This window comes from Phaethon aethereus (genome assembly GCF_964289735.1).
Source record: "Phaethon aethereus genome assembly, chromosome: 6".
Taxonomy (NCBI): domain Eukaryota; kingdom Metazoa; phylum Chordata; class Aves; order Phaethontiformes; family Phaethontidae; genus Phaethon; species Phaethon aethereus.
The window spans coordinates 6,794,405-6,855,464 of record NC_138580.1 but is presented as its reverse complement, the minus strand read 5'-3'; the positions used below and the strand labels follow the sequence as shown (position 1 = coordinate 6,855,464).

The following is a 61,060-nucleotide window of genomic DNA, read 5'->3' as shown; positions in this document are numbered from 1 at the left end:
CTACTTGATTGATGTGTATTTCATTGAGCTACGTGGTATATGTGACTTGCTATTGTCTTTTCAACTGCGCATATTTGAATAGGGACAGTGGTAATGGCGAATCATTATTATACTATAAATAATACATTTTCCAGATTATGCTGGTCAACAGAGCATAAAACAAACACCAAATCCCAAGGCCCTTGAATGGCAATTAAAAAAAGAAAAGCAGCACGGGATGCCGATGTGCACTGAACACCTTCGCCTCATTGCTATGAGAGTTTTTGCAGCTGCATCGCGATTATTCAGGGGTTTGCGCTCTCAGCACTGCCCGGTAAATCCCCCCTAAAAAGAAAACGTAGCAACCCCAGGGAGCTCGCAGCACACCACGCTCGGCTTTTTGCTGTTTTTCTGTCATGCTCGCCGCCGTAGTACAGCGTGGCCGCTCGATGCAAGGGCTCGGGAATCGGCACGCGGGCGGCGGGGCGTGCAGAGCCCCGGTCCCAGCGCAACGCCGCCGTGACCGAGAGGCCGAGGAGCTCGGGGCAGGATCCGACCAGCAGCCAGGCTTACAAGGAGATGAAAAGGCTGAGGATCCAAAGGATGAAATTCTTGAGAACGACAGGAAGTGTACTTAGTAAGGAGTGTAAGTACTTATTGGCATTGATATCAATGCATGCAAAACTACACTGTTGAGGCTTGGGTTAACTTAAAGTTTATATACCAAAAACTTAGATCAACTTGCTGTGGTCGTAAGTCATCGCCCACTTGGGACACTTCCTAAAAATGGTACTTAATCTTCCAAATTTTTATTTTACAATCCTTTGAGTAAGAGCCATGAGAGGAACAATCACTGGGATTCGAAACTTGTCTAAAATAGTCACCTGTTATACAGGAAAATGTTTTTTAAAATACAGCCGGTTCTGTGTGAAATGAAATCAGATTTAGGGGCGTTTACATGGGCAGTGTGAAATTTGACCTAATGAAGTCTGTCACTTCAATTCATTGCGTTGTAGTTTGCTGACCTTGCCAGGTGTAAATGATCTTAATCCGATTTTGACTGCAGTAAGATTGCAAGTGCTTTTTTGCAGCGACTTTCTCAAAATTGATCTGAAAAAACCTGTAATGCTTTCAAGCTCGTTTTTAAAGTATTGTGTTTGGAACAAAACGCGTGGTGGTGAGTTCCCTGCCGTGATGGGTTTGGTCCCCAGGGTCCCTCCCTTCCTCCCGCTCCAGGCGCGCGTGCGGCTGCCGGGGCTTGGCGGGAGGAGAGCGGTGCAAGCTTCTCCCATCGCCCCAGCATCCGTCAGAGCGTCGGAAAACACGTCAGATGCTGCTGCTGAGGGTCTGCTTCTCCCTGGGAAAACGTTCGGGCTACGTTAAAGCACATGCCAAGTCTCCAAAGGCCCCTCTCCCGGCGCGCAGCCGCTCCGTGCCGTTGCCTTTGTCTTTCAGCAAGCTCTGGCTTTCGCCGAACTGCGCGGTGTTGGCTCGGTGTGGAGGGAGCCGAGCGGGCTCGATGGCGGTTGCTCCCCTATCATTAGGAAGTTTGGGGGCAGGAAAGCTCCCTGGGGAGCCTTTGGGCAGAGCCGTTGTCCCTCACCTCTACGTGCTGCTGGAGGACGAGCTGCAGGGGGTTGCAGCTGGGCCGCAGGGTGCCAGGACTGGCGGGGTCTGGGCTAACCCTCTCCTTCCGCTGGCATGGGCTCCGTTCCTCTGCTGCGCCCACGGCACCCGCCGGCCTGGGCCTTGCCTGAAGAGCTTGAGACTTGTTTTAAGTCAACAGCTGCCGGCTGGGTGCACGTCTTCTCAGTGCTCCAGCAGCTCAGATGTTAAGCCTAGTAAAATACTTGTCTCTGGATTCGTAACAGCCTTTCCCAGTGAATCCCCACATGGCCCAGGCGCTCCGGGTGTTTCCAGAGCGATGTGTTTGCTCGAGGCCCTGGTTTGTCTTCCTGGGGTTAATTTAGACTAACCCCTTTACTTTCAATGTACCTTGCACAGTTATTAAATGGTTCGTGATTGTCTTCATCAAAACATGCACTTCATTCCTCCAGTCTAGTCTGCCTAGGCTTGTAGCACAGTCCGCTGCAGCGCACACTTAAATATCTTCTAGAAAAACAAATTCCAGCTGGGGAAAAATGTTCAGTGATGTGTTGCTGTGTCTTAGTTTTACTCTGCACCTTTAAATATACATTAAAAAAAAATCAAATATGCCACAAGCATCAGATTTAGCAAACTTTATTTACATACAAATGCATGTACACATATATTCTGTATATGTACACATGTTTAAGTGTATATACATACATGATTTCCACTTACTCTACAATAAATAGCATGTAGGGTTTTCTTTTAATTGCCTACAGTGCTGAGTAAAAATACATGGTGATAAAATCATGGCTTACAGCTAAGTTACAAAAGCACCAACCACTGAACTCATAGCAATAAATCCAAGCTTATATACAGCCAGAACGAGGACATGCTATACAGAATACAAAGTAGACCACCTTGTAGGAATCAACAGTAACAGACGAACTAAAAAACATCATTTAGACCAGGAGATACTCTGTATGAAGTAAGATGAAGGAAAACATTTAGATTATTGATCAAACTAAACCACACATTTAAATTTGTCACCTAAAGAGAAAAACAAATTAGCCAGCTACTTGTGGTGTATTTTTGAGTAATTTTTTTGTGTATAAGACTTTACCAAGGAAATCAGAATTCATCTCACGAGCGAGTCTTTCCGAGCTGTCACAGTCACTTGTCCGGGTGCACACCACTTCAACAGAGTATTTTAACAGTACTTTAAGCTCTATGTAACTGCCTGGACCCTGCACGTCTACAACCATGTAGGCAATAAAAAGCCCTCCCTCGGCCAGCTTCTTCCACAGGACCTGTAACATTGAACCGTTGCGAAGGACTACGATAGCAACTGGGCGGCAGCAGCAAAATCAACACCCTCCGGAAACGCGAGGGGACGGACGCTTGAAGCTGCACCGCTGGAGCCAGCTGCCATTGCCTCTGGTCTCAGAACTACCTGCGGTGCAGGGAGGCCATCCTGTACTAGCGGAAAGTCTGGCTGAATATTTTTGTACTGATAGAGCAGTTGTTTGAAATTTGCTTCAAATTTCAAAAATTGCTTTGCAAGCTTTTGTTGTCTTCTTTGTCATTGCTTGCATTTGGACTTAAGGTATGTAATGCAATACTAAGGGAGACAACTAGGTGACGTTACACAGAAAGCTTATGTTGTTCAGGTATTGTCCTTGTGCTGTGATGGATTTTCCTTGCTACAGTGCAGTGCTAAGAGGCCTCAGATAGCAAGATAATTGCCTCTGTTACGTGGAAGCCAGCCCCTGTTATCACCAGCCTTAAACAGAAACTATCTTTTTCCAAGGTACGTACGTTTTCTATCGCTGTAGAACTAGTCCTGATGTATATGTAAACATTTGAGAAGAATCAAAACCAATGGTGACCATGGAAGGAAGAAATGTACACCAAACCTGCACACCTGGTGGGTCTAATAAACCAAAGCTCATCAATGTCTAATTACGTCATTGCATATCCATGGGTAAGATGTCTGAAGGAAGAACTAATCACTCTTCAATGAATACATACAACTACTACAACTCATAGAAATGCAGATTCCTTTCCTTTTTTTTTTTTTTGTCGTAGAAATAGCACTTTCTTTTAGCATGGACTTGATTCCTTGAGCCCTGTAACATTCCTTATGAAATCAGCAGGAGAGCTGTTTATTTGGATTTTTGTATATATAAGCATCTGGGAGTGGGCTTCATCATTTCTTCTTTGTATTGTCATCTTCTAAAGTACCCAGTGAGAAATAGGATCCTGCTAAGTGCTGTCCAATTCAAGTAAGAGACAACCTCTCTGCCAGTGAGTCCAGTTTAAAAAAAGTGATTTTCAACATCGATGTTCATTACAGATGTAATTTTGTTTGATTTTTGTCATGTGTCTGCCTGGCAGTTCCCTTATTAATGATGAGAACACTAAAATGCAGTGGTCTCAAATGAAAATGAAAATGACTGTTACATAAATAGTTTGATTACTTACAATACAGCACAACACAGCTACAGTTTTTAAAGACTTTTTAACCTGATAGGAAAACATATTCTTCTCCAAAAGGTTAATGGAAATGCTTATTTTTATGACTGATGCTGTATCTCTACAGTTACCCACAATTGTATCAGCCAGAGGACAAGTATGGAGTCTCACTATGGTAATTATAATCAGGACAGACCTTTTGCACCAGTTTGTAATCTACGCTGTAAAATGCAATGTAAATGCAGATAACTTTAAACGGTTTGGAACACAACCAGGAGACATGGCTTTGAGTCTGCTCTTGATAGCAGATCTTTGAAGGGTCGAAATTGCACAAGGCAGTTTTTTTAGCACGGTCTGTTTTTTCGTACTCAATTCGGCAATTGAAGGACTTGGATTCCTTGGTCTCCAGTGTTGACTGTGGAGATGATTCAAACTCAACCACCTTTGAAGGTGGCACCAGGCTTACAGAAACATTTCCCAGACCTGTGGAGTTGTGTCGGAAATAAACACTGAAGGTCCCATTGCCGTGATCGACGATTTTCCCTGTGATCAGGAGGTTCAGCTTAACAGTTTTGATGTTAGAGTGGAAGTCACCCCATCCAAACATTTTCTTGAATTTCCCAGTTTTTACTATGGGTCTGCGTTTAGTTCGTGCGAGAGATTCCTGAACCTCTGTGATGTTGGACAACCAATCCCAAAAGTTTTCTATGCTGTCTGAGTAGGATACCTGGCCGTGTTTCAGTACTGGAGATGGCTTAACAAACAAGCGTAAAGGATTGATGATCCTGGAATGGACCACGTTGTCAACCAACGTCTCTGCAGCATCCTTGTCTTCCCAGTCCAGAACGTCTGCGGCTTGTACGACTTGATTAGCATCACAAAATACCTGTTTCAAAAGAGAAAGAAAGAATTGTATGAAGTGTGAAAATAAAACTGTCAAGATACAAAAGGAGACATTAATATTTATTTTTACACCAATAGGGTCTGAACCAGCCTAGTCATGTGGGCTACTGTAGTAATTTCTGCTACCCCATGAAAGCTCAAGGATTTTACTCAAAATAACTTACAGAAGATGCAAAAATCTGAATGAGAGCCCTGCACCGGCACAAATGGATAAATCTCCGGACAAGTTGAGGGCTGGGACAGACACCCTCTGCTCACAGGTTTGTTAGATAAAATCATGTCTAAGGATGCTGGAGAACCTGAACAGCAAAGCGGCACCTCTGCTAAAAGATGGGGCTAAATAGAAAAGCAGAATTTTCCATTCCCCTTTGTTTTTTCTCCCCACTTAACCTCCCAGCTGCTTTAAGCTTAAAGTCCTCTCTTACCCTGCTGTTTCTGGTGTTGTAATTGTGTGCTACAATGTTTAGTATACATTTGTCTTTTCTGGTGTTGCCTTTTCCATTTTTTTTTTCAAACTCAGCATGCCCATTTGTGCTCTTAATTTGAGACGGATCATGAAAATAACCGTATTTTTGGTGTGTCGGTTTCAGGTGCTGAGATGCCTGTATTTAGCAAGGCCTAACCATCCAAGAAGTGCTGTGTGGCTGGGACGGCTCAGCACATCTCATTGTTTTTCAGGAACGTGACTGGGCCAAGTGAAGTCTAATGCAAAATTGTTTGCAATCGGAAAGCAAGTAACTACTTCTGGGAGCGACAGAATGGCGTTAGATTTGAGAGTCAAACAGGCAGGTCTCAGTAATCAACATGTTTCCTACTGACTGCAGAAACACATCACCCACGTACGTTCTTCCTGCACACTGGGAGAGAGGAGTCCTGCTGAAAATGTAGAACTTGAGCGTACGCTCATGAGGTCAGAAGCAGGATCTGTTTCAACAGGCTAGAAATGATCATCCAGCTTTTTCTTTTTAAGTCCTTTAATGCTTGAATATAAGATTTTGTGAACGTGTTTTCAGGGTTTGTTCTCTTCAGAACTGTCTTATACCATGATCCTAATGTGCGAAGAAAAACTTTTTCAGTTGCAATTGTTCTTACAAAATGTGTGACGAGAAAGAAAAGGCCCTTAAAAGGGAAAGAAGAAAGAACAGTGTTGTGCTGTCCTCATCCCCAAGCTAGGGAAACTATAATGCTTGGCTAGCTTTGCCCTCTGCTATTGATCCCACAGGCGTCTTCTATGCCTTTAGTTCCTAGCAGAATCCAGTTTCTATGATATTCAATTGTTATTTCTACAATCTTCCATTTTTTATTTCAGGATCTGGCAAAGATCAGAAGCTCCAAAGCTCTCAGCCTTCACTGGGGCCTGTTCTCTAGCAATGGGCTCTAAACCAGAGCCCAAACCCACTTACCACGTGTTCTTTCTGATCATCCCTAACGATTGAATGCTGAAAGGCGGCCATCGCTATTGCTAAGTAAATCTATGGCTGGATCGAAAGGTTGTGGTCAGGTGTGTCTCTGCAGAAACATTCTTTTCTTCTTCAGATTGGAAAGGGGGCAAAAAAAAAGACAACAATGCCGAGACTCAGCCTGACACCTTGTATGTCAACTTTCTGCCTTTACACAACGCTTTTTACGGCTGAGCTATGAACCCAGGAAAACAGGAGATTCTAATGGAAACGGAGACAGATGCATAGCTGTGCCAGCACAAATCGCGCTGTCATAAGGATGCTGAGGGAAGCATCGTTTCCACTGTGATGGAAAGCTCCTGGTGAAGCAACGTCATGTTTATGCATGGCTCTTCAGCTACTTTTAAGCCTGCTCGCAAGCTCAAAATCAGCCGGGTGATGCTGAGAACAGCTGGCCATCCCCACTGTCAGCGAAAGAACTCCCCTGCTGCAGAGAAGTGACTCTGCTCAGATGAAACACGTTCACCCATCCTTCACCCCAAAACTGCCCTAAGGCCTTCAGAAGCACAAAAAAGAGGCTTTGCTGCTGCATTTCTAGATTCCAGCTGGGACCAGGGGCCTGGCAGTGTGGAAATACCAGAAACTTTTCTCTGTGCCTGCACAGATAAATGATCTGCTACTTAAAATGCTCCTGGCCACTCAAGAACATGGACACCTGTAGTTGGTATTGCTGTTAGCAACTGAGCCAGAGGGAACTGTAGCTGGAAATTTTAAAGAGAAATACGTAGAAACAAAGCTGCCTGGTTCACAGGAGGTTCTAACTTTGCTTGTGTCTGCACCCAGCTCCGACTGTCCTCTGGCAAGGGCGCAGGAACACACGCAATTGTCCTTCTGGGCTACTTTTCCCTTGCAATGCTTATTGAAATCCGTGTAATGGCTCTTTGGCTTTCCTCCCATCTCCTTTTATGAAGAGATCTAAAGGGCACAGAGTCATGTATTACTGGCAATACTCAATGTATGTCTCTTCAGGGGGCTCTCGCTCCAAATGAGATATCAAAGCATTGCTTTCTGAACTGCTTTCTTCAGAAGGCGCCGATATAAAAACAAGAAATATGTGGGTGTAAGGTTCAGGACGGCTGAAGGGTGGGAAACGTTAATGCATGCTATAACCAGGTACGTCTGTCACATCAGTAAGGTATTAGGGCACAATTATTTCAAAACCATGACGGCAGAATTGCAGAGTTGCATCATGCTAAACTACTGCTACTTTTAATTATCTATGCGTTACACCGAATGACGTGTACTCTTAAGATAATGAAACATGTCCCCAGAGCTACAATGACGTGAACTATTTAATGTGGCAATGAAACAGCTTTCATAATATGGAAGCACGAAATCATTAATATGTTGACTTTGAGGATGTAATATTCCTGTTTAAGGCCTAGAGAGCAACCAATAGCCTGTTGGAAGTTGTACCTTACACTTAATGCGAGTAATTTTTTCCTATTCCTTTCTTTCTTTGTTCGAAATAGTTTGCAGATTCTCCAATCTCATACGGCCTTAATTCTTGACTCTGCTTCATCCTACCACTGTCTTTTCACTGATTTCATTATAAGAATGAGATTCAGAGGCTGGCAAGGCTGTCAGCTCGGTCGGTTGCAGGGAAGGGGACTTTGCAGGCTCCGGGAAGTACGTTTGTTGTGTTTTGCAAATGTTTAGTAAAAAGGTGTCTGACAAAGAACCGGCTGGTTCTGCTCAGCGCCCAGCACATGAGCACGAATGAGGGCGCATTGTTCAGCAATGTGAATAATATTTGTGCTTTTAAAATGTAAAATTTTCTTTGTGCGTGTGCAGATTTCTTTCTATTTTGAATAAAGCCGTCTGCAATGAGAGGGAACCGAACTCTAATGCATCATTTTCCTCTGTACGTTGCAAAGGCCCTTCGCGTGATGACAGCTTTTTGCTGTTAGCAAGGATGGGCTGATGCTCTTTGTTCAGCTGTTTATTCACATTGGATAGCAATTTCTGGGAACTAAAAAAATGTTTATTAAAAGAATGCAGCATATGCTGGAAAAAATTACTTCCTCAGCATCTTCCCATTTCACTATAACACTTCTCTATAGTGGAAACTGTTGCTAGTAGGGTATTTGAAAAATACTAGCTTAGGGAAGTTAGTGGATACATTGAAGTAGGTGGCTATTGCTGTAGTTCTCCTCTGCTGCACCTGCGTTTTCCCATTCCCTCCAAACCATCAATTCGCAAGCAGAAGAAATCACCTAATCTTTTTCTGTATTACAGAGGCTGTAAAATGTCACCCAGTTACCCAGAAATTTCCATTAGACTGTCTATACTTTCCAGTAAGAAACATAATCTTGGGCACATCGAGATGTACAGAATCCAAAACAAGCCCTACTGTTTTCTTTTGCTACGTTAACCACAAGAACAGCTCAAACCAAAGCATGATGTGGTTCGTATTTATGTAGTGTTAAACTTCAAACCATTGGTTCTCCCTGTGCGCGGCTCTGAAAGATTGCAATTGCTCTTCAAAACCTTTCTCTTCCATGAATGGGCCTGACCATGGTAGAGCCGCACAGGGTTAAAAAACTTTCCCTGTGAACTATTTTTGAGAAGTGAGCCTGTGCTGATGAGATACTGGTATCAGTAAATGTTGTATTTTCTCTATTTGCCTAAATAAATTTGGGTTCATCTGGAACTTGCTCCCATGCCTTTATCTGTGGGCAAGGTGCTAAGTACAAGCAGGTGTACCCCTGCAAGAATTAATCGTTCTGATGCTTTGGGAATTTTATCCAGGTTATTCATCACTCACCAGCAATCATTTCTATAGCTTCACCCTGGCCAGAAATCATTTAAGAACTCTTGGCAATTAGCTGAAATAAATAGGTCTGCTGGGATAAAGGCTCTGAAGCACCATTCGGCCGCTCACCGCTGCTGCTGTGAGCTTTTTATCCCACTGATGGGGAGGAAGGGGTGGTAGGAGGGAAGTGGCACTCAGTAACCTCCTCCCACCCCCAGTTTCACCATGAAAAACTCCTACTGGGGAAGGCTTCCAGTGGTCTCCTCGCTCCCTGCTGCTTCCATGCCTGAGGCTGTATCACATGGGTTTATATTCGTGTTGCCGCTGCGGCAGCACAGGATGCTCCTCTGGCTTCCTCGTGCTGCTTTCGGTATCTTACAAGCCGTGTGCTGCAGGGATAACGGCTGCCCAAAAACCTCAGTTTCGGGGCGGGGGAAGAGAAATAGCTCTGCTTTGTCTGTTTGAAAATTCAATGATTTCAACACATTTATCAAATTTTAAATAATTTATGTCTTGACAGGCCTTATCAATTTTGCAAAGCACACACATTAACCAGATACAATGATCTCATATTAGCTTTTTCAGCATCTTACACCGGAGCCCAGAAAGATTAATAAAAACTCAGCCTGTCATCAATTAAATGGAAAAACATAAAATTGTGTTCCATTATAGCCCCTCTTTTTTTTTCCTGCAAGAAAATGATGATGGGTTCTAATAATTCATCACAACAAGCCGAGCTTGAACTTTACTGATTATTAAATATGTTTTTCCCAAAGGCAGAGGCCGTAATGGGTTTTATGGCAGCAGATGTGATTGCTGTCAGGAATGCGTCAAGGAATTCGGGACTGAAGCAACATCTTCTTTTAGTGGGACTGTATAAGAGAGCCATGTTTGGTCCACCTGGTCACAGCCTTATTTTTCAGGATGTTATAAGCCTGTGTGTGTTCATAATTGTAAAATAGATTGACACTCATTTACCTCTGCAGCTTTTGCTAGGAATGAAAGCTGTGAATTAACAACTTAGGCTACCACACAGAAAAATTCTTAAGGATGCCTCATTCTTCAGCAGCCCAAACACATGCTTGGCTTTTTGCTTGGAAATTTTTTTATATTTGATCCTTTCTCCCAAAAATTCTGCTGGGGAACTTTTGGGTTTTCCTTGAGAAAACAAAATTGTGCAGGTCAGCCTGCCCCAAGTAACAAGGAGTTACTTGCACTGAATCAAAAATCTTTCATTTCCAGACAGGTTATAAGATTTGCACGGATTCCTCCTCCTCCTCCTCCTGATTTAGCCGTCAACTGCAGCTCCCAGCCGACCAGCCCCATCCGTGCCAATGGGAATCAGACCACGGTAGCTACAGCAAGTGAAAATGGAGTGTGCACTCTGCTTTGTCGGCAGCGTCTAACAGCCTGCCGTGGTTTGGAGTTTGTGTTTTTTCTCAGAAGGTGCATTTTAAATTAGGTAGGTATAGAGGAGTTGATATAAACTACTGATTAGAAAATGGTTTTTTAAGTTAAAAAGTGTATGTGATTACCTGAGGGCCTGACAGCAAGGTATGTGGCTCATACTGGGAAAATAACAAGAGAGCTCCAAAGAAATACAACTAACTTCCCTGATTTATTTCAGTTGTGAAGAAAGTACAAAAATGACTTGAAATATTTGAGATGACTGGGCTGCTAAAACACGGCCACATATCTGGCTGCTTGTTTTACTTCCTGAGCCGAATTCTTCTGCCCTGGTTATGGTGCAGTTGATGAGGGACCCCGAGGCACTCGGGGTGACCGTCCCCTTCCCAGTGGATGGCCGACTCGCAGCCAGCCCGGGGGGCTGCAGGCTGCCGGTGGTGCTCCCCAGGTCCTGGTGACACTACCTACCCACGTGGCCGCCTGCTCTGACCCACAAGGAGCCCGTGAGCTGTCCGTGTCCTGTATGTCCTAGGTAATCCTCTGAGCACTGAGCTGGTGGGAAGGAACAGAGTGAGCAGGGATTTACTTCTGTCAAACTTAAAAAAAACCCAGAAGAAATGACAAAAGTCACCCCAACTGGAGGTTGAGAGTGGGGTCTTTTGTCCTACGCAGGTCTGGAAGCAGTGCTTGAAGTTTGCGGCCTGGAAGAGAGGAGAGGGGTGAGCAGCACACCGGCAAAAGCAGGACCTTGATACTACTGAAGGTCCTGCCCATTAGCTTGATTAGTTGAGCAACCCCGGTTTTGTTACACATTTTTCAAAAGCTGGGAATCACGTAAATGAAGAGACTGCACAGAAACTGCCAGCGCCACTGGCCCATGTTAATGGGGGCGGTGGGATGTGAATATTCAGAAGAGAGGCTGAACCTCGTAACCGAGGATGCCCTTGCTTGCCAGGCACATGAAATGCTTTCCTACACTTGTACAACCTCTCCCTTGCTAAACTGTAAATAAATAAATACCAGGTAGTTGTTGTGACTGGCTTTCTCTCTCTTTTGGTCAATGAGAGACTCTTTGAAGTACTCTGGTGCAAAGGTAAAATCAAGTCCGAAATTCAGAGCTCACCTGCTTGATTTCTGTCTCAGTTTAAAATGGATCAAAAAGAGGGACTATGGGGTTCCCGTGCTACTTTCAGCACAGATTAGCCTTTACGGGGGGCAGGGGTGGATTGTCAGAAGTGCTGGACTGTAGCTGGATGGCAGCAGAATATCCAGACTTCTCAAAGTCCCCATGTCATATTAGGGTGGTTTCAATTTGGGAAGTTTTAAAGGCTCATGCAGCTATTGCTACTTGCTTTCACTCGGAAAAGGTGGACAGAAATGCCCTGTTCAATAGCTAATATAATTGGATTGCTTTAACAATTTTGTCCTGTCTCCTGTAGTTAAAACTAAAACGACAAGCTGCTTCAGCAGAAAAAGCAGCCCTCATGATCGAACCTTGCAGCCCATTAAATTTTCTGCTTGTAAATGAATCCCACGAAGAACCTCCCTGCCTGCAGAGGGATGCTGTACTAGCATCCCCGCCAACGGAAGGGAAGCTGATGGCCGCTGTGCTGCCATCAGCGGGAGGTGATGGGGCTTCCTCCAAAGCCATCGCTCTTCAGCATCGCTGGCAAAGTGTCAGAGCAGTGTAATAGGAAAGTGAGAGAACGAAAACGAGGAAAGGCAGAATAAAACTATCTATCAATATATTCATTGTGAATATTAATAGTTTCTGACTTATCGTTGCCTGAAAGTCAACTAGTACTGCTAAACACAAGTACACACTTAAGTACCTGAAAGAGACACAACAATAAGGGTAAGCCTGAAGCTTTCTCTCAGTTTTTAGCCTTTTGCCTTTCAGGAGTTTCAAACTGTCACAGAAGGTAAGTCAGAAAACATAAATTGGAAACATGAAAGCCAATGTGCGACTCAGCACTATTTTTCTACCCTATAATACAGCAAGTTCCTCTTCTGCTCTCACGGCAGGCGTACGGGAAGCTAATGAAGTGTGGTTCACGGCGCACTGCGGAAAGGTGCTTTGCCATTTTTCCTTAAAAGATCTGAGAGAGAAAGATCTCTATCTATATCTCTACATACCTAAAGGCTAGGGAAGGTAACAGGTAGAAATCTTTAATGAGAATATGAGATGATAACGTTCAAATAACCTACAGACAAAAATACAAATCTAAGATGAAGGGGTATGTTGGGAGAAGTTCCAATTCAGGCTACTATTTCATTTTTAACCAAAACAGATACCTCAAACTCAGTATCATATTTTACAGAAAAAAAACCAAAACCATTTTAAAATACTCCAATTTTTCTGAGAAAGTGAATTAGTGTTTTACTCAAACAGCACTTGAGTAAAGAAACAAAATTGGGAAGAAAAAGAACCAGAAGGAAAAAAGAGTGAAAATTAAAAACAAAGCCTGCAAGGATTTCCTTTTTCGAAAACGTATTTGTGCAAAGTATGAGCCATCTTTCCCACTACCCTGATGAGTAGTTTTAGGTTATCTGAAGTGTTCCCTCCAGCCTCAATTGGATAAATTGCTTAGAGCATAGATATCTTTTAAATGATATCCATGCATTGAATCGATCTACCTTTTTGCTGAGAGAACAGAAAATTTGTTGTGAGAAATGCTTCTTGCCAAAAAATGTGCACAAATTCTACTCTTGAAGACTTCACCTCTTTCTACTTGGTTTTTTTCCCCCAAATCTAAACCAGAGAACTCTGAGATAGAAAATAGGTATCTTTCTTATTTGTATATTTGTGTAGGAACAACTCTTATAATTTTGTCTGCTGTTGCTAAGTAGTTATTCTCTTTGCTACATATGAGCCATCCAGCTCTTTCTGAAGTGTGGAGAGGTAACATAAATGTAAACCATTCTGTGAATGATCTGAAAAAAGTCTTGTACAAAAATATCTAATTCAGTTATGATATACATCTTAGGTTTTATATATGTATAAACATATAAATAAATATATTAAACGTTCAAGAAGAGTGTTTGGTTCATAACAGGACAGACATGAGTCAGTGATCCCCCGACTGTCTACATAGTGTCTTGAACGGTGTTAGAGATCGACTGTCCTTCAGCAAATAAAATAAAAAGGTCACCAAGTCTATGAAATGCTAATGGAGTAATCTAGCTAGGTGGGACTTCTGGAGGACTTCTGAAGATAGTCGGCTAAAAGCTGAAACTCTGACTTCGAAAATCAATGTGCATTTATTTCAAGAATAGTTTCTAACCCTGGTGACTGGAAGGGAGAAGATGAAACCTGAGCTGAGTGTCTGGATTTCTGTTTGGCGATGGCCTGTGTCTTCTGGGTGTCCGAGTCCGTGTCAAGGCTCTGGTGTTGGGACGTTCCTTTTGGTAGAAGTCTTCAAGCAGGTACCTCTAGCTGTTCGTTTTGGCTAGACCTGGCATGACCATGGTGCCTGATGCACACCAGATCAAGGTACTTGTCTAACTTTAAGAAGAAAATGCAATTCATGCTCTGACAACATCTAAAAAGGAACTGATTTTCAGGTGCTTTTTGAGTCACCTGTGTACATTCAAGCTGCACTCTTGCAACCCATTTTGCACGGAGCTTCACTGGTGCTATGGACACCTATATTGTCTTATGGGCTGACACTTCTGCTTTTAGGATGAAGATCTGGCATTTAGTTATTTTTAGGAGCCACTTCTATTCACCTGGGAAGCTTGAGAGATGCCCCAGATGTTTTCATCTCCACTGAAGTCACCGTGCCACTTGCAGATGCTGCGCGGCAGCTTGCAGGACCGAAACCTGAACGAGCCTCCTCTTACCGCAAATTGAAACGGGAACACTCGGCTCCTTTGCCAAGACAGCACCTGCTGACCATCCGTCTGTTGAACTTTACAGTTAATAATTTTGCCTCCTGCTTATTTCTTTAATGCCTGAGAGATTTCACTTTACATTTGCTGAGATCAGTTCATTAAAATACTAATTTCAAACTGTAATTATCTGTTGGTGAGCATTGCCGGTTGAACCGGCGGTAGCACCGATACGCTCTTGGCTGCAGCAGAGTTCACAGATGCTCGGGTCCCTCGAAGCTCCTAGCAGGAGCCACTGTGGCACTCAGCTGGAAGGAGGCTTGCGAGGAGTTTTTTTGGGAAACGTTTTAAGAATTATAGTTAACCATGAAGACTATTTTATGTGGTAGGCAAAATGCATTAACAGAAAACTGCTGTATCTGTTAGAAATGAACCGGATTTTACCGAAGTTGTCATCGAGGTTTTGTATGCCTTGTAAATTTTAAATTAAAAATCAATTACAGAACAGCCCTTAACCTCATCTTTGGAGCTGATTCATTTTTGGATGCGAACTCGGAGACCCTGAGTGACCTCCCTCCGCGTTAAGTACAACGCCGCAAAGGCTGATTTTTCTATCTTGCTACTCACGTGCCATTATTCAATTTTTTACTGCATTATGAAGAAGAGAGTTTTAATAATCCAGCCAGATTAAATGAATAAAAGGATGCTTCTGACAAGTTAGAAACAGGGAGAAGCTGTGCGCTTCTAGCCGATTTCAAGCTCTGTATTACAACACATAAGAGATGATTAACAAAGAAAAATATTACAGTTATCTCCTCCCTTTGAGAGTCTAGCTAATGAACCTCTAACAGCTGCTGTTGAAAAATCAGTAACACTATCACTATCAATTTCAAGACAAAGCCCAGCTGACAGATGTTTGAAGTGATAAATCAGGCTGCACAAGGATTTAAATAACAAGCCCCAAACGGCCCGTAAAAAACAAAGGTGCCGCAGCAAACTATTTCCAGCCACTTTGGAAACTGTCAAAAGTTAGATCACCGATACAATTATCTTGCAAAACAGTAATGACCAAAGTAATTTGTTATGAAAAATCTAACAATGGCGACACTTGAGCCAAGTTTTTGAAAAGCACAGGTTTTAGAGTCATTTGTGCTTTTAATGGCAGAACTGTGAATGCCGTGCTGCCCTGAATATTACTTCTGGGAATGAGTTATGAAAAGTATGCACTGGGCTGAGGCATAAAACGTAACTGAATTGCATTCTTGTGCATTTTAATTAATGCTATTTTAAAGCAAGAAGTTACATTTTAATAGGCAATGAAGACCATTATTTAAATAAGGCGTAAGATTTTGCTGTTGCTTCACTGCAAGGCTGCATTTCCTAACAACCTGCCACCGACACGACAGAGAGAATTAAAAGAGCCCGTTCCGGGAAGATGCTGCGTGCTTGCAAACTCCGCTGCCTCTAACGGGAGATTACTGTAGCGATGGGAGAGCGAGCTGAAACAAATTTCAACTTTCTAACTCCGTCTCAGCTCTCCCTGCGACGCGCGTCTCGTCAGAGGGTGCGTAACTCTCTGTCAGGTCAGGGAGGGAATGCTCTGTTCAAAAAATTAAAAAAGCGGGTATTTTCCTGGTACCACTCCTGGCTCGGAGAGGGTCCTGCGGGAGGGACGGTGGGAGACGCGGCATGGCTGCGGTGCCAAGCTGGCTCCAGGGCTGCCGTGTCCCAGGCTGAGCAGGACACGCATCACTTTCACACGCGGTTTAAGTACAGCTTAGGGCCACCACAGAGCTCAGCGCGCAAGGCTCCCGCTTGAAAAGAGCTGCCACGAGTGCCTTCTGCGCTGCCGTCTCGGGAAAGCTGTGGTCAGCCCAAGTCCCTGGGCAATACCCCTCTGCTAAAGAACCTGCGAACTGGGGTCATTCAGTGGCTCCTGGCAATCCCTCCTGAATCCGCCTGCTATTTGAAGAACGCATGTGGACGCATCCAAGAGTCCATCAGCTGGGCAGAGGTGGGGGCTGACTGACCAGTCATCTCAAATTCAAAGCTTTCTTCTAAAAAACCCCACACCTCGTGTTCCTTCCTGAACTTCCAGGATGTTCCTTCTGCGCGCTTCTGTAATGCTCAGGGAGGGGGGCAGTCAGACCCCAGCCCCGCCAGCCGTGGGAGCCGCGCGGTACGCTCTTGGCAGCTCCCCACGGCAGAGGTTTCTGATGGAAAGCTCTGCGATAGAAACACGTGGGAATTACGAGGCGATGCTGGATCGCTAGCCATACGGAGGAAAAAGGCGACTTACTGCTCAAGCAGGAACGCTGCGCTGCGGGTGAGGCTGCCTGGGGCGGGCCGGGGGCCACACGCCGGCGCCCAGGCTGCCCCAGGAGCGCGGTGGGGAGATGGGGGCTCACGCGTCCGTCGCGGAGAAGCTCCTCCACTTACGTCTCTTCAATGAAGCGGAGGCCCTTCGGGAAAAGCCTGGCTAGCCCGGGCCGAGCACCTTCCCAGGACTGCGCCCAGCACCCGCTCTTACTGGGGGGTACCGAGCGGCCCCTTCTCGCTGCCTTCCCCCGCCTGCTCCGTCGCACCGATTCAGGATGAAGGCAGGGCTGAGATTTGTCTTCCTCCCCGCCATGGAAGCTGCGCTGCCGAGGGAGCCGCGGCGTGCTGGCTCCCAGCTTCCCTCCTCCCCGCAGTGTGCGTGGGAGACCATGGCGGTCTCCTAAATTAAATTAAAATCTTTTTCCTTTTCAAACCACTTAGCATGAGGTGGCACATTGGGGCACTTCTAGGTATTTTATTGCTGCCTACACACATGCATGCACGCTGCTTTCCTAAATGAATTACTCTCTTAAAGAAGAGAGAATCATTGACTGAAGCTGCCTTGTTATTAAGTTTTAAGGTGAAACAATATTAGCCTTTGCCTAGCAGCAGCCAGGCATCCCTGCAGCCATTGTGCGCTGCATAACGGTATAGTAACGGTGACTTCATACTGTAAGGTCCTATTGAAACCCAACTTTAATCTCTCTTAATTTATTCAGCCACCTTTTATGTCCCCAAGAAAAGGAAAAACAGAATTCCTTTCAGCCTGAATTTGTTTGTGCTTTGAAGATTTGGGGAACAGTTTGAGATCAGTTGGTCAAATCTTTTCTAAATTAAAACCTTTCTAAAATAGAAACATTTTCCTGAGCTCATTTTAAGCTATTTATCAATATAAAAACTTGGCTTTTTTGATTAATTTTTAAAAAAAACAGACAAAACAAACCACAATTAGTCCCATTCAAGATCAGTGCTAGGTACATGAATTGTTAATTCCAAAATGGAAGGATAGGTTTGAGACACTTTAAAAATGACAAGGTCCAAATCTGAAATACAGAATCACAGAATCACTAGGTTGGAAAGGACCTTCAAGATCATCAAGTCCAACCATTAATCCAGCACCACCATGCACCCTCAACCATGTCCTGAAGCGCCACATCCACACGTTTTTTGAACACTTCCAGAGATGGCGACTCCACCACCTCCCTGGGCAGCCTGTTCCAATGCCTGACCACCCTCTCGGTGAAGAAATTTTTCCTAATATCTAGTCTAAACGCCCCCGGCACAACTTGAGGCCATCTCCTCTCGTCCCATCACTAGTTACTTGGGAGAAGAGACCAACACCCACCTCACCACAACCCCCTTTCAGGTAGTTGTAGAGAGCAATAAGGTCTCCCCTCAGCCTCCCCTTCTCCAGGCTTAACAACCCCAGTTCCTTCAGCCGCTCCTCATGAGACTTGTGCTCCAGACCCCTCACCAGCTTCGTTGCCCTTCTCTGGACACGCTCCAGCACCTCAATGTCCTTCTTGCAGTGAGGGGCCCAACACTGAACACAGTATTCAAGGTGCAGCCTCACCAGTGCCGAGTACAGGGGCACAATCACTTCCCTACTCCTGCTGGCCACACTATTGCTGATACAGGCCAGGACGCTGTTGGCCTTCTTGGCCACCTGGGCACACTGCTGGCTCATGTTCAGCCAGCTGTCAACCAGCACCCCCAGGTCCCTTTCCGCCAGGCAGCTCTCCAGCCACTCCTCCCCAAGCCTGTAGCGTTGCACGGGGTTGTTGTGGCCGAAGTGCAGGACCCGGCACTTGGCCTTGTTAAACCGCATACAGCTGGCCTCTGCCCATCGATCCAGCCTGTCCAGATCCCTCTGCAGAGCCCTCCTACCCTCCAGCAGATCAACACTCCCACCCAACTTGGTGTCATCTGCAAACTTACTGAGGGAGCACTCGATTCCCTCATCCAGATCATCTATAAAGATATTGAACAAGACTGGTCCCAGAACCGAGCCCTGGGGAACACCGCTTGTGACCGGCCGCCAGCCGGATTTAACGCCGTTCACCACAACTCTCTGGGCTCGGCCATCCAGCCAGTAAATAAATAAATACAGCTGCCATGTAAGGTTTAACAAGGCTTAATTAGAGGTTGGTTAGTCAGCTGTCCTGATATAATAAATCCATGAATTGTGTTTAAAGAAGAGAGAGGAGACGACTTTGTTATCTAGTTTGACTGGAAGAATGTCACAACATGTGCCTGGCTTGTTTCCTTTCAGTAATTTACTGAGATATTTAACATCTAGGATCTTTGTATGTGCACTGTAAGAACAGAAAGAGGACCTGAAGAAAGAAAGGCTTATATCAGATGAAAATATTACATTCTAGCACAATACAAGTTAATACAAATTGCTGTCATTTGCATATAAAAATATAATTTCAAACCTATTTGCTCCACATATGCCGTATCTGTATCAAACAAAAAGGGAATACAGTCAACACAACTTTGCATCTTTCAATCATTCTTTTACTGTGAATTACTGTGCACAACCTCAAGTATTAATTTGGTCTCATCCCATGATGCATTTGATGTATTTGAATTGGCGTATAGAGAATAACATTTTCAGGTTGTATGAAAGAACTGTACCAGCAGGGTGCTTGCAGTTGGTGAAACAAGCACTAAGGGCAGATAAATCACCCGCTGGAGGACTGGGCGCGGGGGAAATGGGACTCTAGCACATTACTTTTAAGGCACATGTGTCTAAAACGTATACCCTAGAAAAAGTACAATCCTAGAAACAAGACAGCAGGAAGCATTCTCTCTGGGCGCATACTAAAGATGTTTTAGAGGAACGGCTATATAAAAGCATAACCTTAAAAAGCCTTCCCTCTGTTCCCATGAATAATGCAAATTGGAATGCAAATTTCAGTGGATCGTGTGCTGTAACAGCCAACAGTGTCCCAAACCTTTGACTGCAAAATCTCGAAAGGCCTAAATATGAGGTCAGTTTGGATAAACATTCAATGAGAAAACTCAGTTCTGTGGACTTTGTTGACTTCACTCACAGCAGACATCTTTTTCCCAAAAAGTTTAGATAATGCCTACATTATCCACACTCCTCCATTACCAACCCCTTTGACTCTCTTCCCTACTCCTGGACTTGACCATGCATGATAACAGAGTGTTCCTTTTGCACCTCAGTATTCAAATTTCTTTGGGGATTTTTCTTTTTCAGTTGACCATAGTCTCGAGCTCCCTAGGAGATAATGAATTTTCTTCCAAAATGAGGCTTGCTAATTTAAGATTTACTCTGAAAATAGCCACCATGCAGTAATCACTCCTCACTATTTTTTTAAAAAGCAGAATGAGCCAATTCTGAAGAATCCATAACTGCAAATAAAACTTACAGGTCATTGCTTAATTCACACACTGTCTGAAAGGCTTTAATACGAAATAAGGTCTTTCTCATTAAGTAGCCAAAATCTGAGTCTGTATGAAAAAGCTATGCACAATTTATGAGTGGGTTTGGGACTGATAGTTAACAAGTGGCATGAGTAATCTCAAAACCCAAACAAGTTGGGGTTAGGAGGAACAGGTTTTTAAAGCAAGAGATATGAGATGTGAGCTAATAAGCAAAAAGTACAAGAACTGGTGATGTGTAAGTGATGTCAGGCTTAAAAAGTCACACATATTCCGTCATGGATGTTTTCATATAGAATGTGGAGATCAAAGAAGGAAACAAATCTAAACGTAACGCTACCGACACCAAAGCTCATAATAAGCATATGACAGCCAAAAAAGCAACTCTGTTGTGGGTGTTTTAAACTGCCTCCTGTGCATACAAAAGGTAGTTCTACAGGGACAGCAAGTAATCCCTCGTATTAAAATTGAATGTGCTGCCCTACTGGATCAATTACAAAGATTTTCTAAAGTCTATAAGTATGCACGTGCATGACTGAGTCAGTAATAAAAATGTGATTTTATAAATCTCAGAGCCTCTATGAGCAGGCAAATAAACTGTTACATCAAATAGCATTACAGCTCCTGACATCTACGAAAGTGCCAGTTGCTTGTGAGGAACCATTTCAGTAAGGGCTTATGTGTCTGTCCTACCTGCTGCGGTGCTGCAGGGATGAGGATGAAGGCAGCACAGCTTCCGTGCCAGTTCCCTGTGTGCCTGGATCACGCACCGGTACAAACTTCATCTGGACCTGGCACGACCATCAAAGTAGGCAAAGTATATGCATGCTACTGTGCTACAGATTTTGGTAAATAAATCAATTTTTCCCTGTTCATCTTGGCTGGGGTTGAACCAAGGAAGCTTCCAGCTTCTGCTCGAGGAGTAACAGCTTCTTGCCATCCACAAGCCATGCACGGAGGAGAGCAGGACAGCTGGACTCTCAGTGAGAAACAAGGATTATTATCACCTACATACAGAGAACAAGAAGCTTGAATACATTATTTCACTGAACAGAGAGTTGGTATTTCCTAATCATGCTCCAGAAAAGAAAATCTTGGCAGATCTCCTTCCAGTCACCAAAGGGCAACACCTCATTAGTGCAGATAAGATGTATGTGGCTTGTGTTTGACTTTGCTTGAGGCTTAGCTGAATTTCAGCCAAAATTCTGAGAGCCGAATATGGATCAAAATGTCTAAACAATTTTGGTGTGCACTTCATTGCTGCTCAATACTCAGGAGATGATGTTTCTTCCAGGGTGCCAACAGCATGCTTCACTTAGCTGCTTATTCTCCCCTGGTCTTCATGGTCACTACACAGGATAAACGTAGCACAGATTGGAGGGAGGAGGAGAGGTCGCTATGCTGCTGGTTTGGGATGCTGCTTTCTTGGCCTCGTAGCCAGACCATGATGTACCCACCACTGTTCTGCTCTTCTCAAGGTATGAGAGCTGCTCCTGCTCAGGTCTGGATTCAGGAACAGGGGGTCGGCCACGTGCCAATGGCTTCCCTGCTCATGGTATTCCTCCCCGGTCCCACCCCGCCTAGTGCTGTACATTGGGACCACGTCGCTAATACCAGGCTTTGCGTTAAAGACAGCCAGTCTCCTCTTCTGTGTCCTGGCTTCTCACGGAAACCCTCTCATTTCAGCCAGGACTACTGGTGAACGGGCATTCAGGCACACACACACAAACAGAGAGAAAGCATTTCATCTGGAAGAATGTAAGTACTAAAAGGTCAGATTAAGTCTGATGTTCTACATTTGGAGACGTACTTGATTTCCTGTACATTAAGTCCAAAGCTAAATGTACTACACATTGGCCAATTTTTGTAACAAAAATTTTGTGTTTTTCATGAATGTACAAGGAAAACATTCCCTGCCAGAAATCAGACCCATGCAGACATCCACAAATTTCAGTAAGAAGTAGCTGGAGATTTAACGCTGGCTGCAGATTTAACTTCTCCTGTCTAACAGCTACAGGCTAGACTCACGCAAATAACCGGTATGTGTCACTGTGACAAAAGCGAATTATAACACCAGGTAGTCCTGACAGAATATACACTGTTGCAGGTCAAGAATGTCTAACCCTTGCCTTTGGTTTTAATTATTTATACTACATGATAAATGAACGAACAAGATACATGTGTTTTTTATTGCTCCACCCATGGCTTCAACCGAGCATCTCTTATTTCTTGCTGTAGCTAATATTACAGTTAAACCTTGGCATACAGTCTGGGAATTTACAAAAAAAATTCTCAGCTGTGCTGCACAAAATATTTCTTACAGAACCATTCCTTTTCTGATTTCCTTCATGCCTATATTATTTACACAGCAAATAAACAGAGGGAATCAAATCACACAACCTACAAAAAGAGTGAAAAACAGGGCCTTGCTCCCAGTAGTGAAGAAATGTAGCGTTAAGGCTTGAAACTAATTTCCAATTTTCTGTGTTCGTAACACAGTCTCTAAACAGCGCATTATCTCACATACCAGATGTGCAGCAGTATCTAGGTACAACAGGGTGCGATAAGTACGGAATTTCAGCCCTATTACTTCTTTTATGTTTTAAGTCAAATCCTTACTCTGATTTTAATTTAGGTTTTTGTCTTGTTTTCTGTGTGCTTTGCAGGGTGGCAGAGAAGTGAGGAGTGCAGCGTTCAATTATAGGAATGGAAAAAGGAATCATCTGTGACTCAGAGTATCTTAAGTTAACAACACAAGAGAAATCAACATCCAAACCTCTAATTTTATTTAAATTGGTGTAAAACTAGAGTATAGAAACAACTTACGCTGATGTGATTAACTCCACTTAAGTGGAATTTGCCCCCAAGACAGCAGTCTCTTGGCTGACACAAGCAGCTGCATTTGGAACTGAAATAAAGTGGAGAGATCTTGAAAGTTATTTGAAACACTATCAAATGCTATTCTGAAAATACTAGTTGGATATTAAGTAACTTGAACACATTTTGTGTTACTAAGAGGTTCACCAATAATAATAATAACAATGACAATAAAAAAATAAATTACTGTTCTGTCTCAGCTGAGAGGTGGCAACCTCCTAAAGCAGCCAAATGGTGTTGCAAGAGCACTTTTTTCATGTGTAAGTAGTCATCCTGGAAATAGAGGAAATAAAACTGCACCAGGATGAATATAAAACTTGCACACAGCATGCTAATTTTCTGGTATGTTAATAGTATTTGGGAGTTGGAAGGTGGGAGTTTCAGCTCAAAGGAAAAGAGAGACCACAGTAGGGGAAAACTTCAAGGCATGTTTCTGTCTTGCTGTTTCTCCAGGAAGGCTCCTTTGCCTGCAAGGATTCATCGAGTGCTTTTAGGATTCAAAGGAAACTTCTTGCTGGTTTCTGTGGGCTTTGACTGGGGCCCAATGCCTGAGCATCAGCACGGTGCTGATGGTCCTGTAGGTGGGAAGACGGTTTCCGTGGAAGTTGAAAAGGTTCAGTCCCTTGCAGGATCGAATGGCTGCACACCTTTAAAGAAGACGAGCATGATGCGCAGTGCTTCCAGTCATCCACAAATAAATGAGCTAATTAAAAATCTTTTTTTTTTTTTTGCTCTGGTATACTGCATAGTTACTAAGCCAATCATCTTGAAATAAATCAACCGTATTGTTACATAATTCTTTTCAATAAACAGAGATCTCATTATATGAACTAGGTTCTAAGGGTGCCAGGTGCTCCTAAACAGGGAGTCTAATTTATTTCATTGATTTTAAGCAGCAACCCATTCATGTGCAATAGCTTTTATCATCCAAAATGCTAATTCTTATCTGAGTTTAAAGCAGATTTCTGTCTTTCTCATGTATAAATGAGAGCACAGAAGAGCTAAATATGGACCTTCCTTAATTCCCCATCACACAATCACATGAAACTGTAGTCACAAAGCACTGGATAAATATCCTTCCTAACACAATTAATAAGATGGCAATAGAAAAGAGACCAAAAACTCCTCTCTGAATTATTGCACCCAATATGAAGAAAAAGCATATGGCCTTTGAAAACAAAGGTTTTGCTTAAGAAAGAGCATATGCTGGAAGGTTAGCGAGCTGGGTTCATTGCCAGCCCGTAGTGCTGCCCAGTAACTGTGCTCAGCCCGAGAGGAGAGCGGAGCACACCAGCAGCTGGCGGGGATGGCAGTGGGCTTCGAGCCTCAGACAGACTGGGGAGCCTAGTTCCTTCTGTAAAAAAAAAAAAAAAAAAAAGATTACGTGCTTTAGTTTTGATTAACCTTTCAAGGATACTATTAAAGCAGATGGGAAGTAGAGATGTTCCCTTCAAATACTGTCAATGACGTAGGCTCCTTCAGAGGAGAGCATAATGCGCAAATCTAACCCAGTAATCAAGCAAGATGATTGTTTTTATCTTTCTGCCCTTGGTTTATGCTTTTTTCTCCCATGGAGAAGATTATACAAAACAAAAAAATGTTTTGGTTTTTTTTGGAGGGTTGAACAAGTCACACAGAAGGCAAGGTATGCAAAGTAGCTTTAGTCAACAGTCCTAACCCACCAGCAAGTGCTTCCTGATGAAATTGCTACTAAAACATAAATAACCTGCACCCCTCAATGATGCAGGACATCCAAACACCACTGAGAAGAAAGAAATGGGGATTACTGAATGTTTTTGGTGTGCCTATGCCGTTTGTTCCTCTTTATTTTGGACCTCAACAAAACAGCTTTTGCTTTATACTTTTACTTGGACAGTGATGATTGAGAGCTACTTCTCTGGATAAGAGTTGAAGGAAAAACCCCTGTGGTTTCCATTTGGACATTAGAGGGTTGATGTGTTTTGCTGTCACATTCTATTCTTAAATGCATGACACTGCACAGGTGTTCAGACTCCCAAATCCTTAGCTAAATCTGTCATCTCTCCACAGGTTGTCACTACATCAGCTAACAAACTGAGGGGAGAATGAAGGTCCTGTATGGTAGAAAACTGCAAGTGCTTGACAATGGTTAACCATAATTTCTTTCTGTAGCTGAAAAAATTTCACTACACTTGATAAATTTTCAGGTGTTACAATGAGGTTCATTTGCCTATCTGGAATTTCTCCATTTAATAATTTATCTACAAGCCCTTAATATGTAAAATGCAAACTAACAGATGATTAAACCTGCAAATTGTTTTTGCAGGAGCAAAAGCTGGTAGTCTGACTCGAAGCATAGGCTGGCAGTTTTACCTCTGTGCTTGCTAACCATAAAACCTCAGTTGAATTCAGAAATATGAGATTTACAAAGAATTACAAATAATTTTCCTGTGTCTGCCTTAAGCATATACTATTTCTGTATCTGTGGGTATTGCTAAAATCTAACACTGCTAAGAACATAATAATCAGTATTTTAAGCAAGCTGGTCTTCGAGTTTTTACTCCAAAAATGGGGCTAACCCACACTAATGCTATTCTCAAAATTTTTGCTGAATCTTATATGCTGCTGGTGTAGATGTCAGGGGAAAAAATATACCCTGTTCAAACTATATAGGGATAGAGAAAGATGGGAGAATGAAGCAGGACTGGTGCTCCAGTCACCAAGAGAATGCACATTGCTGCTCCCCCCTGGAGCACCCTCATCCGCAAGGAACATTTCTGATGCCCCAGAAGCACATTTCCTTCTGCCTCTACAAGGCCATTCTCTGGTGCAATATTGGAAGACCAAAGTCAAGACCTACCCTTGCAAGTAAAGTTTAGATCTCCTGAAGAGACTTGAAGTGAACCATCAAAAACTTGTGAATGGCAACTATTCCTCTGAGGATGATTTTTCAAATTTTGACTTAATGATCATTTAGCATTCATCACTAAACAAAACCAACGGTGCCTGTCTCTGTGATACAGTACTGAACTCCAAGGGATGAATTTGACTCCTGTACAAAGTGCAACTAATTCAAGTCCCCTGAAGTTTTTATTCTATTCCCTCCTTAATCTTTACTATCAGACACAGAAGAGAATTCAGTAAGGGATACCCTGAGAAATCTCAACCCATACATAGTCCACAGGGCTGCATGGGTATCATTCAAGTGTACTGAAAGAGCTGGCTGATGTTATCATGAGGCTGTTCACTATAAACTTTGAAAGGTTTTGGAGATTGGGGGAGGTCCCTGATGACCAGAAGACAAAAAACAAATGTAGTGACAGTTTTCAAAAAAGGCTAAAACAATCTGGGAGATTACCAGCTGCTCAGACTCACTTCAGCCCCTGGGGAAGTCATGGAGCAAATCCTCTCTAAAGTCATATCTGGGCACATGAAGAGTAAGGTGATAACTGGGAATAGCCAGCAGAGATTTACCATGGATTTACTATATTTACCATGCTTGACTAAACTGATTGCCAAATATTTATCAAAAACCTAGATCTGTATATGAGAAGGAAGCAGAGGAATGTTGTTTACTTTCTGACACAGTCTCCCAAGCATCTCTGTCTCCAAGTTGGGATGTTATCACCTTGACGAGTGGACTACTGTTTGAGTGAAAAAGCAGCTTGACTCAGGCAATAATGGTTTATGGGTCGTACCCTAACTGGAGATCAGTAACAAATGGAGTCCCACTCTTCTGTAAGACTACAGACTGAATTCACAGATGGATTTTGTAGGCTTAATTTTTCATAATCGCTATCATTACTGAAAAGTTTTGACGTAGTTTGCTGGAAAACACAGTATAAACAAATAAATGCCCCAAAAAACTAATCTTCCACAAGAAGATGATTTAAACAATCTTGTTTGCTTCAAATTTCATTATAAAGTTACTTCCAAAATGCATTGTTGCAAGTTGCTGCTGTTGGGTTTGAAGAATATGAAGCAGAGGTGTTATCAAACATGCAGAATTTCCATATTAAACAAAATGTAACTTTCAATTCAACAGACACTGATGGGTGCTGAGTATTTAAGTTAGCTTGTTTCTCTCAGTATTAGTACCTCTCAGCATTAGTACTGCTTTTACCCCTCAAGGAACATGTTTATGCCAGCAGTGCAGTATCACTGAGAGGGTGGACCTCCTTCACCAGGTTAAGCAAGCATAGCCACCAGAAAAGGCACTGTCACCTCTTTCCTCCCACTCTTACAGCACACTGTCTTTCCTTCATCAGAGAAATGCTTGTGCCAAAATGCTGGATATGATCCATTAAAAAAAAAAATTCTAGCAGCTTTATTTTTTAAACATAATGACTCAAAGTTGATTATCTCAATTATAGACTTTGAATGCCAGCATATATATGAATTCAGCTTTTTTTTTTCTCTTGTTTCAAATGTACACATTACTTGAATCAAAAGTCGTATTTGTATTGTGTGGTATACTTAAAGAACAGCTTTCATCTGCTAACTTCCCAAGACATTGTCTTCTATATACTGAATGTGTCATAGGATGAGATGTTCTTCCTTGTTTGGTAATATAGCTAGACAAGGACTGCTTCATATTTGAGTTGTCTGGAAGACATTGCACTTCTTGAATAGATGTCTCAAAAGTGTTTTGAAGAAAAGAGAAATATTTTTGCCTGATAGACTTAAAAATATCCCAGTGCAGACATATAATTAGCACCATCTGAAAGATTTTATCTCAAAAGTTAACTTTTGAGAATTGTATTTATATTCACAAAGATAAAAAAAAGATTCATTGTGATCTACTGGCTTAATCTTTCATCCTACACATGCATATAGTATTGTAGACCCCATCGCTTCCCGGATTGTGACATAGAGAGGGCTCAACCAGCTGATGCCAGAATTGAGACCGCAATCAGAAAATGAGCAGATTGGAAAAACAGACACATTGATGTGCTTTTATGAGTTACATCAGTCAGTTGTACTTATTTATACTGTCTTGCAGAACATTAGTAAATGCACAGGACATTAATATACTTTTACGGCAGTGTAATTTATAAAAGGAAAACATTTTTAGGAACAGCTTTGATGCACCTACTATTAAATTTTTGCTGAGGGGGGTGAGATTGTTAAACTATTCACCTTGCAAACACTACTTAAAATTGACAAAGTACAGCCTAGGAAGGTTATTCTGTATCTTATCCTCCAGGGTCAATAATTCTATACTTGGAGCCTTCTCTGAACCGATTTGTCTACATTTCAGATAGGCATGCACCTTGATGTTTCTAGACAAATTGATGAATTTCTCCCACACATTTATTGTTCTTATTTCTGACTAGTGCAAGAAAAACTACCCCCTTGTCTAGCTCTTAATGGAAAGTTTATCTATTAAAGATGATGACTTGTATGAGAAACAGGTGGCGGTTCCAGGTAAAAGGACTATTTTACAGGCTACTCCAAATGTATTTCTTTCAGGAATAGGAAATTTGAAGCAGTATCAGGGCTATATCAACAGAACATCTGATTTTTTTTAATAGCATCTTTCAAGAGAAGCTTTTCTTACACATTGACAGATACAAAGGTTGTCACTGCTTGCAAAGAAATGTCCCTTGGGAATTGGTGGGATATTTCTTTAATCAGAAGTTAGAGACTGAGCAAAATATTTCGCTATACAATCTGTTTATCTGTAACTCCTGCTGTTACTTTTGTTTTCAGCCACTGCCTTATTTCCTCAGAGCACTGATGTGTACCCAGCCCTGCACACGAAGCAGAAGACACCCCTGAAGAGCTTGCAATAGAAGTAATACGTTGGGGAGACTGGTAATGTTTCTGGCTAGAAACAAGAATGTTCTCCCTTAGCTCTGAGCTGATCAAAACCGCCTAACTGTACTCATCCTACCTTTTGGTGTTGTGCTTGTTAACTTGCACATAGTGCTAATATAGTCACATAGTCCACATCTTCAGAATATACACATAGCATGCACAGTGTCCCATCCTCATGGACTGGCTGCCGATGTGTAGAAAAAAAACCAAACTGCCTAGACAATGTCTCCAGGGATAGATTAAAAAAATTGGCAGTGAATGTATTGCAGTTTGGAGTAGAAAAAAATATTCCATGAGAATTATCCAGAATACAATGCCCTCCTCCTGAACCTAGCCCATTTGCTTCATCTGCAAAATTGCCAAATTCTCCAAGAGTCCTCTACGCTTAGATGGTATCTTCTAACTCTAACAAGCTGGGTAAGCTCTGTGGATATCTTTCTATTAAGATGCTCTGTGAAAACCAATAGGAAAGAGGGAAGAAAAAAAGACAATTCTCCAAACACGCACGATCAGTAGAAAAGATCAATAAAGAGGCCAAACTTGCTGTGACTCACAGTGCTAACATTGTAGTTCTTTGAGGAAAGGTCCCCAGGAACAGGCGAATAATGCAGCCTAAAGCAAAGTGTCTCAAGAGCGATAGAAAAGCAGATAGCTAAGCATAACAGGAAGGAATTAGGAAAACTGTGTGTCTAATATTAGGAAAAAAACAGTATGATACTCCTCCTCATCAGCTGTGAAACTTCCTAGGGTTTATCATTGGACCTTCTGGGAAAAAAAAAAAAAACCCCTAAGGAAGAATACTAGGAAGTGTTCAGTATGAGCAATCCTGCATCACAGGAAGATAGTGGGCAGCTTTTCCTGGTATCTGCTACAGTAAACAGCAAAAGAGCAGGGAGAGCTTCAGAGACAGCAAGTAGAGTTTTTCCTCAGGTTCATAACAGATGCCTAGGTCCTAAATCTATAACCTCTAAAACCACACTGTAAGACGCATGACCCAAGTAGTCCTTATGTTTTAAGAACGCAAATTCCCTATAGCTTGTTTTGAAGCATGCCTCGCTGAGCACCTGAGCTCCTAACCCTTCTATGGGCTCTCTCGGGATGCCAGTCTAGGCAGTCCTTTACTGATTTCTGTCAAAGGATACAATCCAGACGTGGTTTTCACACATCTCTGGCTGAGGTCAAAGAAAGAGGAAAAAATGCTTGCAGTGATGCCTCCACCACTTTTTTTTTTTTTTTTTTAAATCCAGTTTCTCCTTGCAGGAACAAATCTGTCTTCTGGTAGGTGTGAGAGGAAAGTAACTTTCCTGCTCTCACTGAATTTGAATATACATATCCCACCTCCAAAAAAATTAATGAATTTTTACTTATTCTCTCATCTTCCAAATGGTGAATCCAAGCAGCTTTCAGTCCCTTTCAGGGCAGCGACTGAGCACCCTGCTTTAGAATACTGTCTATCTTGATAAATGTGATACTGTCTTGAGAGATACAGCCTCACTTCCCTTGTTGCTATTCTAATCAGGGATAAGAGCTGACTTATTTGCACAGAGAGAATGGAGATATTATCACCTATTTATTCATTAGTCATTAAAAACTGTTTTACCTTAGGCTAACCGGCTTAGTTTAACAAGCCTGCTAGTCTAAGTAAAAATGTAGAAAAATTCCTGACCACACATAGTTAAGATATTATAGAAACATAGAATTCTTTAGGTTAGAAAAGATCTTTAAGATCATTGAGTCCAACCGTTACCCTAGCACTGCCAAGTCCACCACTAAACCATATCCCTAAGCACGACATCTACAGGTCTTTTCAATACCTCCAGGGATGGTGACTCAGTCACTTCCCTGGGCAGCCTGTTCCAGTGCTTGATAACCCTTTTGGTAAAGAAATTTTTCCCAATATCCAATCTAAACCTCCCCTGGCGCAACTTGAGGATGTTTCCTCCCGTCCTATTGCTTGTTACTTGGGAGAAGAGACCAACACCCACCTCACCACAACCCCCTTTCAGGTAGTTGTAGAGAGTGATAAGGTCTCCCCTCAGCCTCCTCTTCTCCAAACTGAACAACCCCAGTTCCCTCAGCCGCTCCTCATCAGACTCATGCTCCAGACCCTTTCTTGTCGTGAGGGGCCCAACACTGAACACAGGATTCAAGGTGCAGCCTCACCAGTGCCGAGTACAGGGGCACAATCACTTCCCTACTCCTGCTGGCCACACTATCGCTGATACAGGCCAGGATGCTGTTGGCCTTCTTGGCCACCTGGGCACACTGCCAGCTCATGTTCAGCCGGCTGTCAATCAGCACCCCCAGGTCCCTTTCCGCCAGGCAGCTCTCCAGCCACTCCTCCCCAAGCCTGTAGCATTGCATGGGGTTGTTGCAACCCACGTGCAGGATCCAGCACTTGGCCTTGTTGAAACTCATACAGCTGGCCTCAGCCCACCAATGCAGCCTGTCCAGATCCCTCTGCAGAGACCTCCTACCCTCCAGCAGATCAACACTCCCACCCAACTTGGAGTCATCCGCAAACTTACTGAGGGAGCACTCGATCCCCTCATCCAGGTCATTGATAAAGATATTAAACAGAACTGGCCCCAGCACTGAGCCCTGGGGAACACCGCTTGTAACCAGCTGCCAACCGGGTTTAAAATTCCATCCACCACAACTCTCTGGGCTCGGCCATCCAGCTAGTTTTTTACCCAGTGAAGAGTACACCCATCCAAGCTATAAGCAGCCAGTTTCTCCAGCAGAATGCTGTGAGAAACGGTGTCAAAGTCTTTAGCGAAGTCTAGGGAGACAACATCCACAGCCTTTCCCTCATCTACTAAGCCAGTGACCTGGTCACGGAAGGAGATCGGGTTAGTTAAGCAGGACCTGCCTTTAATAAAGCCATGCTGTCTGGGCCAAATTACCTGGTTGTCCTGTACATGTCCTGTGATGAACTCAAGAGGAGCTGCTCCATAACCTTCCCTGGCACCAAGGTCAGGCTGACAGGCATGTAGTTCCCTGGATCCTCCTTCTGGCTCTTCTTGTAGGGGCTAACATCTGCTAACTTCCAGTCAACTGGGACCTCCCCAGTCAGGCAGGACTGATGAGAAATAATGGAAAGTGGCTTGGTGAGCACTTTTCGCCAGCTCCCTCAGTACCCTTGGGCGGATCCCATCTGGCCCCATAGACTTGTGAGTGTCCAAGTGGTGTAGCAGGTCCCTAACCGTTTCCCCTTGGATTATGGGGGCTTCATTCTACTCCCTGTCCCTGTCTTCCAGCTCAGGGGGCTGGGTACCCAGAGAACAACTGGTCTTAATATTAAAGCCTGAGGCAAAGAAGACATTAAGTACTTCAGCCTTTTCCTCATCCTTTGTAATTATGTTTCCCCCTGCATCTAATAAAGGATAGAGATTCTCCTTAGCCCTCCTCTTGTTGCTAATGTATTTATAAAAACATTTTTTATTGTCTTTTACAGCAGTACCCAGATTCTAGCTGGGCTTCGGCCTCTCTGATTTTCTCCCTGCATAACCTCATGGCATCCTTGTAGTCCTCCTGAGTTGCCTGCCTCGTCTTTTTCTCCTGGGTTCCAGCCAAAGCTCTCTGTTCAGCTGGGTTGGTCGTCTTCCCTGCTGGCTCATCTTTCAGCAAATGGGGACGGTCTGCTCCTGCACCTTTCAGATTTCCTTCTTGAAGAATGTCCAGCCTGCCTGGACTATTTTGCCCTTCAGCACTGCCTCCCAAAGGACTCTGTCAACCAGTCTTCTAAGCAGGACAGAGTCTGCCCTCCAGAAGTCCAAGGTAGCAGTTCTGCTGACCACTCTCCTTACTTCTCCAAGAATTGAAAACTCATTTTGTGATCGCTATGCCCAGGACAGCCTCCAACCATCACATCACCCACAAGTCCTTCTCTGTTCACAAACAACAAGTCCAGCGGGACGCCTTTCCTAGTTGGCTCGCTCACCAGCTGTGTCAGGAAGTTCTCTTACACTCCAGGAACCTCCTAAACTGTTTCCTCTCTGCTGTATTGTATTTCCAGCAGACATCTGGTAAGTTGAAGTTCTCTAAGAGAACAAAGGCCAGCGATTGTGAGACTTCTCCCAGCTGCTTATAGCATATTTCATCTGCCCCTTCATCCTGGCTGGGTGGTCTCTAACAGACTCCCACCATGACATCTGCCTTGTTGGCCTTCCCCCTGATTCTTACCTATAAACACTCAACCTTATTGTCACTGTCCTTAAGCTCTAGAAAAATCAAAACGCTCCCTAACGTACAGGGCTACCCCACCACCTCTCCTTCCTTGCCTATCCCTGCTGAAGAGCTTATAGCCATCCATTGCAGCACTCCAGTTGTGCGAGTCACCCTACGTGTTTCTGTGATGGCGACTAAGTCATAGTTTTCCTGCTGCACAATGGCTTCCAGCTCCTCTGGTTTGCTGTGCAGGCTGCATGCACTGCTGTAGATGCACTTCAGTTGGGCTATTGATCCTGCCACCTTTTTTGCAGGGAGAAGCCCTAATTCTTACACGACCATTCTCAGGTACTTCTGTGGTTTCTAAGACATCAATATTCCCAAACTGAAGGAAAAAACCACAACAAAAAAAAACCCACACCACCCCCAATAACAGCTTTATTTGTATAGGTTTCCTTGCCCCACTAAAATTGATTACTACTTCTTTTCCAATTGAGTATTTTGAAGAGGAGCCTGAACCAAATGAATTATACAATAGCCCATGTTTTCAGTACAGCCAAGGAAAGATTAAAATGTCTTTTGTAGCCTCTATGTGTCTATAGAAGAACAACCAAAACCCTGAAATGTGACCACCCCAGGAAGTCCTGGTGAACTTCTGGTTGGGATGCAGGTGTTTTGGCTTTCAGACTAATTCCTGTTTCAAATATTATTTTAGCCCATTTCCTAAGAAAATCAAGCTTCCTACGATGCTGTTGCCTGTCAGCTGTATGTCAGTCCCACTCAAATAACTGTTCAACTACCCTGTGCACTTCAATCAGATCTGACAGAGACAGTGATCTCAAGGTTAATTACATTTCTATTAAATAATTGTAGTGGATAAGACAGAAATCGGGACATAAGGCACATATTCATAGCGCAGCAGGCTTTACTGATAACTGCTCACAGACCAGTTTATCTCAGTATTCCCTGAATGCACAGAAGGATATTAATATCACTGGTATGGGACAACTCACTTAAATGACTCCTGGTTTGTGTTATCAGGACCACTATCTAAATTTTACTATCTAAATAGAACATAAAGTTCAATCTCCTTCACAGTTACCAGCTTTATTGACATCGATTAAAAATAAATCTAGTAGTTAATTTGAACTGGACATGACAATCCAATAAAATCCATCAAAAACCAACAAAGATACAATACATATCATACTGGTATTTTTCACTATATTAATCTTGTTGTTCCACCAAAAATATAATTGTGCTGTTAATTGAAAGAATATTGCAAATTTCTGCAGAATGGTATTCTCATCATAAATACAAAGATAGCTATTTAAATTCATTCCTTCCCCCATTGTTCAGCATTAAGTATTCAAAACAGCAACACTGAACCTTCAGTCTAAGCAAGCAGAGTAACAGGTCCCATCCAATAGCCACAAAAAGGGTTTCTTAAATAAAATGTGGAGTTTAAACTCCCTAGTCACAGCAGTGTTAGACTGTCCATTGCTGATAATACATAGGTCATGCATATCTGAATAAAAGCATTATGGGGTCAATACTGTAAAATGGATCTGAGTATGAGGTATGTCATGTTTTTCGTTCTTACATTTAAAGGCATTTCATTTATTTTAAATCAAACAGGTCCTAACTCAACAATGAATTTATTCTCCTGTCAGACACTCAGCTACCTTGGTATTACTTTAAACTAGCTTCAGTTAGATGCCAAGAACTGGATAGTGACTTTTAATGAGAAGAAAAATAAGAAGAGGCTCAAAGATGGAGGAGAATGGCTCTCCCACTTTTTAAGAACTTTAAGGAAAAGCATCAGCCATCATTTCACCAGAACTGCCGTAGAAAAAAAATCTGGGATTTTGTGTTCTAGGAGGAAGGAGAGAAAACATAAAGAAACAAAAAAACTTCTGTGCCCCCAGAATGCTAAGGCGGTAGAAATGCAGTTTGTTCTATCTCTCCTGGTCTTGATCTAAATTTTACACACCAGAGCTCACTGCCACAGCAAGACCTTGACTGGGAGAGGGTGTCAGAAGGGAAGAACATGCTTTTTAGAGAGAGACTGCAGTGTCTATAGCATCTGCAGTTCTGTAAAACTTGCTTCTTAAAAAAAAAAAAGTATGGCAGCCACCACATCACGTTCCAGTCTTTTGCTTTAATAGTGGATATACACTCAAATTTTACCTTGTAACAACTGAATTAAAAAAATGGACAATTTTAAATGGAAAGACTCTAGAAGTACAGTATACAACTTGGGACTCAAAGCCAATAAAGTTTTTGGATTGATCTGCTACCAGAGAGTTGGGACAGACAGCTGTCAGCAAGGGGTGAACTAATGACCACGAACTGATCCTGGAAAGGTGGCTCTATTTGATTTATTTCCTGCACAAATACAGTATGTTTTGCTTTGAATAAAAATAAAAAAAAAAATTGAAGCTGGGCAGTAGAAAGGAAGATAGTCTTTCTATCTGCTCCTGGCTACTGTACTTTGGATCAGGCGGGCACTTCCAGGAGCAAGAGGAAAGCAAGGAAGTGGCTGCTTATCCCAGAGGAACTGAGCATCCTCTGCTTGGAAAAAAACTTTACGAGGATGGAGCTGGGAGGGAGGGAGAAAAAGAGGTGGCACGCAGGCAGCTCACGACAGAGCGTGGCTTAGAAAAACTCCCTGGAGGGCCAGAGATTTCCTTACAGCAGAGAGCAGACCCAAGCCAGGGGAACACGAAGACTGATGGATTTGTCATTCAGCACAGAAGACCATGCAGTTTGATTCAAAATGAACTAAAAAATGGATGTTTCCAGTACTGGAAGACTAATTCAATGACTGTAAACTACGCAGTGGTTCAGCAGCCGGATGAGGTGCAGGCTGGCATACAACTGCAGCTGTATCACAGGATTTGTCCCAAGTCGAAAAGGAGTGTAATATCAGTCTCTTCCTTGCCTTGAATTTAATTTAAATTAGCCAATGGGCAAAGTTAAATCTGTTTTAAAAGAAAGTGAGGTACAATTTAGTAAGTGATTGTCACATAGAAGTCTCTCAATCATCTAATTTAAAGTGGCCCAGGCTAACACACCTGATAACTCTCCAGTGGTGCCACAGCAACAGAAGTAACATTATCTACTATTATCTTTCCACAAAGCTGATTAGCATTTTGTTAGTTTAATGAGTGGAAAACAATAGTCTTTCGCATTATCCCTGGCACATGTTTTCTCAAGAAACTGAAGGACTGGGCTTCGCTCCTCCCTTGCTCCCCATTATGTCAGTCCACAAATGTCCCTGTCACCAGCCAATTAAAGTCAGATTCAGCAGCTCTTTTCAGATGCTACAGTGGTCTAATCTTAAAAAAGAAAAGTTTGAAGATCGAAGTTTCATCTTTAACTTATTTAAGATATTCCTTCCCAACCTTTTTATTGCTTCTGAATATCTTAGAGACGTTTTTACTTGCTTTGAAGCCAATGAAGCTCCAAACTAAAAGCATATTTTAAGAATCCATAACAGAAAAAGCACAAGAGGAGGATTTTGTCATTATCCCCAAACTAAACATTAAAATCCGTGAAATAAGGTGCAATACTCGCATGCAATACTAACTTCCTGACACATGTGAACACACATCTACATGGCCTACAACCAGTAGTCATACAGTTGTTTCTCCTGCATTTAAATCTGGAGGCTGTTTAGATATATGTAGGTTTAAACCTTGCCAACCTGGTCTCTCAGCAAGATTTAGTGGCACTGACTTGTGCTACCATATTTGACTTCCAGACTGGATTTGGGTTGAACCCCATGAACCAAGGAGGACAGTGGAGTTTCCAGGAGCTCATACAGACCGTGGCCTCATAATGCAACCTCTGCCCTGCAGTGTATGAAATAAATATATTATACTTTGTCCTGAAATTATATTAAAATATATTGTAAAGATATGCAGGAGGATTTCTTATATTTTATGTTTTCCTCCTCAAAGTGTCACTTAGCCTCTCACATGCAGAACATGGCGTTACTGTGGGAATATTCGTTGTTACTGTCCGTCTGCCCGTTCCTCTCCTCCTGCAGCAACTGCTCAGGCTCACTCCACCTGCCCACGGGGCTGTTTTATTTCCATCATCTTCCTCTCTCTCATATTCACCTCTTACTCCCTCAGCAAAGTCCCAGTGCTTTTCTCCTTCAGGTCAGCCTCAAGCACAACCAGCTCCTTTTCCATCAGAACCATAAAAAGCCCTTAAATCTTCATACTAACAGAACAAATATAGAAGCACGTCCATGTTTTATTTTCCTAGATAATGGGTACAGTAAGATGAAATTAAGGTTGTGTTTATACTGGTGATTCATGGTGTCAGAAATACCTGCTCATCACCAAAAACAAGTACTATAAAGTCAGGAAATTCTCAATTGATCACAAACATAAACCAAACATGCTGGATCTGGAGAAGCAGAATTAGGCCATTTGAAGTAGCCTCAACTCTGCAGTGTAATGACACAATAACCATAATTGGTCCCAACGCACATAAAAACCTATTTTGGAGACGTTAGATTCTTAGTTTTATTTTTTATTTCTCCCTATTCTTTCATTTTCACTTCCCCGCTAATAATAGCTTCTATTACTACCAATCGTTCGGAACAAAGAGAAAACCTATCTCAAGAACTACAGCTCTTACGGATCTTTAATTCTACCTTAAATTGCAGTCAAATCATTCAAATTCTGTATTTACAGTAAGTGCTGCCATTCCAGAGAGAGCAGAGCATTGTACCAACATCGAAATCTCTGTTGCAAGGACAAAACTACTTAGTCTTAACTGTGGACCTATCTTCATAGCCCTTTATTTCTTCTCCACTCTTAATTTGTTTCCTTGAACCTCCTTGTTAACTGCGACTGAGCTTATGGCTGACACAGAACACCAGCCCATGAGAAGATTCCCTACAAGAAAGGAATTAACACTGTTTTCCAAGTCCTGACCTACAGACTTCATAGGTTTTGTGTGAGATTCATCTAGAAACTCATCCATCCCACCGTCCCATCTCTTGCTCACCTGGCAGAGTGCTGACAACTCCCCTATTTCTGCACAGGACTCACAGCTTTTCCAGCATCCCAAGGACTTGGTATGTGGAGTCTGGGAGCCGGTGAACATTAGAGCTCCAGCCCCTGCCCCGTGCTGCGAGGAGCCCTGCCGCAAGGCGCAGGCTCCTGGGCTGCAGCCTTATGTTGAGGGTCCTCCATCTCTTCGTTTAATGCAGGGTGTATCCCAAGCGCGTGACTCGGCGTGCGGGCACGACCGTGTTGTTTGGCTCTGCACAGATGCTCACACATTTTCAGTGCTGCAACAGTACAGTAATAGTTTCTGAAGTATGAACCGGCAGGAGACAACTGATAAATGGAATGAATATAGGTAGAGTATCAGAGAAAACCTGCAAGTGTGAAAAGTGTGGGGGGGGGAAAGGACTCTAGAGGGTGAAACGTGACCTTCATGGATTTACTTAATAGTGATGCTCTGCTGGAAACAGAGCCTACTTAGCAGGTCCACCCGTTATTTTCTTTAACTCTGATTCTTTAACTACTTAAACTACACAAACTACAGCTACAAACATGGTGGGAAATGGAAAGAACGAAAACTGAATAGGAACAATGAATGGGGCTGGGGAAATATGCACAAGCATATTTAAGATTTGAAGTGAAAGGCCAAAGCTGCCCCGAAATAGAATGTTTGGGAATCAAGTTCAGGAATAATTTGTAAGTCATCTGAATGGGAACTTTTACTTTCTTTGTTTCTAGTTCTGCTAGATTTGATCCAGTTCTGAAAGATTTGATTTAGTAAAAATTTCAAGGCCAGTATTTTTGCTGTGTAACGGGTATAGCGAAGTGGTGAGTTAAAGAGGTGGGCAAAAATCAGGACTAAAAGAAAGATTAACAGAGCAAATGCACTGTCCTGTGAAGTACACATGCTTTTAAATAGTCATTTATCACAGCAATTTTGTGATAGAAGAAAAAAATTGCTAATTTTTCCTCACTGCATTTGGTTTTGGTACATTAGCAAGTACATGTGAAAGACTCAAAGCCACAGTCTTCCCTGAGCACCAGAAGAGCTCGCCCTGTGTCTGACAAAGATGTAACCCACACCTATGGAATTACAGCTTTTGTCTTAAAACCATTCAGCATAGACTAGCAGTGATCTTTCCTTATTGTAGCTATTTACCAGACATGCCCAAGAATTACCATGTCCTACTCAGCACCTGAGCCAAACACAGGTTAACACCTAGAGCAGAGTTGCACCTCTCTGGTGCCCTAAATGTCCAGACCCACGAGTAGTTTCTGCAGCTCCCTCTCCATCCCCATGCTCGAGTTCCCTTCTTGTAGAAATCAAGGCTCAGGAAGCAAAACAGAAAGGGGGAACAAATCAGTGCATCCCAATTTAGGGTTTGGGCTCCACCGATTTTCCTGTTTCCCTGGCCTGTTAGTTCCACTGCGCTAGCGGTAATGAGAAGTACGTACAGCACATCTCTGACGTACAGCTCGCAAAGCGCTTTACAATGGCAGAAAAATACTTTCCATGTTACAGATGGAAAGACTGAGACTTGGATTTTATGTGCCCTGTGCTAGGGAAGCCTGGGGTATCTCGCGGTCTAGCGGACATCAGTCAAACAGATTTGCTGTACAGATTTTAAATGGGATCTATAACCTTTCTGTGCCCCAGACAACCTACAAATAAACTGAAAAACATCAGTCACCAATTCCACAGAACTAGGTCAAAAGATGTGATGTAAGGACAAGCTGAGTTTAGCGTTGCATGTTAATCTCCTATGTAAAGTAAACCTAGACCCTTAAGACATAACTCATTCAGGATAATAAATTCTCAAACTGCTGAAACCAGCATTTGTTGAGCTGCCTTCAACTTCAAACTGCCTGCACCCCTTGGGTTACTTATATTACTTTCTTGTACACCAGAATGACATGTAGGCTTACAATGTGTACAGCATCGAGAAAAACACCAAAATAAACCAATTGAAATGTTTGGCCCAGTATATTTCATGAGAAAAACCTCCCTGAAATTAAAGGGGATGGAATTTCATCTGTGCACTTCAAGATAACCAGAGGGATATGTTTACCTTTCCAAAACAGAGTTGGGAGTTTTGCATGGTGCCTATTTCTGATTCTCACTGCAAGGGCACGTTACGCAGACCGCATTTGCAAGGCTGTGGAGACAAAATTAAAGTAGCCAGGAGGAACATACCTCTGTGTTTCTATGCCTCACGTGGTGTACATATTTTAAACAGAAATGCAGCTTTATCTCAGTTTTCAAGCTATTTCTGTGTATGAAGCGATGTCTCGTACTATAGCAAATTATAAATGTACTTTCCAGCTCAAGTTGTTAACCTCTGTTTTTAAAAAAACTCTGCAAAAATTTTGGCTTAATTGTCTGACAAATTGTTTTTCACTACAGGTAAAAATTTCTGCCCTTGAAAAGTCCAAGACAAACATAATCTGTCATTGAATTTCACTCATATCAAATGCTACACTTCAATCTTGGTGAAGAAAAAAAAAAAAATCATAAAATAACATACTTTGTCTTTTTTCTAATTACTTCTTATCTATACAAACACTACTGGGGAAAAAATTAACTGCTTTTAAGGGTTTGTAAAAGAATTGATTCCTAGGTTTATTGCCCAACGATAATGTTAGAAGAGAGTTTCTTGATAGGAATGCTGAAGCAACTTTAACTATAGGCACTAGAAAAAACTGCTGTAATCCTTTCTTAATTTCAGACTGCAAAGATGTAGCAATAAACAAATAGTTAAGGTGTTTGATTACCCTACAGCACCACAGGTCCTGTCTGTGAGTGTTTGTGACTATACCTTGCCAAGACAAAGGGAAAGTAGTGGCTATACCAGCTATCTGTAGCTAAAGCAAACTCTGCTTTTTGATTCAAAACCTGTATAGAGCCCTTATTTTTTTCTCTTTCTTTCTTAAAGGGGGAAATCTCATACATTTTGAAGATCCCATATAAGGTATTTTAAACAGTGTTGTGAAACATGACATTTTAAAGGTGCAAATTAATAACATGAAAGAAAATACTGGATACGGACAACATTTAATTTTTTTTTTAAACAAGTTTTCTTTAAAATAACAAATAATATTCCCAGGGAAGTAGTAGAAGCCTCCCTCCCTTTAAGGCATTTAAAACTAACTTAAGAAAGCCCTAGCAGGCATACTATAAACCATACAATCCTAATACTTCAATCTCCAACATGTGGAACTCCCATTATTTATAAAGAGGTAGCTAACAGGGGATTCAGCAATTATGTGACAATTGAAAAAGCTTACTGAAAATTAATAGTAAAGCAAGAATACCTGCTAATGAAAATACAATACAACAATTTTTGGTTTTCTTATCAGTAACAGCCCAGACATGTACTGATTGTGCACTGCAAATTATTGTCTTGACCTATATTGACAATATAAGGTAAACCTGCCTTTTAAAATGAACGCATTTATACAGAAGCAAGTTAGTACCTTAACCTGACTCAACAGCAGGCTTCCTTACTGTTTAAGGTACCCAAATATGCAAAGTAGTTTAAGAAATATATAGGTGCTCATACTGCATGCTTACTGTCATAATGAAAATAATAATCCAAGAATATGTTACAAAAATACATCCATACCCTATTAAGGAAGTACTAAACATGAACTTCTCATTGAACAATATTAGATACAGCATATAAACAATCACCCAACTAACACTGCTTTCAGAAATTCAGTGAGATTGTCTGCCATAATCTTTCATTTTTTGGGGTTTTTACATGGTTTTTATCCTACATTTGTGCATCTTGAAAAAGTGCGTACAAATACCACACTTTGGTATTTGAAAGCCAAGCAAGCGTTTGAAGTTAAATCTAATTTTTAAAAGTACTTCTACCTTCACTAAAACACACTGCCAAAATATTTTGCATTCTAACGTCTCTGATTTCATAAAAAATTAAGATTGCACCATCAGGAAAGGTTTTGACAATAGCATTTCTGGGTTACTAGAATGCTGCTGTACTGCAACACTGAAACCCAAATTTTTTTCATTCTGGGATGAAATGCTGAGCCTTTAGCATTGTGTTAATATTAACCACGTTGATCTTTGTTTAAAAAAAAAGTCAAGAATTAGTACCACCAATGCCTGCCTGCTAGAACTGCTAGTTAGATTCCAAGAAGCCACCAGTCACTCCAAATAGTGGCCAGAGAACAAAGAATAGTACAGCGACTTGTATTCAATGCATTACTGCTGTGTAAGTATTTCCAAACTCAATTTGTAATAAGCTGTAACTTAACCAGATGTTAACCAGAAGTTCTGGCAATAGTATACCAAAATGCATTTATACAACTTTTTAGTAATAGATTGGCATTAAAAGGTATACCTAAAATGCCTCAAAAAAACCTCACACGTTCTCATTTTGCTTTAATTTATTAAGCTAATTTATGTAAACTATAAAACCAACCGATTCCAAAACTTTGCTGGTGTGTATGTAAAGAATGCCAAAAAAATGAATACCCCTGTATGAGCCGATTGCCACATCCACCTGAAAGCCTGCACTGCCTGCACATAATTTTTGTTTGATTCAAGACGGCAATTTTGCTTCTTCATGCAGCCTTCACTCAAGGCATGTTAAGACCACTGCAAGCAACTTCCCAACACCATCCATAAAACAGTGTAATCCCTGTTGATACCTGTTTCAATCAATCCCTTTGATATCTGATTAAAAATAAACAAAAAGGAGGGTGTGAGCGAGTGAGAGAGGTTGTAGGTGTGAGGAAGGAACGTTTTTATTTCTGCTCAGCGAGTCTGTAATCCATTTACTGCTTTCCTTTCCCACCTCTCACCCCTGTGCGTTGTTTAGCTGGAAACTGGGCTGCAAGAATGTGAAGAATGTAAACAGCCTTTTCTTGTCCGAGAGGATGGGAGTGCGAAAGGAATGCGTGCCTTATCGCCGGGCTGCAGCTCGCTACTTCATTGCTATGATAAAGTGCTGGAGCAAAAAACATTACACGACAAGCACAATCCAAAACCGGATTAGAATTTGACATAAGCTTCCTCAAAAACCAATCAATCAACTCACGCTGTAATATTAGACTCCAGTTCTTAAGGAGGGTGTTTAATCCCTTCGAGGTTTATTACACACTCCCTAGTGACTACAGTGACAAACTTTCAGACCCAAGGCAGCTGGGGAAGAGGCATAACTTCTGCAGCACCAAGGGGAGATAATCATGGGAGTACTTAACGCCCTCCCGAAAAAAAATAATTTCAACAGTAACGCTAGCTAAGGTGAAGACTGCCAAACTCTTTCGGAAATGCACGGGGTTTTTTCCTCTTTTAAACCTCTCCCGTCCTAACGACACCAACATTAAGACCGTTTGTTTCCTACCACCGATGCCCCACGAACGGGACAATCCGTGGGGAGCAGCTGCGCTCCTCGCGTCCCGGTCCGCAGCCGCGCACCTCGCCTGCCCCCCGCCCCCCGAGCTTTGAGTTTTCAAGTCACCACGCCGCTCCCCAAATTCCCCCACTGCGTGAAGAGGCACATGTAGCGTATAAGAAAGGCACGTGCGGCAGTTTTTCCATAAAAGATTCACAGCACCCCAAGTAACGGGGAAGCTTTTCAGGCGCAGGTGACTCCACCTGCGCGACCCGCTGTGTCGTGCACACGCAAAGAGGCGCTTTGAGGACAGCGGAAAACTTTTGGGGAACGGACAGGTTGGGGTGTTGCTCGGCACCCACGCACCCACCCGCGGTGCCCGGCTGCCGGTGCAGCCCCGGCTCCCGGGGCGGCTCTTTGCTCGGCACCCCAGTGCCCCGCGGTCCCGAACAAGCCCGCCAAGCAGCGAACGCGCGGAAGAGCGCCGAGCCGCTTCCAAATTAAAAGAAAACAAAGGCAGGCAGACAGGTGTGGGGCTGTGGGGGCTGCCCGCTGGCGCGGGGCGGGCTGCTCGGAGCCAGCCCTGCCTTCGCCTCCGGAGGAGACGGCGCCTGCCGCCCGCCCCGGCGCGAAGGGCGCCGGCTTCCCCGCAGTCTTGCGGCAGGGCCCGGGGGGCGCGGGGAAGGGACTTACGAGCTGGAGGACGCCCTGGACCACGACGAGGGGCAGGGGCTGCAGGTGCACCATCCTGGCTGCCGGTCTAGGAGGCGGCTCCCCCGGCGCGGGTCTCGCACATCTCCGCTCCGGGGCGGGGGGGCAGGACTGAGCGCAGGGACACGCCGCCCCGGCTTGTCCCCCCTCACGGGGCGCTGGCAGGCAGCGGCGAGACCCCGGCACTGCCGCACCGCTCCGCGCCGCGCCGCTCGGCTCCGCGGGCGGCCATGGCGGGCGGGAGGCGGGAAGAAGAAGGCGGGAAGGCGGGAGGCGGCGGTGGCGGCCCCGGCACCCCCCGCGGGGCGGAGGGGGACACCCCTCACAGCCCGCCGCGGACCGGCGGCGCGGCGGCATGCCGGCGGCCGGAGCCCGCCGCCCCGCTGCCTGCCATGGTGCTGCTGGGGCGGAGGAGCCGTCCGGCCGGGCCGAAGTTGAGGAGAGCCGTTGCGAGGAGTGGAGCGCGGCGCGTCCCCGCCGGGCGCTGAGGAGACCCCGCTGCCCCGGGCGGGGCGGCCGGGCCCCGGCAAAGTTTAAAGCCACGGCGGCCCCTCCTCCTCCCACGGCCACCCCCCGCCGGCCTGCCCGGAGGGGAACGGCGGCCCGCGGGCCCAGAGCTTGGCTCTGCTGCGGGGGCAGCGAGCCCAGCGCTGCCTTCCGTCAGGGAGCCCCCGTCGCTCGCTCCGCCGTAAAAGGAGAGGCAGGTGAAAGGTTTGACTGAACGTTCACCCCCGCCCCGTCCTAACCTACTGTTGCAGCTCCATTTCTCTCGGGTGGATCTGCCCGCCTAGCACCCACGCACACGGGTGGGCAGCCGGAGCCCTTGTGGGGAAACTTCAACGCGTTTCTTCTCCCCAGCTGTGAGGAGACATGGCGGGACGGCCGGGCCCTGCGGCCTGCCCCAGCACCAGCCTGCCCGGCTGGGCGCCACGGCCTGCACTGGGGACACCCTATGTGTCCCCTCGGGTGGGTGTGGGGACAGGGTCAAGTTCGAGCGGGCTCCCAGTGCGGAGCTTGAGCTGGGCAGGGGAGCAGGGTGGAGCGGTGCTGCTGGCGGTGTGAGGGGGCCTGGGTAATGGTGCCTGAGCGTGCTGGGAGTCCAGAGGGCTGGAAAATCCATCTCCAAAGAAGTCACTGTGAGCTTATATCTGTTTAATAACATAAATTAATGAACACGGTCCATACCTGTTTTTCAGATGGCTGCAAGCAGCCTGAAAATTTTGTTCCTGTGCCTTCGAGCTGCAGGACTGACAACCTTGTAATGTGGCAACCTTGAAAGAGGAAATAAAGTTTTGAGGACTGGAGGCCAGGGTTGGACAGAAACCTCAGCCACGTTCGGCACACATGCCTCCGACGCAGCCTGGGATTGAAGCGGTTGCACTGTTACCTGTAACAGACACACCTGCATCGTCTGGCAGCACCAGCATTTGCTAATCGGTAATTCACGTGCGATGTGATACGCTAGCTCTCTGCCACTGGGCTGAAGTGGAGGTAGTGGTTTCAGTTTCCAAACCCTGCCTGTTGTTTGCAGATTAGTTTCCTCTTAATTCTCAGTTGCCCTGTCTCATCTTCTTCCTAGGTCTGTGTTCAGGTTACATTTTGACTACCTTTGTGTTTTCAACCCCTAAAATCCGTGCCAGTGGGAACAGTTTTGCAAGCCCCTCACTTGAGAGCAGCCATGATTTTACCAGATAATGATTGTGGTTATTTAGTTGTTATATCCCACTGGTTCCTGGCCTAGCCCAGCTGCTAGGTCTCTCATAGAACGTACCATGTGGATGCGATCGAGCCACAAATCCCTTTCTCTCATCTGGGTTCAGAAAAGATGCTCAAGATGTAGTAAAGGAGTCTCCATACAAATGGAACAAGTCTAAAATGGGTTCGTTTGTATCAGGCTCAAAAAAGACTCTCAGAAATGTCCAAAATGGTCACTGAGTCAATATATTACCATGCAATCCATGTGGTTACCTTTCATAGCAGGACTTAAAAGTTCATTTTTAAGTGTTTATTTTAGGGGTCTTCAAGCTGTTGTTTTACCATCTAATTTTATTTTTCATATAGAGTAATTGTCATAAACTATGTTAGGAATTACCTATTAGAATTTAAATCCAAAACTTTTTTTCACACCAAATAACTGCCTCTGTGCATACGTTTAGTATCAAAACCCCTTGTTTTCTATGGTACTGAAATGACATGTTTGCACATGTAAATGAATCAGTTACTGAGTTAACGGTGACTCAACCAGCTGTGTTGGGCTACCCGAGGGCCTGGTTTCGAGCACCCTGTGCAGGGATAGGGCGGGTTGGCAGGAGTTGACCCCGTGCCGGGCTCGCAGGGCTGTTCGTAGTCTGGTCGCGGGTCCTTATGTTAAATGGAAACATCTTGAGCGCTATCTACTGCTGGCAGGCGGTACTGCCTGCGAGGGCAGTGGGAAGGTTTTTATTTCCTCATGACGAATTGCATTATGCAGCTGGGTGCAAAGACTGTTATGCAATTACTTAGAATTATGAAGACTAAATTCGGATGAAGTATTTAGATAGATCTTTTTCAAAATGAAAAGCTGTGCTCTATAAATTCAAGGAAAGCTGAATTTCTGTAATTGGCTTTTAATGGAACAATAGTGTTTAAACTGAAGTACTGTAGTTCTATCCTATTATATACAAACGGACTCGATTTAAATGACATTAACTTTGTCATACAAGGTATCAGAAGCTGGCCTTAAATCATACTTTTTCCAGATTAAGTAGCAGTAAATACTTGTAAAGTGCTTTGAAGATGAAAAGAACCATGCACAGTAAGTGATAAGTATTATTGTTATTTGTATAACTTCCCAGAGAAGTCATGGTAGTGTTCGTTAAGAACAGAATGTAAGGCCTGAGTTTTGCATTCCCTTGCTTTGGCATGTTAGCATGATCTTCAGACGTCATTTAAATGGAGAAGGGAAGATTTTCTGGTCTAATTTTAAGGCACAATAACAAATAGTTGGTTCATCTCAGGAAATAACAGTTGTATACTGCAGGAGGTAATCCTGATCTCTCTAGAAATGGGTTGATGAGCCAGCTGTGGAAAAACTAAACTAAGAGCTCAGGGTCCTACTAAACCATCTTGGCTGCTACAAGACAGTGAAAAATACCCGATTAACAGAAGATCTGTAATGCTTATGCACAAAGTCAATAGTCATTTTTATTCCTTTATCAAGTAATTTATAAGCACAAACAAGTAAAAACTGTAGTTAGCGTCAAACCTATCTCTCATCCAATCTCAATTCAATTCTCAAATCTCATTCTTCTCAGTTAATTTAAAACACTGACGTCAACCTTTGCTCTTCTAAGCCCTAAGACTCCTCACTCTGTTTCCAAATATTAGGCACACTGGACTGGAAAGAGCTGCCTGTGTCATTCAGTCCATCTCCCTTGACTGCAGGACAGTGAAGCATAGGTCCTTTTTGGAAACTCTTCAAGTCTGTCTTTAAATTAGCTAGTTAGGAGTGGGAGGAGTCCCATGCTGCATTAGGAAGCTGTTTCAAAAATTCACTCCTCTGCATGTGAAAACCTTCTTCTAACTTCTAGTTTCCAGATTTACTGTATTTGATATCTGGTTTTATACACACTTGTCCTTTTACAGTCACCGTTTTATCTTAACGAGCTCCTCTTCCTCATTCTGACAATGTGTAGCCCAAAAAGTTTGTAAGGTACAGATTCCCTCTTAAATTGTATTAATTATGTGAGCCAGGCAGTCTCGTTCAGGCAATATGACTCCATTTTGTGTATTAGCCCAGGAAAACTTTTGTCTGTTCCCATTGTAACTAATCTTTTTTGAATGTGGGTGAACATCCAAATTTAGATGTTAGTGGCCTTGTGGAACATCAGTAATGCCTATGTATGTTGGAAATATATTCTCTGATACGTGGTGTTACTGTATTTCCCTTTTAATACAATTGATTTATACTTGAGGTAAATATATAATATATAAATATGTAATATAAAAATATATAATATTTGATTCAATAAATCACAGTTATATTTTCTTTCTGTTGTTCCAGTTGTTCCAATATGTTACCCAGATCCTTCACACTACTGACTGCCTACCGGTTCTGTGTCAGCAGCATCTTTTAATAGCAAGGTCCTAAATTTTATGCGTGAATTGCTAATTAATTTATTGAATAGTAGTGTTCCCAAGATCAATTTCTGATGAACCCTATTGATTATTTCCTTCCAGATCTTGAATACAACCTGTTAAACCATACCTTACCCTCTTGACAAGTTTTTCCTAATCATCTTCTCCAGCCTATGTAATTTTTTCCCACATGACATCCAATCACATTTTGATTGAAGTCCTGATAGATGACTGTATTTCATTTGTCCAGAAAATTAGTAACCTTATCAAAGGCAAGTAATGAAATATTAATCATCCTAGAATAATCTACCTTTCTGAAAAAAAACCCCAAACCAAAACTAAAACCAAACAAATTTATCCTGTTTTCTATTTACCCATGTTTCCAAGCCTTTTTTTTCCCCCTCCTGCTTTCAGCAGCTTTGCGTATTTCTAAAGCTCATGTTTGCTGATAGCTTGTTTCTCTTCTGTTCCATATTCTTAGGGGTAAGAATTGCATTCGCTGTTCTACATATATACTGTTCACGATTTTATAGATTTATTACAAATCTCTTTTACCTGACTTGCAGATTCACATGTTGGTTATTTCAGAATTGTGGAGTGAAGATTGTCTGTCATCGCGTCCGCATCTACGCTTGTCTGAACGTATCAGCTGTTGGACTTCGGTTTTACCATGGGTGTGATAACTTCCATTTTCTTCCGCCCTTTGTATTAGATATATTTGCCTTAATATTCAGAATCTTCATTCCTATTGAAAAGTAAATCAGGAGATTCATTTGAGGGCACATCTAGACTATCTTTAGCTCTTTCTTCATCCGGAAGAGAGGGTGTCTTGGGTTTTTTTCTTTCCATATACTTTTGTATGAGGCTGAACAATCTTGGCTACTTTTTCACATGAATTTTTATGATTCTCACTTTATTACACTTTCTAATAAACCTGTAGTTTAGAGGTTAATATATAGACCTCTAAATTTATTTATTTATTAATAGACCTCTAATAAACACATTAGCTTTGATTATCAATATTTTGCCATTTTTTGTGGTCTGTGCTTATCTTCAAATATATGTTAATTTTTATCTAGTTGGGCCTAGCACACTTGACACTGAGACATTAAGTACCTAAGTTGCAAGCCTATTTTTATTTATCCATTAATTTAATTTGAACTATATGAAGTTTTTAAAAAAATTATTACAAGTTGGTTTTCTACGATTGGTTTCTCTAAATATCGTCGCTACACGCTAAACAAATAAGCCTGTTTCAGCTGCCCATTTTTTTTGTGTGTTCCAATACCTAATTGTTTTCCTCCAGTCCATGCAGGAATAGTAGTAGCATTGTTTCCCCAAGCAAGATTTGGCAAGCTGACATATTCTGCATCGGTACTCCTGGGTCTTCCTGTTCATCAGAATCCATGCATTACTGCCAGAGTATTTCAGTTTGTTCTCCTGCTATATGTAATGACTTTCATACAATTTTTAAATCTTAATTTTATCACTTTGTTTTCTACAGCTGCATTAACAGCAGCACTTGCTGTCTCTTTGCTACCCATCCTCTTACCGTCTCGTTTTTCTTTATTCATTGTTCCCTCATTTATCTGAGGTGCTCTGTTGCCTTTAAGTTACTTGTAAGGTTGGCTTGAAACAGAGATTGCCTCTCCACTGGCATTTTCTATCGCATCGGTTAATTTGCGTTACACACAAATTCTTTTTCTCAGTGCAGCTAGTGTACTGGGTTTCTCTGTAGCGACTAGTCTAAATAGAGAATAATAGTCTGCTACTGCTATTTACTGCTTCTGCTTTAACTCAGGTCATGGATCTGTGCTGTAGCATTGACAAACCCTAGTTCAGATCTTCAAAGGAGTTCATTACACATTTAGATTTAAAGCTTGGTTTTAGAAGGCTATGAGGGACCACTGTATTGAGCTATTTTTCTCCTGTACCCTTTAACTTGATTTTTGATCTTGAAGACCTTTTGAGAGAGAGATAGGTGAGTCACCAGTACTTATTAACTCCTTTTGAGTTCCTAGAGTTTACCTATGTTCAAAGAAGTTCAAAAATCACAGAATTACAGAATCACTAGGTTGGAAAGGACCTTTAAGATCATCAAGTCCAACCATTAATCCAGCACCACCATGTCCCTTAAACCATGTCCTGAAGCGCCACATCCACACGTTTTTTGAACACTTCAGAGATGGCGACTCCACCACCTCCCTGGGCAGCCTGTTCCAATGCCTGACCACCCTCTCAGTGAAGAAATTTTTCCTAATATCCAATCTAAACCTCCCCTGGCGCAACTTGAGGCCATTTCCTCTTGTCCTATCACTAGTTACTTGGGAGAAGAGACCAACACCCTCGTCGCCACAACCCCCTTTCAGGTAGTTGTAGAGAGCAATAAGGTCTCCTCTCAGCCTCCTCTTCTCCAGACTAAACAACCCCAGTTCCCTCAGCCGCTCCTCATAAGACTTGTGCTCCAGACCCCTCACCAGCTTCGTTGCCCTTCTCTGGACACGCTCCAGCACGTCAACATCATTCTTGTAGTGAGGGGCCCAACACTGAACACAGTATTCAAGGTGCGGCCTCACCAGTGCCGAGTACAGGGGCACAATCACTTCCCTACTCCTGCTGGCCACACTATTCCTGATACAGGCCAGGACGCTGTTGGCCTTCTTGGCCACCTGGGCACACTGCCGGCTCATGTTCAGCCGGCTGTCAGCCAGCACCCCCAGGTCCCTTTCCGCCGGGCTGCTCTCCAGCCACTCCTCCCCAAGCTTGTAGCATTGCATGGGGTTGTTGTGGCCAAAGTGCAGGACCCAATCCAAGCAAGTGAAGTATAACACAGTTTACCAATGAGCACAGATCTGTGAGTAAATAAAAGGGCACATCCAGATCAAATTCTGTGGACAAATGCAACCTTTTGATGAAGAAAAACTTCTAGTAGACATGCTGAAACTATGAAAGAAGATTAGGGGGAGCAGGTCACTAAAACTGTGAGGTGTGCAGTACTGGTAATCAATACATTTTAAACCTTTTCATGAGCACGAATGAATGAATAAAAAGGGACATCTGGAGATGAGTAATTGTTAGTCAAAGCCTAGTGCCAAGCAAAATACCGGAGCAAATGTTAAAGGAATTGTTACAAAAGGACCCAGAAGATAATTTGGTGACTGATCTTCCTGCTTCTACAGAAACTAGACCAAACTTAACATGTCATAATTTTTTTTTCTGATTACATCTATTCCCATATTTCATTATGTGAGGAAGAACTTGCAGGATTTCAACTGTCGTAGTCACAGAAGTGTATGTTATTTGTGTAGTGGTTTTTGTTTTGCTTTGAATTAGGTATTTATTTATTTTTTGATGATGAATAGTTCCCATTCAGGGAAGTGCTGCAGCCTATACTGAAGTCCTTTTTAAGAAAGCATTTCAGCATCTGCCCAACTTCATTGACTTTATTCACCTATAAACATCTTCAACAGAGAAACTTTCTTGAACTGGAGCCGTATGAGTAACTCGTGTCAGGTGAAACAAGTTACCTATTTAATCTACTGTATCACTCTCAGTGTTTTTATATGTTCCTGTGTCAAAGTGCAGGGGATACTCTAGGCATAGATTCATTGTGATTTAAGATAGCGCTTTACACTTGGTAGAAAGTTAAGATTGCTCAAATTCTCTGCATTTTTTATTTTAAAATCTACTAGATGTATTATAATTTACTAGAATAGTTAAACTTCCAAAGTTTATGAACTATGGCTAGACGCGTCAAAACAGGAGCATGGAAAAGATTTTGGAAGATAGAATGTTGAGAAAAAGGAATGATGAAAATTCTGCTTTAAAGGAAAATGAGTTATTTCTAACTGGGTAAAAAGAGCTATTAAATAAAATTGGTTTTAGAAGTCATACTAGCTTGAGTTACTGCAATACTAAATATTGACATAGAGCAATCATAGCATTTGAGGGCAGAGTGTCTCTGCATTAATACCCTCAGTTGGTCTTTTCCCACCTTCAGAATTTTTAGTATGTTTTCCTTGTCATAAATGGATGTATTATTTCATCAGTATCATTTAGAATGGACCCTCGTGTGAGATTGATTTATGCTGCGGCTACTCTATTTACTTTAGCTCTAAGGTTCTAAGTTCTAAAATTGTTTTATTTTTAAGTTTTTTTTTGAGAGTTTTAATTTTTTAACTATTTTTTCCGTAGAATATGAATAAACCATAGCAGCACACCTGTACCATGTGGTTTACGTTTGATCTAGGAGACAAAATAAGCAAATCTGCATTATGACAAAAATATTTGCTGTGTAATTCTGCTAAAAAAATCCCAATGTAATATTATTAAAAAAACCACAGAGCTATGCTAAAATGATGACTGTGACCTGACAGTTTAGAATTTGCTATTGCATCCATCTAGTACTGAAAAAAATACTGTAATCTTTGGTTCAGTGAATGCTTCGAAATCCACTTCACCTTCACTTTTATTACACTTTTAAGTCATAATCTTTCATATAAAAAGATGCATTTTTTTCACTGTCAGCTTTTGTATGGGGAGTAATAAGAAGAAGTTTGCATAGAACATGCACGATTACTAAGTATCAAGGTGAATTCTGGGTAGTTCTAAAAGGTGACAAAATATAATATTTTTAATGATTTTTAGTGTTTTAGCTAGTCAGGGATATAAACAGCTTAGAGAGATGATAACATGCCCAAGTGAACTTTTTCAAAGGTATAGAAAAACATATATTTTTCTTTAAAGAGGTTCCATGTAGTTTTTAAAAAGATCATTTTTCTTGCCAAATTGACCAAAATGGGCGGGTATCTCTTTATTTACCTCATTTCCAACATAAGCAGTGACTTGAATCACTGATTAAGATAGTGTGCTCTGCATCTATTTTCATATTGTTTATCAGCAATTGTCAGATTGTATTACTTTCTTTTTTAATTATTCTAAATCTACCCAGGCTAGACCTCAGCACATATCCCGGTGGCCTTTGGTACCTCATGAGAGGCAATTCTTCATAAAACATTCAGAACATGTGTTGTTATCAGAACAATTATAGCAGGTTGACAAATAATGCAAGGTCTTAAGCTAAGTACATAATCAGCTGTTTTTGAAAATTAGCACAAATTGTTTTCTTTATCATCTTCCACAATGCCGAAGCAAATAGTCACAAGACATTTTTATATCTCAGGGAAACTGGGAATTTTCTGAGCTTTCCTCATGTCATGCCACTGTGAAAGGGTTTTTGTTTCCCAGATCCTGTCTGTAAGCTTGTCCTTAGGCTGCTGAGGTAGAAAGTAAGCGCAATTCCTTCCACTGATTTCCTGTACTTGGTGCCACAGTTACTGAGATCAAAGAATTACAGCCTGTAATGTGAGCCCTGCTGCTGCTAAATGCGGTATAGGTGTTGTAGACCATTGCAGCCTGTAGTTAGTTACTCATTCATTTGTGAGTTCAAACTTCTAAATGTACCTTTTTTCTTCTTCATAAATCAAAAGTTTCCTTCGATGTGCAAAATAAAATTTTGCAATTTAAATGATAAGGCAAAACCCCCTGTTTAACATCCTTAACATCTAAAATGGAAGTTATTTTTCACTGTTAAGGTAATTGTGTACTTCAGTACCCTATTTTCAACACTGAAAACAGCATCCCTCTGTTTTTTAATTTTCCTGATAGTTCCTTTCCTGTGTTGTTAAATATCTACTCCTTGTTCAGGCACAGTAGCCCCTGGAGCAAGCATCAGCCTGTTACATTCACTTTTAAATTGTGGCCCAGCTGGGTTCATAGCTGCTGGGGAAGGAGGGAATTACCTTGGGAAGGGTAGTTCAGGAGTGGGGAAATCAACATAAGCCTCTTATTTTTGTTTAGAATCCAGACCAGAACCACTGAGGAACTCTGGATGAAGCTAGGCTTTGACCCTCTAGAGAAACAGCTTCTCTTGCAGATGAAGAGAGTAAGAAAGGCAGACTCTAATTTCCAGCACAGTTATTTTGGAGAACTGGCAAAGCCTGCTGCAAAGGTCGTCAGTTTGTTCAGCACTGGAATAAATCAGAGGGCCTAAGGAGTCTTCCCTGAAACAAGGTAGTTTAGTTTGTTGCTTTTTGTTTTTCAGTTGCTGAGATTTTGTTTGAAAAATTTGTAACCTCTGGAGACCAGGTGCTTGAAATTCAAACAAATGTGGGAAAAAAGAAGCTTGACTGGGAGAAGTTGTTTGTTGGACCAGAAGCCCAGGGGCACATCCATGGGTTTGCAATTAAGTTTGCCACATATTCCAGTCAATGCTATTTAGCTTTGCCTCTTGCTCTGAAAAACCTGTCTCAATAAGGGCAAGCTGTCTAAAAATTGTATATTGAGACCAGTTGGCTTATCTAAGGAGAGCAGCAATAGTTTATGAGTGACCTATTAACATTTCCTGTATAAGGTCACACTGCAGTTTGTTCTGTGTTGACCTCAGGTTTTACTCTACCATGCAGCTCAGGGGACAGATACCAGTATGAAAACTGAAATACAGCAGTGAATGTTACATCACCTTTGAGAGATCTGGAACAGACTAAGATTCCTCTGTTCTGGAAAGTGTGGTAGCAATTAGTTTACAATGGCCTTGAGGTTACAGGAATCTAAAATTGCATCATTGGGCATCATCAATATCATCAGGTCTGATACTGCTGGACTGAATAGGAGACATCATCCCTCTGCTTACAGGGAGACAAAACCGTAAACCTGGTGTGACTGGAAGATGAGGAACGGAGTGTTCCTGCTGGTGACTCTGAAGAGGTTTTTATTTCACTTACAGCAGAAAGAGGCATATATATGTCCTGTTACATTCATTTTTATGCACTGAGTCTTTGACAAATCTATGAAGCTCTCATTTTTCTTGCTTGCAGAGTTCTGTCAATTTTTTATGGTTGTAAGACTAAGTTGAAAAGACCCATGAAAGCCTCTGCCATCTTTAAAAGACTTAGAATTAGAAAAAGAAAGATTTGACAGGTTAATTTTTCTCTTCTTTTGAGAGTGGAATCATGAGGGAGGAAGAAAAGAAAATGCCCAGGTGGATGAGAAAAGTTAGGTTTCTCAAATCAGAAGACGTTTTTCCAAAGTGTTACCAAAATTAAAACCCTAACAGCCTTCTTTGATCTGATGATTAGTAGAGGCAAGTACTACTGTAACTTTTCAGTCAGCAAATATCATAAGTAATTAATCGAGATAAATATGCTTTGTAGGATTAAATAATTTGTAAAAGATAGCTTGGGATTTCATGCAATCATGCAGTTCTCTCCTTATTCTCAGATCACATAAGGCACATTGTAGCCAGATTGCAAATAGTTAAGTGTTCACTCTTGAAAGACCTACATCTTAAAATTCATTTTCGGAGTCAAAACCATTGGTATAAGCAGATAATGCTTCGTGCTTTGTCAGCAGTGGCAATGCTTCCAGTCATTTCAAAGCAATAGTGGACATAAGTTTAGGCAGGTGGAATGTGACATATACAGACTCCTTCAAAGTTACTTCAGAAAGCTTTTAAGTTACCAGGAATTTTTGTTTAGTAATTGAAATTTCCACAAGCTTACAGCATTTGTAACAGTTTTCTAGAAACAATTACCATAGTTAATTTTCTAGGAAAACCAATATTAAAGATGAAAGCTATTGACACTAGTGCTTAAAACAATGTGTTTGGCAAGACAAACCTTACTGTAAGGAGTGGAAAGGTGGTGAGACATTAAAAAATGAAAAAGCTTTCTTGTGAGGTGGCTTACATCTGCTGCATTGGTCATTTTCCCTTCTCTTCACTGCAGTTGGAGGGGCTTTGAAAATGCTTAACTACTTTTACTGCAAGCTTTTTTTAGCAGCCCTGTGTATGTGTGAATGGGAATGGTCCAAGCACAGACCTGTGCCTATGCCAAATGGTCTGTCTATCTCGGTGGCTTCTGACCTGTTGTCCTGAGGTTCATGTATTTCTTTTCAGAGATCAAGAAGAATAACTGGGAAAAACATGTTAATTATAAGTTGGTTTACATTTACAGTATTGGAATAGTGGAAAAATTTTAAAGGCCTGCCAACTGAGAAAAGGTGGAAAACACTGCTTTAGCTATTTAACTTCATAAAGCAGGGGGTTTATGCAGTTAGATGTGATTAAGCAGTAAGATATGGAAATTTCTTCATCTCACAAGAGAGACAGAGTATATGGCTGTTATATCCATTATGTCTTTTTGTTTCTTCCTGCAGTGTCAGATCTGGCACATGTTGCATAGTCTGGTTATACACAGCAACCTTTCCTATGCCGATGCATTCCCCAGAGTGTGCAGGTTCTTATCCGCGAGGGCTGACGGTGGTTTGTCCTGCAATTGCTCCTCAGGGCAGAGATGGTTAGCTAAGTGCCTCTTTTCCTTCTACTTGCAACTGCCTAATGAGACTCAAAATATGATCAGTCACTCTGTAGTATGTGTTCAGTATTAAAAGAAAATCACTGACTGTAGGCAGGAGGTCATTCAGCATTGCTACTAATAGCTTTTGATATTTCTGCATTAAAACCCAAGCCAAACATTATAGGCACTAACCATCTGCAGGCATAAGTAGGCTTATTATTGCTTAACTTCTTAGTACAAATGAAGAGGTCTGTTATGTACTTCTATGTGCTTTTGTGTGATCAGTGTTCCTAAACAATGAATCATCTGCTGCTATCACTGCTGTGTCAGAGTTGAATGAGATGCAAAGAGGTCCTTTTATTAAGTGTGTGTTATTGCTCTCTGACTAGCAGTAACATGATCTGACAAGAAAAGAGACAGCTCTTTGTAAGATGTCAGTAGTTTTTTCCAGAATAGCCTGTCATACATGTAACTCTCCTCCCAGCGGTTCAGCTGTCTGTGGTCCAACACCCAGCTTGCACACAGCATGCCTGTGTAACCCCAACTTAGACTTCTGAGAAACCCGCTAAACTGATAGAAAGAGCAGTAAAAGCCTACATAGAATAGAACCATGCAAAACAAGAAAGGTGAAACTGCAGAGATAAGGTTAGTGAGAAGGGTATAGTTACAGAATCACAGAATCATTAAGGTTGGAAAAGACCTTCAAGATCATCAAGTCCAACCGTTAACCCAAGACCACTATGCCCCCTAAACCATGTCCCGAAGCGCCACGTCCACATGCTTTTTGAATGCTTCCAGTGGTGGTGACTCCACCACCTCCCTGGGCAGCCTATGCTAATGCTTGACCACTCTCTTGGTGAAGAAATTTTTTCCTAATATCTAATCTAAACCTCCCCTGGCGCAACTTGAAGGAACTTGATTTCCTCTCGTCCTATTGCTAGTTACTTGGGAGTAGAGACCAACACCCACCTCACCACAACCCCATTTCAGTTCAGGTAGTTGTAGAGAGTGATAAGGTCTCCCCTCAGCCGCCTCTTCTCCAAACTGAACAACCCCAGTTCCCTCAGCTGCTTCTCATAAGACTTGTGCTCCAGACCCCTCACCAGCTTCATTGCCCTTCTTTGGACACGCTTGAGCACCTCAACGTCCTTCTTGTAGTGAGGGGCCCAAAACTGAACAATTCAAAAGGAAATTTGGATTCAAAGTCAGATTCAAAACAAAAACAAACATGGAAAGATATACAACCGTAAGGAGAAAACAAGGAGACTGAGGATGGCAACTGCAGTACTAAGGATCAGCCTGTCTCAAGGACAAATGGTGAAAAGCCTGGCTGGCAAATGTTGGTATCCAACCAACATTGGATATCCAACCAACTGCTCATCTCTGGAGCAGTGAACTTCCTAACCATTGGATTGGTAGCTCATTAAGCCTATCACTCATTTTTGCGTATTGGATAATAAAAAATTGGTTTGTACGTTTACATAGTGTGTACCTTACTTCCAGAATCTCTTTGTGCATGGTAGAAGGCGCCTAAAGTGATCCAGAGCAGGAGTGTTATGTACCCAAGAATTTGCCTGCAGAGGAAACCACATCAAATCATGCCTTTGGTTTGCCTGAGCATGGCTTTTATTCTCAGCTGATCATGTACACACACCTTTCTTTCTCCTTTTTAATTCCTACTTCTCCTTCAGGATGAGGCCAGGTTATTAAAAACATCTTCAGACCTTTTGTGCTTGGGCTTTTGAAAGGACTGAAGTTTAGCTTTAGTTTCACCAGTCACTCGTGCATCACAGCTAGCTTCCGTAGCTGTACTGCCTCTTTACAATCTAGGTCTGGTTTTTGTGACTTGGTTTTATTTCCAAAGCATTGGTGCATACAAGGAAAGAATGAGATAGATACTTTATTTGAACTGAGAATAAGTTTTACAAACAGCTCAGTGAAATAGTTTTGTAGGTACAGGAATTTACATAAGGACAAGGGCTGCCTAATGCAGGCAATATTAGAAAATACAGTATGAAAGACTGGATGAAATGTGAGTCATTTTATTTAACAGTAAAATAATGAAGGACTAAACAGAAGAGTGCAGTATTTTCTTCTTTATGTGGAGCAGTTCTAAACTTTTAGCTGTGGTGATGTTGGTTAGATATTGCATAATGTGTGTAGCATGTTTCTAACTCCAGCAGCCAGCCACATAAAACAGATATCCAAAAAAACTGCCAAAGTTAATGGTTGCCACGGGCTTCTGTGTTTGTAATGGAGACCTCATCAGAACAGCAGTCACTACTGAATCTGGCTGGATTGCTAAACTGAAGCCTACTTCATTGCCATGATCTTCCAGTGATGGTATTTAACACAGCTGTGGAAGCTGGCTGAAGATGTGGTACACAGTATACATTATTAATCTACACAAATTATAAGGACAGTGGAGCTAAAGGCTGCTAATATGTAAGCAGTAACATAATCTCTCTTGGGTGAAAAAAACCCTAGCAAAATACCAGCTGGTCCGAGAAGAATTTCAGAGAACTTTTTTATGGTGTAAAACTGCTTTTGCTGAAGGTCTGAAGGAAGACTGGGAGATACAGGCACAGCAGGCAGCCAGAGTGCATTGTGTCCCAGATGGGCATCCAAGACAAGACTAAATCCTGTTCAGACACTGTATCAATCAAGAAGAACTGTACATGTGGTAGCCTGGAAAAGCCAAAGGCAAACATTAGAAGTCGCACATCCAGACGAATATAACCAAAATTAAGTATCCAGATTCTTTGTATCCACACAGTTGTCTAGAAATTCATTCTCTTTCCCATTTGTAGACCCTATTTTCTCTTCCTAATAGTGGGGGCAGGGAGCAAGAATGTGGCTTCTCATAAATTTAGATCTGTTGTTTTTTAACTGCGTTTAGGTGCCAATTAACCTAAACATTTGAAACTGGCTAGATCAGATATTATTAGCTGCAACTCAATGGCTGTTCTATTAGCTGGAGGCAGCGCAATTATCTTGCCTCTGCTAAACTGTGGCTTAATTTCTTGCATATTTCTATGTCCAGAACTATTTCCCGTGCATGATTCAAATTTAAGCCAAATTCTAGTTATTTTTTATGGTATAATAGTTCTTTCAAATATATAAATATTATTTATATATGCATATCACTATATACATCTAAATTTACATATATACATATCTATAGATAGATGTATATATCTACATATATATACACATGTGAAGAATCTTCTCTTACGCAAGCTCATCCACTCTCCTTTAACAAATACTGTATTACTATTAAACTTGTACTGTGTTATCTATCTATAACAATGAATGTAATCTTTCCATTTCTAACTTTACAGAACAACATATTTCTGAAAGCAGATAAATTAGAACTCCAGTTCTAGTGGAGGAGATTTTATAATCTTTTTGTGCTGAGATACGTTACAACAGAGGTTAAACTGGGCTATAATGTGAGGAGACAGAAAGCTGGCTTGTGCCTTTAGGACAGCTGGTGAATTCTGGCATGCCTGCTCATGTACTATTAGCAGTATTTAAATATATAATGACATTAGATCCTGTTGCCCCTCTTTTAATCTTATCTTTGCTAAATGCTACTTCAGAGAAGATTCCTCCCTCCCCCTAATATTATGATACATCAAACTTGCTGCAACCTGAAGAAATAAGGGAGGAAACACTGGGAAAGATTAGTCAGGGAGGAAACAGAGATTAATGGTAAAGTAATAAGGCAAAAGAGAACATAAAAAAGAAATCTGAGGACGAGAAGAGTATTTAACAAAGAAATAAAGAACTGTGTCATCAGTTGCCATGCTGAAATAAGGTATGCTCAGAAACTGAGAAGCAATTGTTGAAAGTAGGATATATTAGGGCAGAGTTAGAAGCTGGAGAAGTGGAAAATCTGTTTGCCTGTGTTTACAGTATTAAGGTTCATGTAGACCTTTTACTGCTGTTCATCACTATAATTGTTTTAATTTAAATTGTCATTACCTTGGGGGTCTTTAAATCCCGTCATCATTTTACTCCATTAATACTGCTTAGCAGCACAAAGGATTTCTGCATCCTTCTTTGCAGTTCATCTGTTTCAACTCAAAACACATTGAATTTCAAAGGCATATTGAAATTTGGACTTTTTGAGATAGTCTATGGCAATAATTTCCTGTTGATGCTCTCCATGGATGAGCAGCTGTTTTCAACTTCTGCTCCTTGACAGATGGACTTTTAGAGACTAAATAATCCAAGAAGCTGCAAGGAGAAGCTTGGGGGAGCACATGCCCCTCCTGCCAGCTGCTGAGAGTCCTGGGGCAGCAGGAGCTGGGTGGAGAGAGGCCCCAATCTGGGTGCCCAGACCTCAGAGGCTTGGAGGACCCTGTGGCTCTGGCACATAAGCCCACCAGGACAGGAGCATAGGCTTTGCAGCCAGTGTTTCCACTAACGTTGCACGTTCTGGCCATACCTCTGGCATAGGAGCCATGCAAACTACACTTACAAGCTCAAACCAAATGGACTTGCT

The 61,060-nt window shown here is 42.4% G+C and overlaps 1 protein-coding gene across 1 annotated transcript; it reads right to left on the bottom strand.

Moving 5' to 3' along the window:
* Positions 1–3,346: 3,346 nt before the first annotated feature.
* Positions 3,347–44,798, bottom strand: NXPH2 (neurexophilin 2). The gene is made up of 2 exons (XM_082001805.1): positions 44,063–44,798; positions 3,347–4,930 (listed from the first exon to the last, which is right to left on the bottom strand). Exons 1-2 carry the CDS (start codon positions 44,435–44,437, stop codon positions 4,187–4,189), a joined length of 1,119 nt encoding a protein of 372 aa, XP_081857931.1. The 5' UTR covers positions 44,438–44,798; the 3' UTR covers positions 3,347–4,186.
* Between the last annotated feature and the right edge of the window lie 16,262 nt (positions 44,799–61,060).

Bases quoted from the DNA above. Each gene is read 5' to 3' on its own strand.
- NXPH2 (XM_082001805.1), bottom strand. From the start codon at position 44,437: ATGCCGCCGCGCCGCCGGTCCGCGGCGGGCTGTGAGGGGTGTCCCCCT. The intron at 4,931-44,062 runs GTAAGTCCCTTC...CTTTTGAAACAG, and splicing joins TCCAGGGCGTCCTCCAGCTC to GTATTTTGTGATGCTAATCA.